General features: G+C 42.8%; 2 protein-coding genes across 2 annotated transcripts; one reads left to right on the top strand and one right to left on the bottom strand.

Annotated features, from left to right (window-relative positions):
• The first annotated feature begins 44,434 nt into the window (after positions 1 to 44,434).
• Positions 44,435 to 45,268, top strand: LOC110685230. The gene is made up of 2 exons (XM_021861718.1): positions 44,435 to 44,772; positions 44,895 to 45,268. The coding sequence occupies exons 1-2, from the start codon at positions 44,663 to 44,665 to the stop codon at positions 45,016 to 45,018; spliced, it is 234 nt and encodes a 77-aa protein (XP_021717410.1). The 5' UTR covers positions 44,435 to 44,662; the 3' UTR covers positions 45,019 to 45,268.
• Positions 45,269 to 48,673: 3,405 nt separating this feature from the next.
• On the bottom strand, positions 48,674 to 52,225 carry LOC110685229 (seed biotin-containing protein SBP65-like). The gene is made up of 3 exons (XM_021861717.1): positions 50,956 to 52,225; positions 49,459 to 50,203; positions 48,674 to 49,356 (listed from the first exon to the last, which is right to left on the bottom strand). The coding sequence occupies exons 1-3, from the start codon at positions 51,855 to 51,857 to the stop codon at positions 48,862 to 48,864; spliced, it is 2,142 nt and encodes a 713-aa protein (XP_021717409.1). The 5' UTR covers positions 51,858 to 52,225; the 3' UTR covers positions 48,674 to 48,861.
• Positions 52,226 to 72,089: the final 19,864 nt, after the last annotated feature.

Here is a 72,089-nt window from a genome sequence, read left to right as displayed (position 1 = left end):
CGAATCCAAACATCCTCCTTAGCGGCTTCTGAAGCTGCCAAGTATTCGGCTTCAGTTGTAGAATCTGCAGTGGTGCTTTGCTTGGCACTCTTCCAGCTAAACGCTTCTCCATTTAGGCAAAATATGTACCCTAACTGTGACTTGAAGTCGTCTCTGTCAGTCTGGAAGCTAGCGTCGGTGTAACCTTCAACAACTAGGTCTTTGTGGCCACCATAAACCAGGAATTTATCCTTGTTCCTTTTTAGGTACTTCAGGATGTTCTTTGCCGCAGTCCAATGCGCCTCTCCTAGGTTTGAGTGGTATCGGCTCGTAGCGCTTAAAGCATACGATACATCTGGCCTGGTACATATCATGGCATACATGATCGACCCAAATAGCGAAGCGTATGGAATCTGATCCATTTTCTCTCGCTCAACAATTGTCTGTGGACATTGTTTCTTGCTGAGAGTTACGCCATGGGACATGGGTAGCTGCCCTCTTTTGGCATTCCTCCATGTTGAATCGTGCCACTACGTTATCAATGTAAGTACTCTGGCTTAATTCAATCATACTCTTAGATCTATCCCTATATATCTTGATGCCCAATATGTATTGTGCCTGTCCTAAGTCCTTCATTGAAAAGCACTTTCCCAACCAGCCCTTTACGGACTCTAGCAATTTTGTGTTGTTTCCAATGCGCAGTATGTCATCGACATATAGGACTAGGAATGCGATGTCACTCCCATTGACCTTCTTGTAAACACAAGATTCATCTGGATTCTTGATAAAACCAAATTTGTTGATGGCTTCATCAAATCGTAGATTCCAACTTCTACTTGCCTACTTTAGTCCAAAAATAGTCTTTTTAAGCTTGCATACCTTTCCAGCGTTGCTTAGATCAACAAAACGTTCTGGCTGTGTCATATACACAGTTTCTTCCAAAATCCCATTCAGGAAGGCGGTTTTGACATCCATCTACCATATTTCATAATTGTAATATGCATCAAACGCTAGGATGATCCGGAGAGACTTTAGCATTGCAACCGGTGAAAAGGTTTCATCATAGTCAATCCCGTGGACTTGTCTATAACCTTTTGCCACCAGTCTAGCCTTGTATATTGATACATTTCCATCCTTGTTTGTCTTCAATTTGAAGATCCATTTGCGACCAATGGGTGTGTAACCCTCGGGCAAGTTCACTAAGCCCCAAACTTGATTTTCAGACATGGAGTCCATCTCGAATTTCATGGCTTCTTGCCATTTAGCAGAGTTGGGGCTCGTCATAGCTTGTTTGTACGTCACTAGCCCATCACCATCCATAACTAGGATGTCTTGATCATCGGTTAAGACAATACCAATGTATCTGTCTGGTTGAGATCTTGGCCGTTGCGACCTAAGTAGGGTAATGGGTTAAGCATTTACATTGTCTGTTTGATTCTGACCAATCTTCTCAGCTGCTTCCAAAGCACTTAGATTGTCAGTTTTATCAGGTTGACATTGTTGCTCGTCCTCTTGAACTCCGTCAAGTTCGATTTTCCTCCCACTTGTCATTTTGGAAAGGTGTTCCTTCTCCAAAAAGACACCATCACGAGCAACAAACACTTTGTTCTCGGATTTACTGTAGAAGTAATACCCATTGGTTTCTTTTGGGTATCCCACAAAAAACACTTGTCTGATTTGGGGTGAAGTTTGTCCAAAATTAATCGTTTGACATATGTTTCACATCCCCAAATCTTGAGAAAAGACAACCTAGGCGGTTTCTTAGTCCATAATTCATATGGAGTCTTTTCGACAGCTTTTGACGGAACACGGTTCAGTGTTAGTGCCACAATTAGAAGTGCGTGTCCCCATTAAGAGATAGGAAGTTCACTAAGACCCATCATTGATCGAACCATGTCTAACAAGGTTCGATTCCTCCGTTCAGATACTCTGTTCCATTGAGGAGTTTCGGGAGATGTTAACTCTGAAAGAATACCATTTTCTTTCAAGTGATCGTCGAATTCATGGCTCAAATATTCGCCACCTCGATCCGATCAAAGTGCTTTAATTTTCTTCCCAAGTTGATTCTCAACTTCTTTTTGAAATTCTTTGAATTTCTCAAAAGATTCAGATTTATTCGACATTAGGTAGACATAGCCATATCTACTATAATCGTCGGTGAAATTGATGAAATATCGGTAACCTTGTCTTGCCGGTGTACCCATTGGTCCACATACATCCGTGTGTATTAGACCTAATAAGTCACTAGCCCTTTCTCCCAACTTGGAGAACGGCTGTTTTATTATCTTACCTAATAGACATCCTTCGCAATTTTCAAACGACTCCAAGTCAAATGAGTCAAGAACACCTTCTTGTAGAAGTTTCTTGATGCGTTTGACATTAATATGGCCAAGACGACAATGCCACAAGTAGGTTTGATTCGACTCGATTGTCTTAGCCCTTTTGGCGGTATCATCAATGTTATAAACTTGTTTGTCAAGAGAAAGCACATAAAGACATATAAAACATTATCGAAATAAAATGAACAACTATTGTTCTTAATTCGAAATTCAAAACCTTTGGCGTCCAACGCCGAAATTGAAATAATGTTTTTGGTAACTCTAGGAACATGATAACAATTGTCAAGTTCTAAAATAAGCCTAGAAGGCAAAGAAAAACTGAGAGTTCCAACGAATTCGGCAGACATCCTTGCTCCATTGCCGACCCGAAGCTCGACCACTCCCTTCTCTAGCCTCCTATTTATCCTTAGTCCCTGAGCATTGGAACAAAGGTGTGAGCCACATCCGGTATCTAATACCCATGTTGTTTTGCTAGCGAAGTTTTAAGTCTATAACAAAAATACCTGATGAAGAAGCAGCGGTGCCGTTCTTCTTATCTTCCTTGAATTTGAGGTAGTCCCGTTTCCAATGTCCCTTCATCTTGTACTAGAAACATTCGGAATCGGATTTGGAAGAGGCTACCTTTTTGTCTTTTCTGCCCTTAGCAGTGTTTGACTTCGGCGGAAAATTTTTCTTTTTCCCAAGCTCTTCTTCTTGCCCAAGCGCTTAAATGGCTTGCCCTTTCTCACCATAAGCATATCATGCTTTCCCTCATCCTTGAGGGTTTTCTCGGCTTGCTACAACATACCATGAAGCTCGCTGAGAGTTTTCTCCATGCTGTGCATATTATAGTTCATTTTGAACTGATCATAGCCTTTATGCACTGAGTGGAGAATGATGTCAATTTCCATCTTGGTTGAATACCCAGCATCTAGCCTTTCCATGTTCTCAAATAATCCAATCATTTTAAGAACATGCGGGCTTACTGGCTCTCCTTTCTTAAGCTTGCTCTCAAGGATCTGCCTGTCGGTTTCGAACCTTTCAATTCCGGCCTGCTCTTGAAACATATTCTGAAGCTCAGAAATGATCTCAAAAGACGTCTCCTTTTCAAAGAAGGTCTTTTGAAGGTCCGGAGACATAGTGGCCAACATGATGCATTTGACATCCCGATTGGAACTTTGCATCGGTTAAGGGCAGCCTGGGTGACCTCCTCATTGGGGAGCGTTGGGCATTTCCTCATCAAGGACGTATTCCTTTTGTTATTTCATGAGAACAATACGCAAATTTCTTTGCCAATCAAGAAAATTTGGCCCGCTCAACTTCTCCTTGTCGAGAATTGAGCGTAAAGAGAATTGGTTGTTGTTTGAGTTACTTGCAGACATTGTTCTACAATTGAAAGAATATGAAATGAAAAACCATTCATATAATCAATAAGTTTGAAATTTAAAAACGTTCATGCAAATTTCAATCTTATTGAGCATTTTATCCAGCATTTATATTTTGTCCCTTTTAGGCGTGAATAAAATGATTTCGGGATCCTAAAGATCAAGAAATGGTTAAGCATGCTTTGTCTTGTCTTAATCAGTAAATATCTTAAGGTAAGCAATCCAATTGCTAATAGCTCTAAGCTACTCTTTTGCCACGACATCTAAGGACTCCTTACTGATATCGTTGAGCTTAACCAAGACAACTTGTATACCTAGTATACCTTACGTTCCTAGGGAAGTAGTGATGCCTCGCTTTGGCGTAGACCATCACATACGCGCATTAGATCGGTAAGTGTTGTTCTTGGAACGGCAAAAAAAATTTTAGCTCAATATTTTAAGGGACCTAAGGTTTCTATGTTGGTTGATTTAAGTGAACTTAACTAATCATCCCAACATTTGAAATCCTAGACATGCATCTAACATTCAAGTATATATATAACAACAATATATATAGAGCATAAAAATAGATGCATTTGGCAACTAGCATGACCCCTTGAAATCTTCAAATCTTCAAGGGCCTTCATCTTGGCTCGTCTTCATCGAAACGCCGTCTTGAGACATCTTTGCCAAAGTGAAAATTACTAGCTACTATGACTATGATTAATCTAAAGTATAAAAATACTTAACGGTACGCAGACCGTATTTAAATTTACAAAAATACGTAACGGAACGCAGTCCGTATGTTTTATCCTAGTGGGGTCCCACTAGTTGCATTTTTTGTCAAAACCTGTTTTGAAACAAGATAAAACAAATAAACACGCAAAACTAGTAACTAACTTAGGTGGTTAATCCGATTAACGCGCCTAATTAAAATTAGTCAAAGTTGTTTAATACTTTATGTATTACTAAGGTGTATTTTGTTCGCGTAATTAGCTAAGCTCCCACTAAATTCCGCATCCAACTTAATTAATCCAATTAATTAAGCCGGCTAACCCAAATTTGTCAAAATAAAAAAAATTTCAAGAGCCAAAAAATCGAGGTCTAACCTTGTTGAAATAATTACATAAATATTTTAAAACGGCAAAATTTTCGCAAAAACACATAGCCCGAAATTAAGCCAAAAAACGCCCACTCGTATCCTAGCGGGCTATGCACCATGGCTGGCACACAGCCTAGTGTTGCGTGCTCTGCTAGCTAGCACCAGCAGCACGCTAGGCATGCTATGCATGCTTGCTGCTCGCTGGCGCAGGCAACAGTGGGCTAGCTGGCTGGGGCTTGCTGCCTCGCTGCCCAGCAGCACGCACAAGCCCGCTAGCAAGCAACCTGAGGCCCACGCACCCAGCATAGGCATCACGCATCAGCAGCCCTAGCCACACATTGCACAACAGCATCATGGCTTGGCCCCTGTGCGCACCATAGGCAGCCTACATGCGGGCTGCTGGGCAGCCTGACTAGCCTTGGTGATGCTAGGGCTTTTGCCTCGATTTGCGTGCGACGTAAAATTAATCTAAATTTATTTTAGAATTAATTTAGGGCAAAATGAAAATAAAAGAAGTCCAACTTAATTAAATTCAATTTTAATGGTGCACAAGCCTAAATTTCCAAAATTACCTTGGAATGTTTTAGGTCTTTCTTGATGCTTAAAATTGAAAGAGCTATGTCCATAATTAATTTAACCAATATGCAAATTAATAATGGATTTGACAAATAGGGAGTTTGAAAAATAAATTAATCATCTAATGATAAAATTTTCCAACTTCTATACTTGTGTAAAATAACAAGATTACATCTTCCAATATGAAGATTAATCAAAATAATCACAAGCATTTGAACATCAAGGATTTTAATCAACCAAATATGAAAAATAAAAAATTAGTTCAACATGGAATTTAGGGTTAAAATTCCAATCATTTAAACATTTAAAGATTAGATCTTTAACATACTAGGAACTTAAAATTACATATTCACAACAAGTATTCACACATTAATGCAATTCATTTGCAAAATTGTGAAAAACAAGTTTATGCCAAAGATATTATAACTCCATAATCATGCTTCAAAGATATTTAAATTGCAGTAGATTAGGGATGTAATAATGCATTTAATCTACTCTTGACATGCTTGCATTAATCAAGGCATAAAGGATCTAAAATTTTCGTTGAAACCGAAAAAACCTTCCAAAAACTGGTTTTCTGGTTCGAATTTGGCTTCTAGACAGCCTTCATAGAGGGTTGAAACTGATTCAGAACGTCGATTCCACCCAAAAAACACAATTTTTGAGCCAAAATCTGGGTTCGACAGCCAAAACGAGAAAAAATACGAGTTTTAAAATTAATTAAAACGAGCTTCTAATCCAATTAGAAAAGCAAAACCAGAATTTAAATCTACTTTAAAACACCTTAATTAATAAATAATTGCACTAATTAAAAGGAGCGCGGCTCCGATACCGCTGTAGGGTTTCGTAGTGACCCTCACTACGCGGAAGGAAACCCACCAAGACCCGCCCCGATAACTAAAGCAATTAAAGCATGCGAATATAATTAATGCATAATTAAAAGAAGAAGGGATAAACAATTATACCCTAGATGCGTGCTTCGCTCGTTAAAAGAGCTCTTACTTGAACCTCGCAAATACAAGTCCTCCGACGGTTCGTACCCTCGAACCCGACCCGATCGTCCTAAGTCTTGAAGGTTAGTCGGGACCCGAACAAAATATAAACTATGGAGTTTTACGAACTTATGGTATTCTCAACAATGGAGATGCCTACATAGTTACACTCAAGTGTCTTCTCAAAATCCCAACCAAGTGGGTATTTATAGAGAATGGGAACTTGAATTCCATTTCATGATCAATGTGGGATCATGTGCAATTTTGATAATTTATTTAATTCTAAATTAAATAATTAATTAAAAGCAATCACCATGCAACAAGTGTCAAGGGGAGAGAGAGAGTTAGGTGAGGACCATGTCCATGGGGGGACCATTACCTTGCTCCCCAAGCCATGCTCCAAGCATTGGTCCCTACCTCTCACTAACCGGCACCAAGCAAGGTAGCTGGGCTGGCTGCCAGCTAGCACGCACAGCATGCACTAGCCAGCACAGCCAGCACATGCGTGCCCACGCATGCTGCTGGGTGCTGGGCGCTGGGCGAGGCTAGTGCTGCCGCTGCCTAGCTAACGCACACGCACACGCACACGCACTAGGCGATGCCAGGCATGGTGTTGCTGTGCGAGGCTGCCAGCACGCTGCACGCTGCTTGCTACTGCCATGCGAAGGCACACACGCAAGCAAGCAAGCACAACGTGCTGCTGCTGCTGCGATGGCCTACACGCACACGCACATACGCAATGGCCCAGCCATGCGATAGTGCTATGCTATGCGTAGGCTTGTGCGAGAGCTTGTGATGGCATCTAGGCACCCAAGCACGCATGCTGCGGGATGTTGTGCCATGCGAAGACACGCACACACGCAAGCACGCTGCTGCGATGGTGGTGCCAGCATGCATAGCGCCCCGAACACACATGGTGCGCCTAGCATACACATGGTGCGCCTAGGCTTGCGATGAACTAGCCTAGCCTAGCACTCACATGGCTAGGCCAATGTGATGCTACGGCTATGCTCGTACTTGTTGCTTGTGATTTTGCAACGCTCGGTCTCGACACCTTAGGCTCGATATCCGACGTTAGTGTTCGTAAAACTCCGACGACTCATTGAATCCTTTAGATTAATTCGTCGTCTCGGATCGGTTGTTCGATTGGGCTCGACCCGAAGGGTTCAGTTAAGATTAAGCTGTAATATTAATTATACCTTAATATTACTGATCGGAAGCGGCCTCCACCTAGGTATTCCGATCAATTGACCTTACTGAAGAATCAGCTCTATAATAATTCAGAACCCTCTATCAGAATAATACACTTGTTGGAAGGACACCATTCCTTTCAGTTAAAGACCCCGCTATTCCTTAATATCCACAACCCCAAAAGAGTTGCGATAAAAAAGGTTGTTCAATGACCATGGTAACCATCCTGACATATGAAAAGTCGAATATAGTACAGGATCCATTCCTCAAATGATTGAACTGCATTAGATTGTGAGTGGATTTGTGAAATTCCACCCCACCAAGCATCTTGAGCATAAGTCCAAAATATGAACAAATTTTGTAAATCCTCCTCCTGAGACCTATAAAGGTCGCAATAATTATTAATCTCTAACCCTCTTCTACCCAGATTACACCGTGCTGCGATTCAGTTCCTTAGTAGTTCTCACATAAACAGTTTCCTTTTTTGCAGAATATCAAGAGACCTCAGCATTTTATATATATCCAAAATATTGTTGTGTGTTTGTGGTGCAATAGACTATTAAGGAACGCATACCCCGTTTTGACAGTATAACAGCCAGATTTGTGGTAACCCTAGTACAAATAGTCCTCAACATCTTAATCCGGTAATTCCAAACTAGCAATCAACGAAGCATCTTCTTGCAAAAAAGCAATATGCAATATAAAAAGATTCCAACTGTTAGCAATCGGGGAGATGAAATGACTCACCTTCTATTTCTTTCTCTGTTCCAAAGTGGCTCCAGCAAGCACCTATCCTATTTCCTATCTTCCAACTACAACCCTTGATAAGAGTGTTCCCCGCATTTACCAAGCCTTTTATTCCCCAAGAGTAGTTCATATTCTACACCCTAGCTGGCACTCCCTTAGTGATCTGGTTTTGAAAACGAGCTGCACACACCTTCAAAAGCAAAATTTGGGGGTTCTGAGATAATCTCCATGCCTTCTTCATCAGTAATGCTTTATTGAAACACCCCAAACTTCGAATCCCAAGTCCTCCCATACCCTTTGGGAGACTCACTTTGTCCTTAATCACCCAGTGCTTTCTATTAACAATATAACCAGGCATCTCAAAACAATTATAAATATGGGATGCTATTGCTATGAGGACTGAGTTGATAAGAACTATCTTCTGTGACTGTGATAGGCAAATCGCATTCCACCCCAAAAGACGTACCCTTTTGTCCCATTAATTCAATATTGCCCAGTTTAATACCATCGAAGTGTCTCATATCACAGCCTTGCTGTAGCATTCTCAAAAGAACGTCCATGCAAAATAAGAAGAGATAGGGTGATAAGGGATCACCCTAGCGTAGACTGCTAGTTGGCCTAATTAACTAATCACTCATGTCACCGTTTAAGAGGACTTAGTAAGAAACTCTGGAAATGTACTGTCAAATCATCTACAACCATGTCTGCAGAAATCTGTAACAATTAAGCATGCGTAACAAAAAGTCCCAATTTACCCTGCATATGCTTTGCTCATATCAATCTTAACCGTAGCCAAAACGTCATATCCTGAAATCTTCTTATTTATCTTATCCATAACTTTATGGCCCTGCAGAATATTATCAGTCATTTATTGACTTGTTATAAAAGCATGTTGAGTGAGGGAAATAAGGTCCGGTAAAGCTTTCTTCATTCGATTTACCAGACAATTCAAAACACATATGAATACGGTGTTGTAGAGACTAATAGGACGAAGATGAGCTGTTAATTCCGGAATATCGACCTTTGGTATCATAACTAAGATGGAGTGATTCCATTCCCTTAGTAGAAAACCCATGTTAAAAAAACTCTGCACCGCTAGAATCACATCCTCCCCTACTTTATCCCAGTGTTTTTTGAAAAAGAAAGCCATGAAACCATCTGGGCCAAGGCTTTTATCCCCGTTCATGCTAAACATAGCCTTCCGAAATTTCCCATCCAAGAGGGGTCTAGTTAAAGTAGAAACCTGTCTAGGATCAAAAGTTGGAATCTCCGGTTCCTGTAGTAGCATGTTGGTATCTTCGTGAATGTCAAGCTCCAACACCGGGCATAAGACATTCTTCATTGACCCAACTCTTTTAGCTGTAAGTCATCCTCCAACCAAATACGTGTGTCATCTTTAAGGGTAAGAATATTATTTTTCTTCTGTCGCATCTTCGCCCTAGAATACATCATGGAAGTAGGCAAATCCCTAGAAGTGACCTAGTTTTCTTTCATACTCTGTTTCTAAAAGGCCACATTCAAAGTGGATGCTGTTATTGCCTCCTCCACTTGATGTAAATAAGTTTGAGCTTGTGGAAGATCAGAGACTATCATTCACTTTGTTTTCTCTTTCCTTAATAGTTTCCTTTGTTTTTTCTCCCCCAAATTAACTCATAAAAATTCAATTTCACAAGAACAAAACCATTCAATTTTTAACCTACCTCTTGCACATTCTTGGTTGATCATAATTTACAAATGTAAGGTTAGTTTTTTATTCATTTTATTAATTCAATTTGAAAATGTGTTAAAACCTTAAAAACCCAGATTCCAAAATTCATAAAAAAGAAACCCAGATATATAGTTAGTTGGGAAAATAGAAAGCGTTGTAGGATGCTAAACCTCTATCTTCCTCTTCTTCTGGATGAAGAAATGAGTAAAATAGGAATGTTGGGAGGGCATTTAAGTAAGGGGTAGGCGGTATTTATATTATATAATGGAAGGTGGTAAGGATTTAGTCAATATGGAGGTGAGGGTAGTGTCTATTAAATCAACTTGGGTTTCGACTAATTTTGGAAACCGGTTAGTTACGAGTACTTCTATTTAGCCTTCCTAATCTTGCTTATGCTTCTTCCATCGTCATTTTTTATGTAGAATTTTAACGTACAAAGGAGAGAGAAAGAGATAGTGATAATTTAGTTTCTCTCATCCCAGTGGCTAACCCAAGGTGATTAAGTTATTTAACTCAAGGTGATCAATTTATTTGTTGGAATTAATTTATTAGGGTGGAAATTGCACTTCAATCACCAAACGGTGAAAAAAAAAGTGTCAATCACCAAAAGGTGAAATTTTGTAAAACTTAATCACCATTTGAGCCCTTAACTCTAGAAACCATAAACATAATCTTAGGCCTACTCCTACATATTTCTTGTTACTAGGCTATGTCAATAATCACCCTAGCTAATATTTTTTGGGATTGAACCAGGGGCAAGGCCCCTAATAGCCCCCTATGGTCAGTCACTAAATGAGTGTATAATACAGTCAATTTGTTGCATGTTGACAAGCGGATTAAGCTTTTTCAAATCTCATATTGTCATACATTGAATAGTAAACTAATTTTTGGTCTGGGCGATGCCCCAATTACCATAATTTTATAGGTTTGATCAAAATTAGTTTAGAAGGGTTAATGTTGAATATTATTAATAAGTGAATGAAAATATAATAAGAGGTTATACAAATAAAAAGTTTTTCAAGTAAATTAAACACTATTTTAGAGAATTAAAGTTAAGCAAGTAAAGAGTTTCTTAAATAGACTAAACATTAGTACAATTCAATGCGATGAGAGAAGGTTGATGACACATGGGATGACACATAGTGCACATGTGGCACCAAATCATATTGAAAGAAGGGTGACACATGGTGTTAGCATGTTGTCCCTGTGACTTTTAATAATAATAATATAGATTACTCCCTTCAATCCAAAATCATTGCCATACTTTGACTTTTTTCATTATTCTCACTTGACTATAGAATTTTATCAATGAAGATATCAAAAACAAATAATTGTGATCTTATACAAATATGTATATTAAATGTTAATGTTGTTAAATATTTGTATTAATGTAAGGTTTTTTTAATTCTAAATATCTTTTTTTAGGCTCTGTAAGTTTATAGACATCAAATTATACTTCTTCCATTTGCATTTAAATGCAAAAACTTTTACTTTTACACTATTCATATTCCATTATGACAAGTTCAATATTTTTATAGTTAAGGAAAAATTTAGTCATATCCTTTGTAGGATTTGGTTAGGCTTGTCAAGTTTCTTTATTATAGCACTATCTAATTTTTTCAATTTTTACATATTACTTTATAGTAATAAAATATATTAGTGATTGAAATAACGCATTGACAACTGTATAATGAGAAGTGTTATATTTGAAAGAAAATAGAGGAAATATATTAGGAATCAAACTACTGCATGGAAAAACTAATGAAAGGAATGGTTTCCTTCCAACAAGTGTATTATTCCGATAGAGGGTTCAGAATTATCGGAAAAGCTAATTCTTCAGTAAGGTCAAGTGATCGGAATGCCTAGGTGGAGGCCGCTTCCGATCAGTAATATTAATGTACAATTAATATTAAAGCTTAATCTTGACTGAACCCTTTGGGTCGAACCCAATCAAACAACCGATAATTCGTCGGAGTTTTACGAACAAAGACGTCAGATATCGAGCCTAGGGCGTCGAGACCGAGCGTCGCAAAATCAACAAGCACTGGACGCACATGGCAGCACCATCGCTAGCACTAGGTGCTTGCGTGTGTGCGTGCCTCCTATGGCAGCACCGTCGCAGCACCATGTGTGCTTGCGTGTGTGCGTGCCTCGCATGGCAGCACCATCGCAACACCATGCGTGCTTGCGTATGTATGCGTGCCTCCATGGCAGCAGCATGCGTGCTAGCTTGCGTGCGTGCCTTCGCATGGCAGCACCAAGCAGCAGCACCACGCTATGCTAGCCATGCGTGTGTGCGTATGTGTGCATACCCTTCGCATAGCTGCGTACTTGTGTGCGTGCCTTAGCATGGCAGCACCAAGCACAGTCAGCTAGGAGCAGCGCTAGGCAGCAAGCAGCAGCAGTGAAGGGGCCTCGCCCAGTACAGCAGCATGCGTGGCTCGCTTGCAGCACGCATGTGCTGGCTGGGGGCTGATGCGTGCTAGCTGTGCGTGCTGGCAGTGCATGCTAGCCAGCAAGGCTGGCAGCCAGCTCACTTTCCTTGCTTGAAACCTGTTTAAGGAGAGTGGGGACCAAGGCTTAGAGCCATACCTTAGGGAGAAAGGCAATGGTCCCCCATGGTGGTGGTCCTCACCTAACCTCTCTTCACCATGTGACACTTATTGATTATTAATTGCTTGCCATTTTATGATGAAAATGCAAATTCTCCCACATTGGTGGGAGAATGGGAAATCAAGTAGCATTCCCTTATAAATACCCAAGTGTTGGGCATATGGGAAGATACTTGAGTGGAACTAAATGAGGCATCTCTCATTAGGTGAGAAAACCTCTAAGTTTGTAAAACTCTAGCTTTTTATTGGTCGGGTCCTGACTAACCTTCGGGACTTGGACCGTTCGGGTCGGATTCGTGGGTACGAGCCGTTTGAGGCGGTCATGATTGTGACGCTCGAGCTTTTGAAGTAAGAACTCGATTTGCGAGCGAAGCACGCGTTGAGGGTAAGAATGTCTTTTCTCTTTCTCTCTTTATGTTGTTAAATATGTGATTAAATATTTAGTTGCTTTAATTAGTGAGCGGGTCTTGGGTGGGTTTCCCTTCCGCGTAGCGTTGGACGCTACGAAACCCAACAGTGGTATCGGAGCCGCGCTCACTTTAATTATTGTGACTAATAATTAATTAAGGTGATTTAAAATGGATTTAAATTTCTGGTTTTGCTTTCTAATTAGATTAGAAGCTCGTTTTATTATTTTTAATCTCGTAGTTTCATAATTTTGGCTGATGAACCCGGATTTCGACTCCAAAATAGTGATTTTTGGGTGGAATCAATGTTCTAAATTGTTTCTGACCCTTTTAGGATTGTCCAGAAGCCTAAATCCATCCAAAAATATGTTTTTAGAGGGGTTTTTTGTTTTTGACGAAATTTTTTTTTAAAATATTTTAACCTTGATTAATTATTGCATGATGAAGGTAGATTAAATGTATGGTTACATCCCTAATCTACTGCAATTATAAACCTCCTTAAGCATGTTTATGAAGTCATAATTGGTGCTTAATTTGGTGTGTTCACTTTTCACATAAACTTGTATTTTTCACATTATTGCAAATAAATTGCTTTGAGTGTGAATGTTTATGGTGAACTTGCAATTTTGAAGCCCCTAAAAATTTCAAAGATTCAATCTTTAATTGTTTATTTGGTTGGAACTTTGATTGCTAAATTCCATGTTGAATTAAATTTTGGATTTAATCATTTTTGTGTTGATTAAAGTCCTTAAAGTTTAAAACATGTGATTGAATTTTGATTAATCTTCATATTGAAAGATGTGAATTTTTCAATTTTACACAAGTTGTTGTTGGGAAATTTTTCATTTGATGAAAGGGTTTAATTTTTCAAACCCCTTAATTTTGTCAAATCTCATTATTAATTTACATTTGATTAAATTAATTATGAATGTAGCCCTTCAATTTTGAAGCATCAATATAGACCTAAATTGATTTAAAGAATGGTTCTTGAATAATTTAGGCTTGTGCACTATTTAAATTGAATTTAATTAAGTTGGACTTATTTTAATTTCATTTTTCCCTAAATTGATTTTAAAATTAATTTAGAATTATTTTATGTCACACGAATATCGGGATTAAAATCCCGAAATAATAGCACGCAAATCGAGGTAAAATCACCCAAACGCCACCAAGGCTAGCCGGGCTGCTCATGCAACCCACATGTGGCTGCCTTGGCGCGCATGGTGGTGCTCCCACCTCGAAGTGTTGTGGCTGTGAGGCAAGGGTTAGGGTGCGCAACGGCTATGCTTGTGGCAGGTGGTGCGAGGCTGCTGGGATGCTTGCATGGCTGCTGGGCAGCAAGGTAGGGAGCCCCAAGCAGGCCCAGCCACACCAGCTTGCACGCATGCTGTGATGTGTGCTTGTGCTGGCAAGCGCAGAAGTGCCTTGCTAGGCATGCTGCCAGCGCCCAAGCAGCCCCAGCCGTAGCCTTGGTGCCTAGCAAGCCTAACCCATTGCTAGGATGCTAGGCACTTGGCTAAGAGTAGGCAGGTTTTATCGATGCATGGGGTATGCGTTTTGCAAAATTTTGCCGTCTTAATTTCATTTAATTATTTTAACGAGGCTAGGCCTTGATTTTTCCAGCTCTTGCAAAATTTTAATTTTGAAAAAATTTGGGTTAAACGGCTTAATTAATTGGATTAATTAAGTTGGATGCAGAATTTAGTGGGAGCTTCGTTAATTGCATGATATAATTGCGTCTTAATCACATAAAATGTTTAACAACTTTGACTAGTTTTAATTAGGCGCGTTAATCGGATTAACCACCTAAGTTAGTTACTAGTTTACGCGTGTTGTGCATTGTTACTTGTTTTTCGTTTTAAAATGCATGGGCCATTCACATATAGTGAATGGATGAATGGAAGATATATTGTTTCACATGTTTCATGAAATTGGCAACTAGTGGGGCCCGATTAGGATAGTAAATAAGGACTGCGATCCGTTATGTATTTTTGTAAATCTAAATACGGTCTGCGTACCGTTGCGTATTTTTGTACCTTAATATTTAGATTGATCCTAGTCGTAGTAGCTAGTAATTTTATTTTGGCAAAGAAGTCTCAAGATGGCGTTTCGATGAAGACGAGCCAAGATGAAGGCCCTTGAAGATTTGAAGATTTCAAGGGGTCATGCTAGTTTCCAAATGCATCTATCTTATGCTTTATATATATTGTTATGCTTATATATATATATATATATATATATATATATATATATATATATATATATATATATATATATATATATATATATTTGAATGCTAGATGCATGTTTAGGATTTCAAATGTTGCGATGATTAATTAAGTTCACTTAAATCAACCAACATAGAAACCCTAGGTCCCTTAAAATATTGAGCTAAAATTTGTCGTTCCAAGAACAACACTTACCGAACTAATGCGCGTATGTGATGGGCTACGCCAAAGCGAAGCATCACTACTTCCCTAGGAACGTAAGGTATACTAGGTATACAAGTTGTCTTGGTTAAGCTCAACGATATCAGTAAGGAGTCCTTAGATGTCGTGGCAATGGAGATAAAATGTCAAGGAAGCATTAGATGCAACGTTTTATCGAACCAAGAGTAGCTTTGAGCTATTAGTAATTGGATTGCTTACCCTAAAATATTAAGTGTTAAGACAATCACAAGCATGCTTAATCACTTTCTGATTTTTGGGATCTTGGAATCGTCTTATTCTCGCCTAAAAGGGACAATTTTTCAATACGTGGATAAGACGCATAATAAGATTGAAAATTTACATGTATGCTTTGAATTTCAAACTTATTATGATCTTGATAAATGGTTAAACTTTGCACTTATATATTAGTAGAATTCTAAATCAAATTATATTGTTTCCATTGATTGGTAAAATAAATCTTTCGATAATGGTTCTCGAAGAAAGAAAAGGGCACTTCTAAGATACAACTTCTCATAAACGACTAAAGTCCGAAAGGACGGTTGGATATCATGTTTTCAAAATACTAGGTAGATTTGACAAACATGAAATATTGAGTTGAAAAAACACTAAAATTGTCAATAGTTGACAAATCAACATGTCTTTTCACTTCATACGCTTATGAGTAGGACTCATTGATGAAGTAATTCAGGTACAAATTAGTTGAAAAGATAGAACTTTGTTTTGCGGCGCATTAGATGCTTAATTATACCTAACAAAGTATAAAAGTCGAGGAACTTAAAGAAATGATTCTTAAAGTTATGAGATGATGTACTATAAGAAATATAGGAAACAAGGAACAAAGAAAAGAATGAGATTTCTTTTCTACCCTTGAGTTCATGTTATTATGGCCAACTTAGCAACTCGTTATCTTCACAAGTATTGGATACTACTTGAGTGTTCCACTTTGAAAGTGACCTCAAACCTTTTAAGACAAGCTAAGTTATTGACTTACAAGCTTAGAATGAAGCAAGTAATGCTACATCAGTTGTAAGGTCACTTGTTTTGTTTAAAGTCCTTTTAAGCCAAGGCTGGAACAAATAATGGTTTCCATAATCAGCAAACGATCCGTATACACACGGAAAGACTCACATTCAAAAGTAAAAGCAATAGTTGCTAGGTTTACTTGAATGACATGGTCGAATAAGCCATGAGTCAGGAATGCTTGATTATAAACAAACATTTCCCAACCATGAAACTCACAAAGTTCAAGTCATGGACATGATTTGTGTTCCAAACCCTTTAGCAATGTCACTAACAACAAGAACGTACTCAAGGCTCTATTAGATAGAATCTTGATAGATGATCGATTCGGAATCGTTCTAAGACAAGATAGTCTTACTTGTTGAAATAGACAAACAAAGGAGCTATTGTGCTAGGTATAAACAATTGACTCCGAAAGCTAAAAGGAATTCATTACTTCAATGTCTCACAAGAATTTGCAAGAATATGGCTATATTCATCAAATGTGAGCAAACTGGACCTCGAGTAGCTCAAATTTTCAGTGAAGTATAGAATCGACTTGGCAAGATATCAAAACATCTAGATTAGATAAAGTGATGTTTGCTTGAGCCAGGTGTGATCATATCAAACATATGAAATTGAAATTTCATAAAGAGCTCCAAAAGAACATAGTGTGTCTTGACGGAGAACTCGATGCCATTTGGAAATGACTCGAATGATGATGGATCACATCCCTTCCTATAAAGTTCTTAAAGATTGGCATAAATGACTAATGTTACACTAAACAAAAGTGTCGAAGCTAAGAAAGGACACCATACTCAGTTATGGATAGAAATAGTTTCTAGCGTCTTTTTAAGTATATGTCTAGGGCTCTAAGCTTAGTGGGAGTTCATTTACTCAGTGGGAGCTAAGTGGCTCAATAAGGGCTAAAATAGCTCGAGAAGGAGCTAGCTGTTTGTTTCACAACGAACTTTTACCCAAAGACAATATACATGTCTCTTTGTAAGTATTCAAGTGAGACTACGGGCATTACCTCCACAACCTAATTGAGAACATAGTATTTGCTTCTCTAAATGGTGTCTTTCTGGAAAGTAATGCCTTTCCAAAATGACAAATGGGAGGAAAATCTAACTCGACGAAGTTCGAGAGGACGAGCAACCGTGTCAACCTGATAAAACTGACAATCAAAATGCTTTAGAAGCAGCTGATTAGATTGGTCAGAATCAAACAGACAATGTAAATGCTCAACCTATTACCCCGTGTAGGTATAGAATTCACCAAAGGCTTGGATTGAATCCTATAAATAAACCTAAGACTTACAAGCATACTATTAACTATTGGATGGTGAGGGAATAGTGTCTTGTAAATTGGCTACGACAAATCCAAATTCCAAATAATGGTTAGAGACCATAAAATCCGAAATAGACACAATGTTTGCAAATCATGTTTGGAACTTGATTCATTTGCGTGAAGAGTGACAGACACAGCAATCGCAAATCAGTTTTCAAGGAGAAAACTGACAAATGTGGAAATGCACAAGCATACATAGCTAGATTGGTTGAAAAGGATACAATTAATTCACGGCGTTGATTTTAATAAAAACTATTCACCAATCGGAACGCTAAAGTCTTTTCGTGATTGTTCAAGAAAAATTGCGCATATGAAATATGGCAAAAATACAAAACCGTCTTCCTAAAATTGGATTTTGGAAGAGACTATGGAAATAGTCTAAGGGTTTTGTAATTCTAAATAAATGCTAGATTTGAAAGCAAGCTCAAGAAATCCATTATGGGATTAAATGAAGCATTGCATGTAGGAATTGGAACATGCATTCTCATAAAGTCAATTAAAGGTTTGGCTTATGGAGAATCAGAAAAATTCTTATAAACAAGAAGTTTAGTGGGAGCAAGGGTCAATCTTGTATGGTCCAACAAGAAGTTTGTGAACACTATTGTGAAATGACTATCAAATACTAAATGCTTAGGTTTGAAAAGGATTTTCTACAATGGACCAAGCAAAAGGCGATACTTATTACATAATGAGAATTAAGATCTATTGGATAGACTTAATGAAATGTTTAAACGAGTAGAGGAATTTACTGTGTTAAACATGAAGGACTTGAAAAGGCTTTCAACCCATATGTATAAAACTAAGTAAATGTTTCAACTAAGTATAAGCTGGGAAAATACTAAGTCAATCAAGAAAGGCTCTAGTAGAGACTTTCAACCGTATCACATAGCAAACAGTTTAGCAAGACTCAGTGAAACTGGATGAGCTAAAAGGTCATATGAATGGAACATATTGGGAATAATTATGCGATTAAAACCATCATGTATGCTATGATATGGAGTCGTCACTCAACTTACATGCTTAGAGCATGAAAAGCATAAAATACCAATCTAAATCTAAGTGATGAATCGTTAGATTATGGTCAAGAAAAACCAAAGTACTTTGATAAGTAAAAGAGGATAAGTTCTTGACGCATAGAAACAATTGTAATTTGAGAATTGATGTTGCAAGCACATCCTTAGTAAGGATTAGATCCTTAAATAGGAAGTCGTTTATAAGCACGAGCAAGAATGCGTCGTGGCTTGAGAATGGTAACATGGACGCGGATCCATGTATAATGTGTGGAAATTTAAGGTAAATTTCCATAATCACAAGTGATTAGGGTCTCCCAAATCATTGTGAGTCATTCGGAATAAAATCCGAGAAAAGCAACATCAGAATGTTTACTAAAATATATGTTGAGAATATTGTTGCCTAGAAGGCAATAATAAGAAAGTGTTCAATGGAAAGTTCGTTGTCGAAAGTTGATTGTAGGTAGTCATGTTGAAAGATCTCAAATCATGAAATGAGTGGGAACCATCACATGGATAATAAATCCTAAATCACATATAATCCATAACACTCTCAGATTCTATCATCTTATTATGAAAGTTTTCATTAATGAATATGTTGAGATTTGCGAAGTAAATTGTAACTAAACCCATTGAAAAGGTGAACAACAACATTCACAATTGCATGAAAGAAATCAAGCATATTAAATATGGGTGTGATTTCTATAAATGTTCAATGAAGAGTATTACTCTTGAAACATTTGAAGAAAACCACTTATCATAAGATGAAATGTTTGGAAGTTTCATAGTGGAATAAACTTACTAATAAAATTCCACAAACTATTTAATTGTGGTTTAGAATTAAATAATGAGTCCATTCGATTTCTAAGAATATTCAAAACAGGGTATCAAGACCATGTCTTGGATAAAGAAACATCTGTTAAGTGAACATTTAATATTAAAATAACAAATATTAAAACACCGTTTCTTGTGCTGCAAGGGCATAGTAGTCATAAATCATTTGCACAGGTGCTAGTTTGGAACTGCACCAGATCAACCTATGAGAGTACTTTAGGAGATTCAAAATTGTCATAAGTACATTTCTCATTATAACTATCAGAACCTCTTTCCTCGACCATGAGTATCGTGAAGTTCTCTTGTTTGAGTATTAGTCGTTTTGATTTTGTCAAACGTCTGCCGCAACTGGGAATTATAACGGCAACACTCAGGTGACTAGAAACTCTTGGTAAGGGAAGCTTACGTTACAAGACTGGGAATGTCCCCCTATTAACAGTAGGGAATGTGTCTTTGTTGTTTACAAGGTCGCTCGAAGAGTGAGACTGTGAAAATGCATGGCCGTGCTCAGATGGATTTTAGAAATCATCTTCTTATTGACAGTCGAACTTGGAGATCGAGAAACACTTCTGAACGTAATAAGGATGACGATGAATCTTACCTTATAGTTCACGAAGAGACATTAAGAGACATAGGAAATGGGCTATACACTGTATGCACACTTGTCCGGAAGGACAAGTAGGAGATTAAAAGGAATGGTGTCCTTCCAACAAGTGTATTATTCCGATAGAAGGTTCAGAATTATCGGAAAGCTAATTCTTCAGTAAGGTCAAGTGATCGGAATGCCTAGGTGGAGGCCGCTTCCGATCAGTAATATTAATGTACAATTAATATTATAGCTTAATCTTGACTGAACCCTTCGGGTCGAACCTAATCGAACAATCGATACGAGACGACGAATCAATCCGAAGGATTTGATAAGTCGTCGGAGTTTTACGAACAAAGACGTCGGATAACGAGCCTAGGGCGTCGAGACCGAGCGTCGCAAAATCAACAAGCAACAAGTTCGAGCGTAGCTGTAGCATTACATTGGCCTAGCCATGTGGACGCTAGGCTAGCTCGAGCTAGCATGCACTATGCATGGCTAAGCGCAAGCCTAGACGCACCATGTGTGCTAGGCACATTATCGCTAGCACTGGACGCACATGGCAGCACCATCGCTAGCACTAGGTGCTTGCGTGTGTGCGTGCCTCGCATGGCAACAACATCGCAGCACCATGTGTGCTTGCTTGTGTGCGTGCCTGGCATGGCAGCACCATCGCAGCACCATGCGTTCTCGCGTGCGTGTGCGTGCCTCGCATGGCGGCAGCATGCGTGCTAGCTTACGTGCGTGCCTTCGCATGGCAGCACCAAGCAGCAGCAGCACCTTGTGATAGCCATCCGTGTGTGCGTATTTGTGCATGCCCTTTGCATAGTTGCGTGCTTGTGTGCGTGCCTTCGCATGGCAGCACCAAGCACAGTGAGCTAGGAGCAGCGCCACGCAGCAAGGAGCAGCAGCGAAGGGGCCTCGCCCAGCACAGCAGCATGCCTGGCTCGCTAGCAGCACGCATGTGCTGGCTAGGGGCTGATGCGTGCTAGCTGTGCGTGCTGGCAGTGCATGCTAGCCAGCAAGGCTGGCAGCTAGCACACAATCCTTGCTTGAAGCCGGTTTGAGGAGAGTGGGGACCAAGGCTTAAAGTCATACCTTAGGGAGCAAGGCAATGGTCCCACCATGGTGGTGGTCCTCACCTAAACTCTCCTCACCATGTGACACTTGTTGATTATTAATTGCTTGTCATTTTATGATGGAAATGCAAATTCTCCCACATTGGTGGGAGAATGGGAATTAAAGTAGCATTCCCTTATAAATACCCATGTGTTGGGAATATGGGAAGATACTTGAGTGGAACTAAATGAGGCATCTCCCATTAGGTGAGAAAATCTCTAAGTTCGTAAAACTCCTGTTTTTTATTGGTTGGGTCCCAACTAACCTTTGGGACTTGGATCGTTCGGGTCGGGTTCGTGGGTACGAGCCGTTGGAGGCGGTCACGATTGTGACGCTCGAGCTTTTGATGTAAGAGCTCGATTTGCGAGCGAAGCACGCGTCGAGGGTAAGAATGACTTTTCTCCTTCTCTCTTTATGTTGTTAATTATGTGATTAAATATTTAGTTGCTTTAATTAGTGAGCGGGTCTTGGGTGGGTTTCCCTTCCACGTAGCGTTGGACGCTAAGAAACCCAACAACTAATGCATTGACAATTGTGTTAACATTGTCCGCAGCAATCATATTGTTCGAAAACAAAAATAGTATTACAAAAATTTATAATATGGATGAAATACAATCAGTATATAAACTGTAGCAATTACATAAGAGCAATTCCAATGGTTGTAGGTAGGGACTTGCTTGTAATTTTAAATAGTCCCTAACTATTAGCTTGACCATCGGAGCTTAAAAATGCAATTAGTTTGGTCCCAAGCTAATTTGGTAGGAAAAAAACTTGCCATAATAAAAAAATATAAAATAAATAATATGAAATATTTATAAATTAATTAAGGAAGTGAAATTCAATAATAAGCTAAACTTCATTTAAATATTAGCCATTAGAATTTAAAGTTCCTAAAATGACAATTAGCTTAAATGACTTTGTCATTAGAGACTTGGAATTGCTTATATTAAAGAACTAGGTTAGTCCCGTGCGATGCAAGGTTTTAGTAATAAAAAATTTGCTCTTATGTGCGTAATATAAATAATTTGATTAAAAACGTAATAAATAATGATTTATCTTATTAGATAAATTGAGCTAAAATTAAAAAACATGATGTTAAATATTCTAATTAACATAAAATATATGAAATATTACCATTATATCAGTTTAGTGGATGAAAAATAATAAAGAGTAGAAACTCCAAACTCATACAAACTAATAAATGTAGGGAAAAATAAAATCTATATAAGAGGAAAGACGGAAAACAAAGATCAACCACCAATTTTATTAATTTTTTTTTGGTAATGCTATATGTAGCCCTTAGGGTTGCAAATACACTCTTGAAATTTGTATAAAATTAGGAATTCCTGACAAAAACACTCGTAAATCAGTGTAGTTAGTGTGTTTTTGTCATGGTTTCCTAAATTTAAACAACTAGCCTTCTGGCTCGTGCAATGCACGAGTTATTCATATAAAATTGCATTGAAAGATGAGTGAGGAAATATCAATAAGTCATTATGGAGTATAATATGTAATCGGAAACATGATTAAAGAAATATAAATTTTAGAACTTTAATTGAAAAAGAGGCTTAAATATAGAAGATGGCGGGGGGGAGGGGGGGGGGCGAACCTAAAATTAAAGAGAGAATAGGAAAAGGTTGAATTGAAGAGGAGAGATGAAGATGAAGGGATGAAGTGTGCATGAAGGATGAAGTATAAGTTTAATGAAAGAATAAAAGAAAGATGGTGTAATACAAAAATTAATAATGTAAGAAGACATGTGGCACTTTGGTTAGAGAAGAAGATAAAGAAGTGTAATAGGATGGGGACATGTGTCATTCTTGGTTAGAGTTTTAAATACTATGTATAAAATTTCTAGAGTGTATTTAATGCATGTATAGCATTTTTTTTTTTATACCTCCATAGGAAATTGTGTAGTAATAGGAAAATGTATAACTAATTTACATTTTTCAAACATTAGCTATATCTTAAAATGTAGAAAAAAATGGGATGATGTCATTTATAACTTTTGACAGGAATTTTTAATTTTTTTATAAGAAGTTGACACATGACAGTGGTGAAGTCAGCGATAATTAGTTTAGTATTAGTTATTAGATTAGTCTCGTGAGATGCACGATTTGAACAAATAAGTTTTCTAAATTTGTTTATATTTTCATGCCAAAATAAAAAATAAATAAATAAAACATTTCCCAAAACAAAGGAAAAATTTACAAAAATAATACTCCCTCCTTTCCTGAAAGTTCGACTCACTTTGCAATTGCGTGGTCTCCAATGAACATCTTTGACTATGAATAACTCCGATTGTGTATAAGTGAAATTTATAAAAAGTTGATATTTGGATTATTTATAATAAAGGGAAACTAATATGATCTCACACGCTAATTTATTTATATTGTATAGCTCATAAAATGTGGTCAAAGTTATTTTATTTTGACCGCATGAATAATAAGTGAGTCGAAATTTCAAAAACGAAGATAGTACAAACTTTGATCGGTCCGCTAAAAACAAGTCGAACTTTTGATTATTTCAAAATAATACAGACTTTGGGGGGTTTCCGCCTAAAACAAGTTACAACCGGTTAGTGACTTGATTAACAAGTTATAGGGACACGAGTCAAAATTTTATTGGTTTAGCAATTTAATTTAATTAATTTATTTATTTATTTAATGTATTCTATTTTTAAAAGATGATTATTATTATTATTATTATTAAAAAACCCATTCCCCACCCAACCCAGCAACCGCTGCCACCCTTCCCTGCCCTCCGGCGCCGGCTACGGCGAGATTCACCCTCCCCCGGCGCCGGCGCCGACCCAACTCACCCTGTCGCGCATCGCGCCCTTTCTCTCTTTCCCCTAATTAACCACCAAGTTTCCCTGAAACCACCATTCCTCCACCCACAAAACCCCTAAAACCCATTCCCCACCTTTGAAAATCCTAATCGAAACCTTAAAGATAGTTCGTGTGGTCCAGTTAGGGTTTTTTGGTGGTAGGGGATAGTTTTAGGGGGTTTCGTGGGGGAAGGAGAGAGATTTCGTGGGGAAGGAGGGAGATGGGAAATGGGGACGCGCGACGAGGGGGATAGGTCAGCGCAAGGGCCAGGGATGAGATGTCTGGGCACGGCTGGTGTTGGAGGGCAGGGAAGGGAGCTGCTGCCGGCAGTGGCTGGTGAGGGGGGTAGGTGGGGGATAAGGTTTTTTTTTTGAAAAAAAATTATTTTGATTATTAACCATAATTAAAGTTTTAATTAATAGTTAATTAAACTATTAAACATATTTATTAAAAAAAAAAAAATTAACCGGTCATGAAGATTACAGGTAAACTATCTTGTTTAAAGCAAACCCCCCCGCCCCCCAAAAAAAGTTTGTATTATTTAGAAATAATGAAAAGTACGAGTTTGACTTATTTTTAACGTTTAACTCAAAGTTTGTACTCCCTCCATTCCTGAAAGTTCAACTCATTTCGCATTTGCGCGGTCTCCAATGAACTTCTTTGACCATGAATATTTTCGGCTATGTATAAGTGAAAATTATAAAAAGTTGATATTTGAAAATTTTATAGTAAGGGGAATCTAATAAGACCCCTCATATTAATTTATTTTTATTATATAAATCATAATATGTGGTCAAAGTTATTTTATTTTGACCAGATGAATAGTAAGTGAGTCGAACTTTCAGGAGCGAAGGTAGTATTATTTTTGATAATTTTTCCAAAAATAAATATACATCAAATACATATATATATATTTAAAAAATAGAACTCGAAAAATTGAATGATAAAAGGGGTACTTGAGGAAAAAAAACAATTAAATTATTATTATTAGAGAGAATAGATTGTTTTCACAAATTAATACTACTAATAATATAGGTGACTAGAATTTTAATTAAAAAAATATAAAATCATAAAATGATGATAATTTTATATTTTTGAAGTGAGAATTTTAATGACAATATGTCATGTGTCTAATTTTAAAATAGAATGATGTCAACGGTTGATATTTTAGTTTTCCCTCCATTTCGTAATAATCGCAACACTTTTCTTTTACATCTGTTTGGGGTAAAAATTACCCGAGACACGTGGCCCAATGGCCTTGCGACACGTGGCAGCCAACCATAGGTCAACAGGGCGCCAATCCCCTGTTGACACGTGTCCGTTGAACCCTAGAAAGGGTACTGGTCTCCCCACTATAAATAGTGGGTCAAATCTCATTTATTGGGCATTCATAAACATCCATAAACACTTACACCAATCCCGAGCAATATTAATTGCAGAATCCTCCTGTATTAGCGAGGAGTATTTACCATTTTTGCACTTATTACCTCCTGTAAGTTACTGACTTGATCGTCGGAGGCGAAGCTCCCACCAACCGCAGTCTTCGTAGTTTTGCAGGTACAGGCGTCGGTTGCACATACTAGGGATTGTAACTCTCCCGCAGGACACATCAAAAACCCCCGAAACATTTGGCGCCGTCTGTGGGGAGGGTACTTCCTAGATGGCTTCTGAAATTGTACCAATGAATGAAGGCAAACGGCCTACGGTCGAGCCTGAGGTCCATACGGACCCAGAAAGTGGTGACGATTACGAAATCGACACCTATGTGGCCCCAGACGGGTCCTTCAGAACAAAATACATCCGCTCCAAAGAAATAAAGGAGCGGGGTGGAAGTCAGGCCGCTCCAAGCAGCCCAACCGGCAGGCTAACTGGGACAACCCAGGCGGTAGAAGGAGCTCCCGTTACGAGAGACGAATTCATGAAATTCATGACAAGTTTCAAGGGCGAGATAAAGAGCCTCCTAAACAAGTCCACTGGCCCTCATAAGGGTCAGCCGGCTAAAAAGCTCCCGTCCTCCGGGAAGAAGGCGCTGAAAGATCGTGTGCCTACCCCTCACCCGAAACCAAAGGTGGCGGATGGGTCCACGATGAACGTCTCAAAGCTTCGTTTCCCTGAGACAGGGCAAAGGATGTCGGATGGGTAAAAAAAGACTTACTCTGATGCCGAGATGCTCATCCAAGAAAAGAGATGTCTGTAGTTGTCCGCGTCGGCTTCAACGTCAACCTACCCAGACAGCTTTCGAAATGCTTCCATAAAGTATTCAGAATCAGATAAAGGGATTCAGTCATGCGGTCCGTCCGCACGTTCTGGTCCCAAAATTATCCAACCGGTACAGTACGGGTCACCGTACATGCCGTATGGATCTCCATACATGCAGCCGGCCCTCTTGGGGGGTCAGGGGGCACAACAAGTCCAGCCTATGGACTGGCAGCTCCGGCTGCTTAACCTCGGGGAACAACCAACGACACTCTCTAGGGAAATTACTGAGGCAGCACAACTGGCTAAGGTGAAAAACGTGTTGGTCGGTGCCTATGACGGTACCACCAACCTAGAAGATAACCTAATGGCCTATACCAACCTCATGTACTTACAGGGGTTGGATGATGTCGCCTGGTGTCGGTGATTCCCGGCTACGTTGAAGGGCATAGCCCAACGATGGTTTGGCAACCTGCCAGCCGGATGCATCAACAACTTCAGAACTTTGGCGTACTTGTTTACGTCGAACTTCTCGATGAACATCCCTGCCAAGAAAACGAGCCTCGATCTTGGGGCCATATTGCAGGGAGAGAAGGAAGGACTTAGGTCCTACGTCAGGCAGTTCAATCTGATGAGAATTCAGATTCAAGAGCTGTCTGACGATGTTGCCTACACAGACTTCTTCAAGGGTTTGAAGGACGGGTCGACCTTTAAGTTCGACTTGGTCAGAAAGAGGGTTGCCACCCTCCAAGAGGCATTAATGGAAGTTGAAGCCTATATACAGGCGACGGAGCTTTGTGCCGTGAGGCACCCGTCGGACCGCAAAAAGTCTAAACGGAGAGAGAGCCGGCCATCCCAGCAGGCAAAGAAAGAAGAAAAGAAGAGAAAAGAAGTCTGGGCGGCAGACCGATCTGGCCAGCCGGCCTAGAAGAACAGAAGAAAATCAAAACCATATGTCCCAAAGTACGAGTTCATCAAGGACTGCTCCTCCATCATCATGGAGATTAAAGACCGGTTGTCTCTTGAAAAACCAGCAGCAATGAAAAGTCCTGTCAGCAGCCGGGACAAGAGCAAATACTGTCAATTCCATGAGAATGTTGGCCATGACACCAACGGTTGCTATAGCCTCAGGCAGCTGTTGGACCGTCTGGCTAAGGAGGGGGCTCTAAAGTCCTACTTACCCAAGTCCAAGGGTACCCCCAAGACAAACATGGGACACCCGTCCAAATCAACGGCTGCTAACTCTGAAAGAGACGAAGAAACAGTCTTCACTATAGCAAGCGGTTTTGCGGGTGGAGGTCCTACCATCCGGGGTACCAAGGATAACATCATGAAGCTGGTCAACTCTGTAGATGAGGGCCAGGCGTCGAAAGACACCTTTCCTGAGGTCCTTATTTCTGAAAATGACCGAGGCCAGGTTAGACGGCCTCACAAAGACCCCATCGTCATCGAATGCAAGATTGCCAACCTACGAGTTGGCTGGATCTTAATTGATACCAGGAGCTCGTCTGACTTGATAAGCTATTAGTTCTTAACAAAGCTCAAGTACAAGCCCAACAAGATGCATGAGGCTCCTCACCCCTTAGTCGGTTTTGGGGGAGGGGTGGTGCATCCGGTGGGTAGGATTGACCTACCCATCCGGCTGGGAGAAAAAGGGAAAGTGCGACACATGGTCGTCAAGTTCCTTGTTGTTGAGGAGCTGACCAACTACAATATGATTTTTAGTCGCCCCACCCTCAACGAGTCCAAGGCTGTCATCATCCCGTCTCTCATGCTGATTAAGCTTCAGAAGGATGATGGGGCAGTCGGTGCCCTGAATGGGGACCAAAAGACGGCTAGAGAGTGTTACCTCTCAGACGTCAAACCAACTATGGCTTCTTCTGGTCATGGCGAAGAGCCCATAGAACTGGATAACTGCGGTCACGCAGTGCCGGGTCCAAGGGTAGCCGGTAAAAAGAGAAAGACAGACCGACTGGCACCCGTAAAAAAAGAAAAACAATAGAAATCATTGACCGGTGAACGGTCGGATGACCTCCGACCCCAGTCGGCTGGTGAAAGCATTGATGTCTAACTAGACGACAGCCGGGCCGACAAAACCTTTAAGGTTGGGACTGTCGCTTTTGAGAAATTGGGGGCAGACTTGCTCCGGCTGCTGAGGGAGTTCAAAGACATTTTTGCCTTTGAAGTGGAGGAGATGCCAGGCGTCAGCCTGGATCTTGCTGTCCACAAACTCGCCGTTGATCCCAATAAGAAGTCGGATAGGCAAAAGAAGAGGAATCACGAAGAGGAAAGATCTCAGGCGGCAGCCGCCAAGGTCAAAAAGTTGCTAGATGCTCGGTTCATCTGGCAATGCTACTACCCGGATTGGGAAGCAAACGTTGTCCTTGTTAAAAAGCCGAATGGCACCTGGCGGATGTGTGTAGACTACACAGATCTGTATAGGGCATGTCCGAAGGATAGCTATCCACTACCAAAGATCGATAGTCTATTCGATTCTACAGCCGGTCATGCTCTAATGAGTTTCATGGACGCCTTCTCAGGTTTCCATCAAATACCCCTATGGAAAAAAGATCAAGAAAAGACGGCATTCGTCACTGATCAGGAGTTATATTGTTACACGGTGATGCCGTATAGGTTGAAAAATGCGCCTGCTACTTTCCAACAAATGATAAACACAGTTTTCATCAATGAAATCTGAAGGAATGTAGAGGCGTATATTGATGACATGATAGTAAAATCCAAGCTACAGTCGGATCACCTGGCTGACCTGCGAGAAACCTTCACCACCCTCAGGCGGCACAAGGTCATGCTTAACCCCAAGAAGTGTTTCTTTGGTGTTGAATCTAGAAAATTTCTCGGATTTCTGATTAATCAAAGGGGCATAGAGGCTAATCCGGAAAAAGTACAGGCGGTTATTGACATGCAGTCACCCCGCACTGTTAGAGAAGTCTAGAAACTTACCGGTTGCCTGGCGGCTTTGGGGAGGTTCCTCAGCCGGTCAGGCGACAAATGCCTCTGTTTCTTTCAAGCAATCAAGAAGAGTGGGGTGAAGAGGCTGAGGCGGCATTTCAGAGGCTAAAACAACATCTGCACTCTTTGCCAAGGCTAGTGAGCCCCCTGCCCCAGGAGGTTCTCTACATGTACCTAGCCATCTCAGATCACTCCCTTAGTGTTGTTCTCCTTGCGGAGAGAGACGGCAATAAGCTCCCGCTGTATTTCATCAGCCACGGTCTCAGAAATGCTGAACTCCGGTGCCCAATGATTGAAAAATTTGGGCTGGCTCTTTACAAAGTAGTTAAGCGATTGAAGCCCTACCTTTTGGCACATCCAGTGATTGTGTATACTGATCAGCCACTCAAGTGGCCAATGACTACAATAGAGTCATTCGGTAGAATGATCAAATGGGCTGTTGAAGTTCAAAGCCTGGATATAACTTTCGTACCCAGGCGGGCAGTGAAAGGTCTGGCGTTTTCCGACTTCATTGTCGAAATGACTAGGCCGGTACAGCCGGAAAATTCGGATCAGGTTTGGAAGTTATTTGTAGACGGAAGCTCTACTATGAACAACTGTGGTGCAGACGTAATCTGTCATTCTCCAGAAGGGGATAAATATGAATATGCACTACGGTTTAGGTTCCAAGCGTCAAACAATGAGGCGGAGTACGAGGCCCTGCTGGCTGGTATACGCATGTGTAAGGCGGCAGGGGCAAGAAAAGTTGATGCCTGCTCTGATTCTCAATTAATTGTCAGCCAGTTCCATGGGGACTATGAACCCACCCATCCGGCTATGATTAAATATCTGCAGACGGTCAGAGAAGACGTTGCGGCACTTGACGAATTCAATCTACGTCAAGTGCCACGGTCCGAGAACAATCAGGTGGATGCCTTTTCCAAGTTGGCATCATCCGCAACCTATGATGCGCTTAAGTCATTCTTTTGGGAGGTCATGGAAAAAGAAGTATTGAACATGACCCCATTGGAGTTTTTGACTGAAGCTCTACCTGGATGGACCCCATCCGGTCTTAAATGACAGACGGCACTCTGCCGGATGTCCCTTCAGAAGCGGCTGCTCTTAAGAAACGAGCTCTGAGCTTTGTAATTCATCAAGGGGAACTCCTCCGAAAGGGGTACCTGCAGCCGTTTTTGAAATGTGTTACCCCAAAGAAAGGGAAAGAACTTTTAGAGGATCTGCATGTGGGTTTTTGTGCATCACATATAGGCAGCAAATCCCTGGCTAAGAGAGCTAGGTGGCAGGGCTACTTTTGGCCCACTCTTAAGGTAGATGCCATGAATTTGGTGAAGAGATGTGACAAATGTCAACGGTTCGGCCGACTCATACACCAACCGGCCACAGACCTAACAACCATTCACAGTCTTGTTCCCTTTGCAAAGTGGGGCATGAACATTCTAAGACCATACACACCTGCTTCAGGCGATCGTCGTTACATCTTGGTTGCTGTGGATTACTTCACCAAATGGGTTAATGCAGAGGCGGTCAAAGGAATACAGACTAAGGATGTAATTTCCTTCATCTGGAGAAACATAGTCACCCGGTTTGGGGTTCCCATGTCCATGGTTTTTGACAATGGTCCTCAGTTTGAAACGCCTGCCCTTAAGAGTTGGTTAGGGGATCAAGGGATCTCACACTGTTTTACGTCCGTTGGCCGGCCATAGGCAAACGGCCAAGTTGAAGCCTTCAACAAAATCATCTTAGACAGCATAAAAAAGAAAGTTGAGAGATCAGAGCTGGTGGTCTTTGGGCGGATGAGTTACCTCATGTCCTTTGGGCCATCAGAACAATTGGAAAGGGGGCAATTGGTGAAACCCCGTTTCTCAAAACATACGGCACTGAAGCCGTCATGCCCATTGAACTTGATGAGCCAATACTACGAGTCATACTCTATGATGAAGAGGCTAACAAGGAGGCCATGCGTCTAGCATTGGATTCACTCCCGGAGCGCAGGGGCAACGCCGCCTTGCGTCATGAGATATACCGTCTGAGAATGATGAGGGCCTACAACAAAAGAGTACACAAACGACCCCTCAAAGTGGGGGACTTTGTGCTACGAAAAATGGAGGCAATCGGTAGGGCAATGAGCAAGGGAAGCTAACTCCTAATTGAGAGGGCCCCTACCGGATTTTTGAAGAAGTCAAAGGTGGCACCTACCGCCTGGAGACCCCAGACGGTAGGCTGCTAGCAAGAACTTGGAATGTAGACAACTTGAAAAAGTACTACTTCTGAAAATTTGTAAATTTTTGTAAATAGAGTATATTAATTGGAATGCTTTATTTTTAGATTTTCCCTTTTTGCATACATTTTCCATGTCCTGTGCAATATGCAGGCGACAGCTATAAAATTTAGGGCCAACCGGCCAGCTAAAATAAATTGTCTGCTCCAACAGAACAGACATTCGGCGAATCCCATTTGGGGTGAATTCGTCGAAGAAAACATCTCCCTTCCGGGTGGTGCATTGTTCTAGCGATCGCGAATCAAACGTCTCTAACCGGATGTTTGAATGATCCTTTGTATCCAAGAAGCGACTGGTCTTCACTGCAAATAGTACAACCGGTCATTTCTACAATGCGGTACCCCAGGGCTTTACTTCAAAGTAATACAGTCGGTACCCCAATGGGAAAACAAAGTCGCCCGTACTACCAAATAGTACAAGGGACACACGAAATCTTGTTCATAACCAGCTTTTATACAAAGGCACCTCAAACAGTTATGCCACTGAACCTGGCGAGGTCCAAACCTTGGCATTTAACAAACGACTAATTAACAGCCGGCCAAATAACCGGCTGCTTATACACATGGAAAAACGGGGTGCTTTACGAGTACACCCCAGCCGGTTAATAATGCGATCAGTTTCCTTCAAACAATCAAGCACCGCTTGTCTGTCTAACCGGGTGCACATGTGGATGTCTGCCTGTTAACCTTTTGAAGTTAACAACCAGCCATCCAGGGGGAAACTCAGTAACCCCACCCCGTATATATGGGAAGTCAGGCGTCATTATACTTGGAAAAAATTTGTGAAAATTAGAAAAATTTGCAAAATAAACTGAGAATCAAATCAAGGCAAAGCCGACACAGTCGGCGAAATATATTCAGTAAAAATAAAAATTTAAAATGTTGAAATTGTTAACCGGACCCCCGTCCGGTGAAAGTAGATACAAAGATACACGGCACACAGGCCGGAAATTACGCTCATTCAATTTCAAGAGTCAGCCGGGTTGTTGGTGTTTGAGCACTAGGTGCCTGAGTCTGTTGCGGCTGGGCCTGGTTGGCATCAGCTTCAGGGCCAGGGAGGTCGGTGGTTTCCTCAACTTTCGCATGATCCTCCTCCTCCTTTCGGCCGCCTCAGCCCGCATCTTCTCAATCTCCTTTTTGGCCCATTGCTCATAGGGCTCTTGTGCCGGCTGACCCTCCTCCTTTGCCAGAATGGCAAGATCCGCGTATCGATAGGTGAGCTCCCAGGCGGTGTAGTCAGCCTTTGGGTGAATTAGGGAGAACGCTAGCTTCATGCGGCTTTCGCAGTCTTGCTCATTCTCCTCAATGAGCCGGCTCTGTTCCGCCCGAAGGGTTGCCTAAAAGTTTTTCTGAGAAGTGGCAGCCTCCTTCTTCAGGCGGTCATTCTCCTTCTTTAGGGAGGAGTTCTCCGTCTGTGCCTTCTTCAAGGTCTCGAGAGAATCCTCGTGGCTCTTCAGATCCGTCTCAGCATTGTCCAGCGCCACTTGAAGGTTGTCAGCTTTGACCTTCGACTCATTGAGGGCCTTTTGAAGGGTCTTAATCTGGTCCGCCTGTTGCATGATTATAGATTTAGTTTCTAAGTCATGCACTATCATTGAATATTGAGCTACATTACGGGCGTCATTAGCGTCTCGTTTGGCTCTCCTTACCTACTCTTGCTTGCATGCATAGGCTCTCTTCAGCCCCTCTACGCGCAGCAATGACTGGGAAGACACAGCCGGCATTAGAAAATACCGGATAAGTATGAGATTATAGTGTAAAGAAGAGACTGATGTATAAGAATACCTCAGCCATGCTGACCATCACACGGTCAGCATTGAAGGCGTTGATCCCAGGGATCGCTTCCTTCTCGTCCTTAGGAACGGCTTTCAGCATGGCCCGGGCGTATTGTGTCACGTCCGACCAGCGAGGAGATTTAGCTGCACCAGAAATAGACGGTGAGAAAGGAGCAAACGCCCCTCCAATGGAGTACCGACTGGATGAGGAATCCTCCGGCTGGAGTTGGGACTAAGACTTAACCCGCATGGGCAAGCCAAGTAGAGTGAGATTGAAGGGGTCATCCGTTCCTTGGGTCTCTTGTTTGCCGCGTAGGCCTTTCCTGGCGGATGTACCACCTGTAGTTTGTAGGGAAGGAGGGACATCCGTCCTTCCATGGGAAAGGTCAAACCCTATCCCGGTGTTCTTCACCGATTTGCCGCCGATAGTCAGCCGATCAGCATGAGAGGTATTTTGGACCTTAGAAGCAGGCTCCTCCCTAACTGGCTTTGGCTAGAGTTGTTTGGTAACAAAGCGAGGAACCTTGCTCCCATCCTAAAACAAAGCAAAAGGGGTCAGACGGTTAGATCTGAAACAACTGGGAATAAAAGAGAAAGTAAGCAATAGAGTAATGCGCAAATAGGTCTGGCGGACTTACTTTCTTGCCTGCCTGGGCAACCTTTTTCTTCTCTGCATTCTCTTTTCGGATATCAGAGGCTTTCTTAGCAGGCGTCTTGTATGTTGGCAACATAGCTAGACCTTCAGCTGCAAAATAACAATGAGACGCCTGGTTAGAAAATGTATAAAAACGAACGTCTAAGCGAAGCAAGAAACATACATCCGGCGCAAGTTGGCCGGCTGAGTTCTCCAACCTACATTTTTTAAACATGGTGCTCAACCCGCATGCGAACAAGAACGCCTCATCCCTCAAGAATTCATGTTTGGGTACCCAATTCTTGGGTACATTGATAACTTCACCGGTTGAGATAGTGGAAGTGGCAAGCTCGAAGAATCCGAACTCTATGATTGCTTCGTAATCCCCATCCGGTATTGAGGGCATTTTACATTTTTGCCCAAGCAGCTCAGGCTTCCAGTTGTACCTCCGGAGCTCCCGATTTTCTTCATTAGTTAGAGCTTTGACCAAATAGAAGTAGTTTTTCCAATCTCACCACTTTGACGCCTTGTCAAGCGTCATTCAGTACTTGGAATATGTCGTCAAAGTGTACCAGGCCCTCCAACCGCCAAAGAAAGCCTCCATCAAAGTGTACCAGGCCCTCCAACCGTCATTAAGCGGGACTCCTTTAAGAAAGTCGCCTCATAGCAACCAAAGAATCCGTTTGCATTGCACTGGTTGTCATCCCAAACAATGATCCCCATCTCAGGAGGGACGACTAACTTGTACCCTTCTCCTAAGGGCCGCTTATGTATGAAATCGACTAAGTTTCTCTGCATGTTAGCCCTGTCTTTTGCAAAGACGGAGATCATGAGAGGGTCGCCTTTATTGTTCCATGTAGGCGTCTCCTCCTCCTCGCTATCCACAGACATCGTGAGATAGCTGCTGCTGCTGTCGCCTCCATCAGAGCCGGACTCAGAAGCGGGGTTCTCGTTTCTTGCAGAGGTTTCTTGATCCTCAGCTCTAGAAGCAGAGGCGGCTTCCTCATCGCCTCCACTGTAAGACCGTAGAATTCCATCGCTAGGGGTACTTGGGGTGCCTCTTGGAGATCCCCCTGTCATCTCATCCGGGATCCTCTCCTCAGGCGGGAACTCTTCTGAGCCTCCGCCTCTATAATTGGGATCCACAGCCGTCTTTCTGGTTCTGGGCACTGTGTCCTGCGCAGACATAGAGATGGTCGGATTGGGAGATGAACAAGAATGATTCCAATGCCTAGAGGCGGCATCCCCAGTCCTAGACTCAGCCGTACTGAGGGACTGGTTGGTCCCAAAGGTATGTTCCGGGTGTGGGTATAAAGGGTCCATCTACTTATGGAACTAATAAAGAAAAAAGCAAGAAAGAAGCAAAAACGTAAATACATGGAAGAGCTAAAAAGAACAGAGGCGGTACCTAAGTTAATTGAGAAGGAGAGAAAACTGTTTAGGGTAAAAATACCCTATGCCACGTGGCCCAGTAGGATCATGACACGTGGCAACCCACCAGAGGACCAACGGGATCCAATCGGATGCTGACACGTGGCATCAAAACCCTAATCAGGGAACTTGTCTCCCCCACTATAAATAGAGGATCCTCCTCATTTATTGGACATTCATAGATACATACACAAAAACCCGAGCAATATTAATTGCGAAATCTCTCTGAATCAGTGAGAAATACCTATTTACTTTCCGCACGTTTACCCATCCGAAAATCATACTAACTTGATCGTCGGAGGCGGAACTCCACCCAACCGGAGCTCCACCCAACCAGAAGTCAGGCGCACATACTCCGTATTGTAACTCTCCCGAGGGACTAAAAACACCCGAAACATTTGGCGCCGTTTGTGGGGGGAGTACTACTGAGATGGCATCTGATGCTGTACCGAATGCAGAGGGCAGCCGGCCTCTGGCTGACCCTGAGGTCCATACGGACCATGAGAGTGGCAGTGGGGACGACTACGACGTCAAAACCTACATGGCCCCAGACGGGTCATTCCGTTCTAGGCGCACCCGCTCTAAGGAAACAAGGGAACGGGGTCACGATAAAGTTGGTCCCAACAACCGAGGCGGCAAGCCTGGGGGACAACCCTAGGCGGTGGAGGGTGCTGCCCCGTCACCATAGACGAACTCATGAACCTCATGACCAGTTTCAAGGGGGAAATCAAGGATATAATCAAGAAGTCAGCTGGCTCCAGCAAGGGTCAGTCGGCAAAGAAGCCTTCTCCCACCGGGAAGAAGTAAATCAAAGACCGGGTGCCTACTCCGCATCCCAAACCCAAGGGGACGGATGGGCCCCTGATCGACCTCTTGAAACTTTGTTTCCCTCACGTTCGGTACTGGCCCTCTCGAAACTTCGTTTCCCTCACGATCAGTGGACTTTGGGCGGATGAGTTACCCCACGTCCTTTGGGCCATCTGAACAACTGAAAAGGGGCAACCGGTGAAACACCGTTTCTCATGACATATGGCACCGAAGCCGTCTTGCCAATTGAGCTTTATGAGCCAACACTCCGAGTCATGCTCTATGACGAAGAGGCTAATTGGGAGGCCATGCGTCTTGCATTAGATTCTCTCCCGGAGCGCAGGGGCAACGCTTCCTTTGCGTCATGAGATATACCGTCTGAGAATGACGAGGGCTTATAACAGAAGAGTACAAAAGCGGCCCCTCAAAGTGGGGGACTTTGTGCTACGAAAAATGGAGTCAATCGGTAGGGCAAATGAGAAAGGAAAGCTAACCCCAAATTGGGAAGGCCCCTACCGGATTTTTGAAGAAGTTAGAGGCGGCACCTACCGCTTGGAAACATCAGACGGCAGGCAGTTAGCAAGAACCTGGAATGTAGACAACTTGAAAAATTACTACTTCTAGGGAAATTGTAATTATTTTTTTTTTGTAAATAGAGTAAATGAACAAAGGGATACTTTATTTCAATTTTTTGTATAAAGTCCCATGTGCAATGCACAAACCGGGCACCTTTTAAAGTCCCATGTGCAATGCACAACCGGGCACCACTTAAGTCCCCTGTGCAATGCACAACCGGTAATGCACTTGCCCAAGCGTTAAAATGCGAAGTACCTAACTTAGTCGTTTAAAGGAATAAAGCCAACATATTTTAAACCGCCTGCTCTAACCTTAAACAGGCATCCAGCGACGCCCATCCGGGTGAATTCGTTGAAGAGAACATCTCCCTTTCGGGTGGTACATTGTTCTATGCGTCATATTCTCAAACGGCTTTAACCGTCTAGGTTGAACACATGTACATTTGAATGACCTATAGCAAACAAGATAAGTCCGGCTATTGCCCCAAGGCAATACAGATGGTGACTTAAATCTTGCTAAGCAGCCGGCTTTGCCTAAAAGCACTTCATCCGGACTCCGCTTCTATCCCGAATTTCACTAAATCATCTTGAGCAACCGGTTATTGCCCCTAGGTAATACAGCCGGCCGTTGACAAAAGCGTCACAGCTATATTTGTCTGGTTATTTCTCAAATGCAATACAGGCGGTAATCCACGTATTTGTATGTATCCGGATACCATTCAAAGCGAATACGTCCGGCTTAGTTCCGCCTACATGCCACCATAGGCATTGAATTGAGCCGGCGCAGTCGGCAAATTCAACTTTAACCAATCTTGTTGTACAACGGTCAAGGACCGCCTAATCGTCCTTCCGGATGCTTATGGACGGCTGCCTGCTTAGAGTTAGTAATTGTAAGCAAACAACCATCCAGGGACAAGCAGGACACACACATCCAGCATATCACATGATTTGATGCAAAGCAAAGTGCAAAAAATGAAGAGAATTGAAAATATGCAAAGCAAACCGACACAGTTGGTATATACATATATTAAATACTAAATTCAAATGTTAACCAGACCCCCGTCCGGGAAAGTGATACATAAATTCACGGCTCGCACGCCGGTAAAAAAAAAAAAAAAAAAGAGGAAAGAAAAATATATCCTACTATTGCTGCTGACTTTGTTGTTGCTGCTACTCCGGCTGCTAGTCCTGACCGGCATTAGGGGCGTCTTGGGTCTGCTGGGGTTGAGTTTCCTCACCCGGCACCTCTCCATCTGTCTGCTCCTCCCCAACGCCGGCCTACTCTTCGAACGGCGCCGGTTGCTGAAGCCTGAGAACTTGAGCATCAAATACTTCTGTTGCATATTTGTACCTCAAGTCTAAAAAGGCGTAGTCGATCTCCAGGTGGATCATGGACCACACCATCTTCATGCGTGCTTCGCAGTCACGCTCGTTCTCGTTGACCGGCCGGGTCTGCTCAGCCGCCAGCTGGTCCAGAGCCTCCTTTTTGGACTTAACCAAATCATTTTTGGCTTTGTCCAGCTCCCCCTCCAGCCGGGTGACCTCGTCCTTCAACCCAGCTTTCTCCTTCTCCACATCCTTCAGAGCTTGGATGTCAGTTTTGAGCTGGTCGATCTGGAGCTGTCGGTTGGCAGCCGTCTTGTTGGAAGTATCAGCAGCAGCCGTCAGCTGCTGGATGAGTGCCTCCTGTTTCATATCCCGGGCTTTAGTGTGGATTTCAAGCATTAGGGAGTTGTATTGACATACATCAATTAATTCAGCTGCCCGCAAGAGGCTTTCAACCTATCCACCCTCAGCATCGCTTGCAAGATCAACCGGTAATGGAGTTAACAAAATTGAACTAAAAGGCATCAGCTAGCAAATCTTGCACAAAGTTACCTCATCCGGTAAATAAGCAGATTGCACAAAACTACTACATCCGGTAACTTACCTCAGCCAACAGTGAGGTAATCCGGTCAAGGTTGACCTGGCTGACACCCGGCACAGCCTCCCTCTCAGACCTAGTCAGGGTCCTTATCATTCTCCTGGCATAGTTTTGCAGGTCCGGCCAGCGAGAAGTGGTATCTGCATCATGAGATATATCGGTTAAGTGTTGGGAATAAACGACTCCTACATTCAGCCAGTTCCCAACCGAGTCCCCCGACGGAGAAGTATGAGACTTGACTCGAACTAGCCCAAGCGGCCAGGGGGGGTCAAAAGCGGAGTCCATACCTTGGTCATCAGGCTGAGGGGTTCCACCACCCCCAGCCGCATTGGAACCGGAAGCAATAGCTGGCACCCGGCTAGAAGGAGCAGGCTCCCTAGATCCAACCTCAGTCGGCTCATAGCTTAGGCCTAGACTTTGCAGACTTTTGCCTGCGGTTGTGGGCCTCTCAGGAGCCGGTGTTCTGCCGGCTGATGATGGTGCAAGGCCGCCTGAGACCCTGCGCCTCTGTGAAGGCGGTTGGGGAAGTTCCTCACCTGGCCTCTCACCATCTGGCGAATGTAGCTGGGAATGTTCTGGCTTCCCGTCTGTAAAAGACAATCAACAAGTCAATATCAAAGTTATTTGCAAGATATATAGACGGCATCTGGACAGCCGGTGGTTACCCCACTGGCCCGGGTTGCAAGTTGGGCCCGTTTTTGTTCAAGCTGCTCTTTCCTGATCTCAGCGACAGACTTAGTCGGCGTCATTTCAGGAGGAGTCATTTCTAGCCCTTTCTTTGCAAAATAGCAAGAAAATGCTAGCATCATTTAAACATCATACAAACGGCATAAATTGTTGGTTAAGAAGTAGACCTTTGTCCCAAAAAGTGCTGAGACCACAGGCGGAGAGGAACGCCTCGTTTTTGAACCAGTCCGGATGAGGGACCCAGAATAGAGGGACAATGATTTGTGTCCCATCAGCCAAAGGCTCGGTGGTTTTCTTAAATAGCCCCGGCTCCATTATGGCATCCCAAGCCTCAGCCGGAACCCTTGGTAGGGTGCGCTTCTTTCCTAGAAGAGTCGGGTTCTTATTGTACCGGCGCATCCGGTGATTAGCAGCCGTTGAAGGAGAAAAGACATAATAAAACTTGCTCTTCCAGCTCGTCCACTTGGAGGGCTTCTCCAAGGTCATCATATATTCCGGATGCGTGGTGAGAGTGTACCAGGAATTCCAGCCGCCTGGGGCACGGCTCAAGTAGGGCATATGCGCGAACGCCTCCCAGCTAGGCGTCACGTCCTACATCTCGCAGGCGGCAATATAACCAATGATGTTCACCCAAGAGTTGGGTGTAAGATGCCAGACCCCCAAGTCATAGCCTCTTAAAATGGCTTTTATGCATCTGTGAAGGGGGAACCGGAGGCCAGCTTTGAATGCCGCCTCATAACAACCGAAGTATATGTCGGCATGTTCCAAGTCATCCTCCCAGACGACTGACGAGCTCGCAGACGGGACACCCAACTCCCAGATGTCCCCTACCGGAAGGTTTTCCAAAAATGCTGGGAGTGTTGCGTTTAACGTTACAACATCCCGGGCGCTCATATGCGCCTCCATTGGATTGTTTATTGCAGGCCAGTTGTATGCCTCCTCAGTCTCTTGAGGGGAATCCGGGGTCATTGTAGACTCTGTAGATCCGGTTTCCTGATTGGTTTCTTCACCGCTTGAGCTCCCAGATTCTTCCAAAATCTCATCACCAGGAGTACTTGGAACACCTGGTTGATCAAAGGGAACGTCTTCAACCGGTGTACCAGCTGAATCATCTGATTTGTACTCGGGGTCAACAGTCGTTTTCCTTGTCCCAGCCATTCTGTCCTGTACATGAACAGAGACAGTCGGATTCGCAGAAAAGTAAGGGTGTTCCATGCACCCTCAGACGGCATCCCCAGTCCTAGATTCAGCCGTATCAGGTGACCGGTTGACAACTGCCCTAGGCCGTGCCGTGTGTGAATTGGGAGAGTCCATTGTTCTCTAACCTATACAACCGGTAAACTCAAGAGGTTAGAAAAGGGGCAAGGGCGATACCTTGAATTTATGAAGACGTTTGAAGAAGACTTTATTGCTGAGTTTCCAAGATGTGGCTTGAAGATGCCGTAGGCGGAGAAGTCCGTTTGAGTTTTAAAAACCTAAAGCACAAAGATAATAAGGCATTTTGGAAACATTGCACCTAAAGATACCCCAAGTGGTATCATAATAGCTTGTCCAAAGATACCCCAGGCTGTATCAAGGAAGCTTGTTCAAAGATACCGCAAACGGTATCAAAAAGTTTTATTCAAAGATACCCCATGCGGGATCAATGAAGATCATTCAGGGATGCCCCAGGCGGGACATCTCCGTCTGAGGTTCCATTTAATGGTTATCAAAAACCAAGGATGCCTCAAGCGTTAATTGATGAGGGTTGATTAAAGACCCCGCAGACGGCATGAGAGTCGGCTGAGGGTTTTTGAAGAGCAGGACATGAGCAAGCTATGAAGACCATTGCTCAAAAACCCCCCAGGCGGTATAAGCCCGGCTAGGGGTGCGAAGGATCCAAGTCTTGAAGCATAGCTTGCATATACCCCAGACGGTCCATAACAATCTGTGGGTCCAGTTTCGAAAAGCAATTATCTGAAGACACTCCAGACGGTCCAAAACTATCTGGGTCTGGATTTCAAGAATCCTTTGTTTGAAGGTACCCCAGGCGGCTCCTAGCCGTCTGAGGGTCTATGAAATGAGTTTTTGATATGCAATTGTTTGAAGATGACCAAGGCGGAATTTATCCGGTTGAGGGTCTATTGAATGCAAAATATTCAATGCTTGTTTGAAGATGCCCCAGACGGCATGTAACCGCCTGTGGGTCTTTTGAATGCAATTCCTTGAAGACCATTGATTACAGATGCCACAGGCGGTATTTCACCGTTTGTGAGCCTATGGAATGCATTATTGAAAGCCAAGATTTGAAGACACCTCAGACGGTCCAAACCGTCTATGGTTCTATCATTTGAAGACCAAGGTTTGAAGATGTCCCACGCGGAACATTTTTGGCTGAGGACTTGTAAAAAAAGGGGGAAGAAAATGAAGACTATTGTCTAAAGATACCCCAGACGGCATATAACCGTCTGTGGGTCTTTTGTGTGAAACTTGAAGATTAGTCTAAAGATGCACATGCGGTATTTCACCGTTTGTGGTCCTATGGAATGCATTATTGAAAGCCAAAGTTTGAAGATACCCCAGACGGTCCAAACCGTATGTGGGTCTATCATTTGAAGAGCAAGGTTTGAAGATGACCCAGGCGGAGTATTTCTAGCTGAGGACTTTAAAAAAAGGAGAGAATGAAGACTTGTCTGAAGATGCCCCAGACGGCATGTAACCGTCTGTAGGTCTTTTGAGCGCAACTCCATGCAGACCAGTCTAAAGATGCACAGGCGGTATTTCACCGTCTGTGGGGCTATGGTATGCATTCAGTGGATAGTCCATTGTTTGAGGATACCTCAGACGGTCCACAACCGTCTGAGGGTCTATCTTTGTGGATCATGGTTTGAAGTTTCTCCAGACGGTCCACACCGTCTATGGGTCTACCAAATGCAAAGCATGAAAAGGGCTTATGGAGTCCCAGACGGTGTATGACCGTCTGTGGTTCTACTTAAGCTAAGAAAGAAAATCAAGTTAGACGGTACCTGGGTGAATTAAGTGAAGTCCTCAACCGGTATCCGTATGCGTTGGAATGAAGCAACTGGTTGCACAAATTAGCAGCCGGTGTCAGAGCTCTCAAGAAATTTTTGAAAAATTTGTAAAGTGAAAAGGAGATAGGGGGTACGCCTCAATTTATAGGCAGAGCCCAGAAGGCGAATCGCCACCTTCTGCCTTAACTTTTCAAAATTTGAATCCAAGAGAGAGAGGCGGGAAGCAACTCAATCGTCGCCTCCCCTGTGCTTGACACTTGTCACAGGTGACACGTGGCTACGCCACGTCACACCTGTGAGGAGCAAATGTTTAGGGTAAAAATACCCTATGCCACGTGGCCTAGTAGAATCATGGCACGTGGCAGCCCACCAGAGGACCAACGGGATCCAATCGGATGCTGACACGTGGCATCAAAACCCTAATCAGGGAACTTGTCTCCCCCAATATAAATAGAGGATCCTCCTCATTTATTGGACATTCATAGATACATACACAAAAACCCGAGCAATATTAATTGCGAGATCTCTATGAATCAGTGAGAAATACCTATTTACTTTCCGCACGTTTACCCATCTGAAAATCATACTAACTTGATCGTCAGAGGCGGAACTCCACCCAACCGGAGTTTCGTTGTTTTGCAGGTACAGAAGTCAGGCGCACATACTCCGTATTGTAACTCTCCCGAGGGACTAAAAACACCCGAAACAAAAACCGCTTGACCAAGCTGGGAAAACACCAAATGGCTTGCAAAGACTCAGGCGTCCTCGTAGGCGGATATGTTCTCTGAGTAGCAGCTGCAAATTTGCGATGCTGTTCACAACACCAACAGACGGCAGAAAATTCTTTGAAGGAGGCGGAAAAAACCGGATGTGCACTCGGAAGATTTCTGGAGAAGTTTGCTCTAAAAAACGGCTGCTCTTAAAATCTTTGAAAATTGCTCAAGGTTGTAAATGTGAACATCAGGGAGGAGTTTTGCTATTTTTAGGCAATCCTTAGAAGGTGAACCCTCGCGCCTTTTCACCTTCTTCCCTTTGCACTTCCAAAATTCGAATTCAAATTCGAAAAAAAAAAAGAAAAACCGTCTCAGGCGCCACGTGGCACTGCCACATCAGCACCTAGAGGGGTAAATGTTTGGGGTAAAAATTACCCGAGACACGTGGCCCAATGGCCTTGCGACACGTGGCATCCAGCCATAGGTCGACAGGGCGCCAATCCCCCGTTGACACGTGTCCTTTGAACCCTAGATGGGGTACTGGTCTCCCCACTATAAATAGTGGTTCAGACCTCATTTATTGAGCATTTATAAACATCCATAAACACTTACACCAATCCCGAGCAATATTAATTGCAGAATCATCCTGTATTAGCGAGGAGTATTTACTATTTCCGTACTTATTACCTCCTGTACGTTACCGACTTGATCGTCGGAGGCGGAGTTCCCACCATCTGGAGTCTTCGTGGTTTTGCAGGTACAGGCGTCGGTTGCACATACTAGGGATTGTAACTCTCTCGCAGGACATATCAAAAACCCCCGAAACAACATCCGTTTCATAATAGTTGCAACACTTCCTATTTTCTGAAGGATCTACTACTATTTTATTATTTTTCTCTCTTACAAACCCCATTTATACCAACAAAATATATTCTCACTAACTATATTTTATATTATAAAATTCACCCTATGATCTCTACCCTATATATTTTCTAAGACTTTGTGCAATATTTACTGTTGCGATTAATATGAAACGGAGGGATTATTAATTATAGATAGATAACTACAAGGTCTAATTCTATTAAGAAAAAAAAAAATTAAATAAAATAAAATAAAATAAAAAACCTACATGGTCTAATTATGTGCTCTCAATTTATAAAACTAATATCAACCTGGATTGTTTGAAGAGCATACGCATCCTCGTATCAAGTTTCTTCACCAAGTCAATCACGTCACCTATTAGAATACGAGTTCAATTACCCTTTTAAGTCTAAAATAACGCGGCCACTACAAAGCACATAAAGCCACAAATATACTCCGTATTATAATTAAAACCGCACCATTCAGTTGACCGCCCATTCATCTCCTTACATACATATTAACTCCATCTTCTTCACCCAAAAACACAGTAGCAATTTTTTTCAATTTCAAAGAAGGAGAAAAAAAAAACCCTAATCCGAAAAAAAAGCCACCATAACTCCATAATCATGTGTTGCTGTGATGGTGATTGCAGGCCATTGGGCTTTTTATTGGGCCTTCCTTTCGCTTTCTTATCTCTCCTCCTCTCCATTGTCGGCATAATCATTTGGATCGTCGGGTAATTTTATTTATTTATTTAATTTATACTCCGTAATTTTTAGTTTTTTATAAACATTGTAGTTGAATTTTGAGTTTAAATTTGATTTATTATTGTATTGAAATTTTGATTTAATTTGGCAGATTGACGTTGAGTTGCATATGCCCGTGCTGTTTGTGTGTGACCGTCTTAGTGGAATTGGCACTTGAGTTGATCAAAGCCCCTATTCATGTCATGGAGTGGTTTACTTCTAAGATCCCTTGTTAATTTTTTATTAATATATATTTTTTTTTAATTTCAAGTTTAATTTAGTTTTATGATTTTTGTAAATTTCAATAATTAAATTTCTGGGGTTTTGTGTATTTTAATGATGATCAAGATGATTTTTGACTTGTATATTGTTCATAATATGGATTCTTTTTCGGAGTGAGTTGTGATGTACTTTTGTGATTTACTAAGCTTTTAGTTTGTATCGATTATTTGGTCAAAATCTTGCACATTATTTTCCGGACGTTAATTTGCTGCACACTTTCAACTTATATTATTACCACCATTGCTTTTCAACTGCAATAAAGTAATTTTTAACGGCTCACAAACAATATTCTTATATTGTACCTAAACACTAATCGAAGTAGTACTCAATTTTGTTAGTAGCGTTTTTCTCTGCATTTTATATTTACTTAATTTAGGACTAATACTTACGCTAATAGTGTAATTTGAACTCAAAGATGTGACAAGTCTAATAATTATATCACGACCTTTTGAGTTGTGACAAAAGTAGTATCATCATGTACAAATTGATGGTTATGTTGATAATGTAATTTGAACTGGTAATTTGAAGACTAAATTGCGAAGGTAGCACGTGAATTTTGAGCGTTCGGTTAGGTGGCCAATACCGTTATTTGTCAGCTGAGTTTGTTGAATGGTTGGGTAGATTTCAGTGGTTGGATGCCGTGCTAGTGATTAATTTAGGTGAACCAAATTTAATTTTGTCGAGTAAGTTGGCATACCGGTAAGAAAATTTAGGCACCAACTCTTCCTAAACATTATGCTAGTTTGAATCTGCATCATGTTTCTTTGCAGGATTAAATACTTTAGGACCGGGTTGGGTTAGTTTTGATGGACTATTAAGGTCATGTAGTATTTATTCTCGTTTGTGAGAAACATTTATTATTGATTGGGTAAAATTGTATCAAGTGCCTTCGGGTAGAGTTTGGGTTTCATATCATGTAGGGTAGTAGGTTAGTTTTGTTAGATCTATACTGTTTCATCATATGACTTTGAAGGTATAGATTCGATTCCGTACCTAGATTGTCTTATTTGTGAGGGGTCTTGATCCAATAAGGTCGTTATTCTTACTTAGAAAGGAAAAAAAAAAATGTTGTGCACATGTTGTTTCACTTGTTTGACGTTCATAATATAAGCTTTATTTAGATTGAGGTGTGAGGTTGGGTCAGATTTTACTTTGCAATTGGTATAACTAAACCCAAGCCTGAATATATATTGTAGATTGATACTCCCCTTTTATATCTAGATATTTTGTAAGATAACAATCATAAAGAGAGAAACCCATCGTTTAGGTCCTTGACTAGTTGAATTTCACTCCATTTCCACCAAACATTATCTACAAAGTAGGATGGTGATGTTTGAGCTAATTATATGGCACATGGACCATGTGAGTTTGAACCATTGATGGGATCATTTTTGGTGGACCTCATTCGCCATTTTGAAGCCTTTCTTCGTAAAAATTATAGTACTCCCTTTTAAACAAAAGGTTAGGCTTGCATTATGATTATGAAGCAACCTAGCTATATCTTTGTTAATTTTTGAAGACTTCGGTTTCCCTACAATCATTTACAATTTTTTAAGGAAAAATTATTCGGAATAATCCGACATTTGGCTCATCCGTCCAAAATAATCCTACCTTTTGATTATTTTTTAATATTCCGACCTTTATTTCCAATCTGCTTAAAATGGTCCCAAGTGACTTACAAAGATCGGATTGTTCTGAGCAATTTTTCCATTTTTTTGTCTTTAATTGTGTTGGATGTCGCTGTCTTTCGTGGTATAGTTTGTGCATTTAGTCAAAATTTGATTAATTTAATATTTTTATTTTCGAAATTTCAAATAATCTAATAGAAACTGAGGAAGAATATTGTATCTAGTTCTACACTACGCATACTTTTTTATTTTGATTACGAAGTATCTTCTACCACATTCTGTGCATTTACTTATATAATTTTTGTTTGTCTAATTTAGATTATTGAGATATCATAATGAAAATAGAATCTAATACTTTAACATAATTTAGAATATTTAGATGTTATTCAATTCGTTTTTTTAGTTTGCGAATATGTTCTCTTTTAAATGTGTGCACGCGCGCAGTACTTAAATTGAGGTATACGAAGTATTAATTAAGATAATAAGACAAACATAAAAACGGAGGAAACATTACACATTAATCCACTATTTTTTTTTAATGGTCCAACAAATCCACAAATTAAATATCTTTACAAATTCAACCCAACACTTTTCTAAATAGGATGGAATCCCTGTACTAAATAACATTAGATCACGAGAAGAGTTTTTATTCTATGTGCAGTTAAATTTACTTTTAGAAATAATCAAATCAGATCACATCTTATCATTTTAATTGTGTATATTTATCGTTGAAAATCTTTATTTTTGTAATTTACAATTATCTGAAAATTTCATATTTGGAAAATACATATTAATACAACTTTAACGAAATCACATTTGATAATTTTTTATCTTACAAATTGATGAACACTCTGGTCAAACTTTGATCAAATTTAAAATCATATCAAATCAAATTAAAAAAATTTAAACCAGATCGAACATAGCCTATTTACTACTCTTGGCATTGGAACAGATTTTACGCCACTGTAAATTTTAGTACCGATGAGTTCATAGATAGGAGTACTAATTATGTATTTAATTTCCATTTATTCTCTTATTCGTCCATTAACATGTGAAAATTCTAGTTTTGATCCTGTGAACAGATTAATGTTAATTTAACAATAAATAATCTTAGGCTCTTATTATCTAGTAATATAATATATATATGTGCATTGTACGAGATTTATCAAGATTTACTCCCTCTATTTCAAAATAATGCTCCATAAAGTTGGACAGTTTTAACCAAGTTATATGTTGTATGGGAGTGGTGGGGTTAAGAGAGAGAAATAACATTATATGTGAGTGAAGGGGACCATTAGATAATTTATTTCTGAGAAATAAGAGTTCGAGGCATTTATTTTGAAACGTAGGAAAATTGAGGCATTTATTTTGAAACGGATAGAGTACAATACAATACGGAAAACTAATTATACATGATTGAGAATATAATGCGCAAGGAGAACTAGCGTTTATATGTGGGATAATTATTAGTCCTAGATGCGCATTTTGCGAAAATGCCAATATCAAACCACTTGAAAAACTAAATTCTCAGTCGGAGATGGAAGGAAAATAATCCAAGTTTGTAGACTAACCAAATTGGCTCTAACTGCTTCGGATAATACATCAGTAGAAATTATCATTGGAGTATACAATACATTGGGTCAGTCTTGCAAGTCTTGATCGATGAAAGATGGCTTCATGGCTTTTGGATCAAATGTGATTATAATCTTGAAACACTTATATTATGACTTTTTTTTTTGGAAAGAACTTCTGTTATATTTTTGTTTAACTTTGTAAACATCAAGTATAACTTAGTATCACCTTTTCAACATCAACTCATCAAGTATAACTTATTTGTTATTGGACTATATATCATTGTTCAAGGAGAATAGACGCTTGCAGAAGAAGAACGATATTTGGCTAAGGTTTGGATTGATACCTTGTGAGATTAGGATATTTACAATGCTAAATTTGAACAAAAAATTACTAAATTACTGTAGTATTTTATCTAACATCATAAACTTGCATTCCATAATTCCATTTACCATATAGTTTATTCACGATACTCCTAGGAAACACTAAATAAACTTCACACATTATCCTGGTTACCTGATGCAAAAGTAACTACCCAAAAATACCGAAACCAGACTTCTTACAAAAGACTTGCATTATCGATTACTACTAACTTATTCAGTATTTCTTTCTATCTTGATGCTCCAGCTTCTTCTCTTTGACTTCAGTTTGCTGCCCTGTTGCTGGCCCTGCTCCAGCAACAAGATTTGTAGTGTGCTGTGCAATCTCAACTATAGTTTCGCCTATTGCACCGAGCACGCCTTCGCCTTTCTCTGTGACTATCTCGCCTCCTTCTCCCACTTTAGATGCTCCGTCCTTGACCGTCTGCTTGGCTTCCTGAAACATTTCTGTGACTCCGCTACCAGGTGAAGATCCCATCACTCCTCTTCCTATGCCCTTCACCTTCTCCGTGCCTTTTTGGATCATACCAGTAACTCCTCCACCTCCGGTACCTCCTCCACCTCTGGTAACTCCCTCAATATCCTGGTACATTTCGGTGCCTTCACCACCAGGTGTAGATCCCATCACTCCTCTTCCCATGTCCTTCACTTTCTCTGTGCCTTTCTGGATCATACCGGTAACTCCTTCACCAGAGGAAGGTTGATTCTCTCCCTGCATAAGAGATTTTGTAATGTATATTAATGCAAGCAATTTATATACTAATAATCAAACTAATACATTGATTGTAAAATGTTTGAGCAAGACAACAAGTACCGCATCATAGTATGTGTGCTTCTCTTCTTTGTATATTTCGGCCTCAGTCTTCTTCCTAGCAGTATAGTCAGCGAGTTTTTCACCAGTGCCTACAGCCATATCTTTTGCCATAACTACTGGCTTCTCAGCCAATTCAGTCGCCTTATGCGCAGCACTTGCTACCGCGTCTTTTGCCTTCCACACCACCCCACCTGCCATCTTCGTAGCCTCTACTGCAGCCTCCGTAGTGTAATGTGCAGCTCCCCACCTAGCAACTACAGCCTGATCCTTCACCTCTTCGGCTACCTTCCCTGCATAGCCAGCTGCAGTTTTACCAGTTTGCAATGCAACATCCTTGGCAGCCACCGCCTTCTCTCCCACGTAACCTGCAACAGTTTTAGTGGTGCCAACTGTAGTATCTTTGGCCTGAACCACCTTTTCCCCAGTGTATTCCATGGACTTTTGGCCTGCAGTCATGGCTGCATCTTTAGCGAGTGCTGCCTTTTCCCCAGTGTATTCCATGGACTTTTGGCCTGCAACTATGGCTGCATCTTTAGCTTGTTTGGCTTTCTGTGCAGCTGTCTGAACCACTGGACGAGCGGTCTCTGATACATATTGGGTTGTTACCCCAGCTCCTGCACGGGCTTTTTCTTGAGCCTTGGATCCCAATTCAGCTGTCTTTGTCGCTGCTGCCCCTAATCCATGTTTTGCTGCTTCTTTGGCTTCCCAAGCTGCATTTGCTGCATCTTCCTTTGCTTTGCCATACCTATTTTATCATTATAAAATCAACATGTCAAACAATATTATATGTTTAATTTTAGTGGTCTGAGAAGTGGGAAGTTCACAGGAAAAATTTGTTTCCCACTATATCAGAACTCACTATTGATGCACGTTGTAATAACCATACTAAAATACCTAAAAAAAAAAACATTCTAAGAGATATCTTCAATGTTTTACTTGTCTTATGTTTCGATGGAGCTTGTAACTTCCTTTGTTTAGGTACAACTAAGTTAACACGAAGTAGCAGTTTAGTACCATATATATCCACTTAATAAAAGTCACAGCTTCTAATTTTACAAAATTTAAGAACCGTATTCTAATATTATGAAGTCAAGCTAATATTTTAAACTACTTAACCAATCCTCTAAAAATTATCTGTTTTCTGATAACACGTTTTCAACTCTACCACAAGTAATTGTACCGAGTACAATTTATGTTTTTAGAACACTAATAGATTAATAATGTAATGTTAAAGGTACAACATTAACATTAACAGATTAAGTGATTAATCATACATAATCCGTGCTTCTTTATTTACTAGATACACCTTATAACTAAAGAAAACAAACATTATACTGGATATAGCGTGACCAATGTGTGCAGATATTTAAATTAATTGATTCCAAACTTTAGAATTGAATCAATAACAAAATATTTACTACAACTAATGATCCAACTTCAGTAGTGAACTATGCATAATTCTCAAAAAAGTTTACAATACACGTAACATCAAAATACCTTTCTTGAGCAGCTTGAACAGCATCCAGAGAGTTCTGTTGAGCAGTCTGCCTATATTTGGAAATCTCTTCCAAAGACGGTGTCTCGCGCTTTAGTTGTTCATCATACCGTCTTCCCGTTACAGCTTTTTCCTGCCCTCCTTCTCCTCTTCCCCTCTCCATACCCTTCTCTTGTGTTCCACTTCCCATTTCTTCTTTCATCTCAAACTTCCCCACCGAAGTCGGTCCTTTTGCCGCTCCACCATGGCTCGTGTCCATTCCCCCCGCCTGCCATCCCACACCATGGCTCGTGTCCCTTCCTGCAGCTACACCATGGCTCGTGTCCCTTCCCACCGCCTGCTTCGATACACCATGGCTCGTATCCCTTCCTGCAACTTCACCATGGCTCGTATCCCTTCCCACCTCCTGCTTTGACACACCATGACTCGTATCCCTGCGCGATTGCTCCTGATTGGATGTTCCTCTCTGCTGCTGAACTCCACTTCCAAACTCAAGTCCACCAACTCTATTAGTAAGCGACTCAAACTCGGTGCTCTCAATGTCTCTCATTTGCTGCTGACGAGACGGTGTAAGCCCACCTCCACCGCCTCCTTTTTGAGCCTGGCCCATACCAATGTGAGTGGTCCCACTCTCCCTCATGTGTTGCTGCTGCTGAGTATGACCCCCACCTCCACCGGCACCGCCACCGGCATGGCCAACACCAATGACCACAGTAGTACTCCCTCCCTTACCAGCACTCCTCCTTTCGGCTTCGACAGTCGCCGCAGCTGCTACCGCGGAGTCGGTAGCCTTATGAGCTAGCTCTTCAAACTGAGTAGCTCGTTTAAGCACAAGGTTTTGCTCAACTTGCAACTTTCTCTCTTGTGTTGTGTTGTCTCTTCTCTGCTGCTGTTGTGAAGCCATAGTTTTTTTTCAGTATTACTTCTTTTGCACTTCTAATATAATATGGACTGTCTTTTAAGTTGAGTATTGAACTTTGCTATAGAAATCACATAAACAAAAGGGTCTTCAAATGTACATATACATAGAAGAGATTTAGAACTATAATATAAATAAATTAATAGCATAGTTCGGTTGATATATGGTTGGTCGGTTTAAGAAGATGAACATGAAGAGAGGTAATATGACATGTGGTGAAAAGGAGGAATGTGAAGAGGTGACTAAGCAGGATAGAATGGTAAACATGTGTCGCAAAGGGTGTTTGGATCAACTTAGAAAAGAGGTGTGGCAAAGTTTACTTAGAGAAGTAGATATGGTGGTGTGATTTAAATGCCACGAGTGTGTTTATGCAGTGCATGATGGTGTAACACATGTCGTTCTTATTTCTTAATTAGTGGATGGTTAAAGAATTGAAGAGAAGGTTTTGCATTATCTTCGTTGTATTATGATCCAAATCGGGCTTGTATGGTTTAAAAATTAAATACGGTGTAGTTGTTTATATTACTCTTTATTTTATAATTTGATCTATTTTGATTTTGTATGGTCTTTAAAATGCTCGTTTGACTATCAATATTTTTTATTACATATTCACAAAAAATTATTAAAATTTGATATTATAAAATTACATATCGAGATGAATCTACCAATATATGCAATGGCGAAGTCAGGAATTTCTAACTGGGAGGACGACAACTTAATATCACATAATTTGACAAAAATATTTAATCATACAATTCAAAAAAGTTGAAAAAAAAATTACACAAAGTTCAAAATTAAATTACAATTGCATCTTTTAAGTCTTCATATTCAGAAAATGATACATGTTTTTTTTTCAATGCAAACTAGTAAGAACACATCCTTCTCAAAAAGAGTGACCAAATAATTATTCATAAATTAATCGCTCGTGCTATTTCGCAACTTACTTTTGACATACTATGTTATTTCGGAGAAATCTCTTTCAACTTGTCATATCATACATACCAAATTAAAAAAGAAATTTAACAACCCTAACATTGGGATAACAGTCAACAATAAAATATATTGGGATTTAATTAATTAAGCTACTAGGTAAGGTTATGTGTTATACACAATTATTTTACATAACTATTCTTAAATTATAATGGCATTCAATTATAAAACTTAAATTTGTCTAAAATACTACAATGAATTTATTTTGAAAGAGCTTTTTAGCTAGATAAGTATTTCTATATACACATTTGACAATATCTATATGTTCTTGTATGTTTTACCAACAAATTGGCATCACTTTCTTCCTGTTAATCAAATGAATTTCTTAAAACTATGTACAACGTATTTAACCCCTGAATAGCATTTTAGCATATGGCATTACCTCCAGGCGGAAGCCGGACTCCTCTTGAAGAATCAGCTCAACTTAAAAACAGTTTCGGGACTTGTCCGTTTTTTCCTACTTCTTTCTTATTGACTGATCCTTTCCTTCGACTATTTTTTTTTCCCAATCAAACATTTTTATGCCTCATATAATAGACTCACAGGTGGTGCATTATGTGGGAACTATTGATCGATTAAACATCATTAATTTAACAACCCTTAAATTTTTTTAATTGCATATCATTAATTTTAATTCGTACATCTTTCCTTTTATTAGATAATTCAACATGCAAATCATTTTATTACCTCAGCTAAACTTTAAACTATACATATTATGTCAATATTAAAATTAAACAATAATTCAATATCTTTATTTGAGTTCATGAAACTATTTTCCACTATCCTCTCTTGCTTCTCTCCTAAACTCTATCTGTTTGGGGTTAAAATACCCCAGCCACGTGGCCCAATGGTCGAGCAACACGTGGCACCTCGCCATTTGTCAGCAGGGCTCCAATCCCCTGCTGACACGTGTCCTAGAAACCCTAAATGGGGAACCAAGTCTCCCCACTATAAATAGTGGGAGAATCCTCATTAATGGGGCATTCAATACATTGAATTCAAGACATTCATAAATACATTCAAGAAAATTGAATACACTTACACCAAAACCGAGCAATACTAATTGCGGAATTCTCCCATTACGCGAGAAGTAATTTCACTATTTTACGCACTATTTTCCTCCTGTACGTTACTGACTTGATCGTCGGAGGCGGAGCTCCACCCAACCGGAGTCTTCGTGGTTTTGCAGGCGGCTGAAGGGCATTCTTGGAATTGTAACTCTCCCGCAGGACACATCAGAAAAACCCCGAAACATTTGGCGCCGTCTGTGGGGATAGTACTTCTAAGATGACTTCTAACCCTGTACCACCGGATCAGGACAAGCAGCCATCGGCCGAGCCTGAGGTCCAGACGGACCATGAAAGCGGTGATGACTACGGACTCAACACCTATGTGGCCCAAGACGGGTCCTTCAGAACAAAGCACACCGGTTCCAGGGATAGGAAGGAACGGGATAACATTCAAGCTGCTCCAAGCAACCCAGCCGGCAACCCGGTAGGAGCTGCTCAGGCGGCAGAAGGCTCTGCTCCCGTCACAAGGAACGAACTCATGACCTTCATGAATAGTTTCAAAGGCGAGATTCAGAACCTTATTCGGTCAGCTACTCCCAAGAAGAGTCAGCCGGCCAAGAAGCCTTCTTCTAACAAGAAGGCGATTAGAGACCGGGTCCCTACCCCTCATCCAAAGCCGAAGGAGGGGGAGGGCCTCAAGTTCGATCAAAACCGGCTCCGCTTCCCGCAAGCGGAACCCAGAAAGCCCATCCAGCATTTGCAGCCGGATGGTTCAAAAAAGATATTCTCTGATGCCCGCACGTTTCTCCAAGAAAAGAGAAGTCTGGCGTCTGCGTCGGCTTCAACGTCGACCTTTCCTGACAGTTTCCGTGACACCTCTAACAGGCGTACGGGAACGAGTCTAGGGAGTCACACGGGCGAACCATCCGCCCGGTCTGGACCCCAAGTGATCCAACCTGGTCTATTTGGTTCGCCGAATGGGCTGGGTGGATCCCCTTTTACCCAAATGGGTCCGTTTGGCAGAAATGTGCAGCAGCCGTTCCAGCTCATGGACTGGCAGCAGCGCCTGCTGAACTTGGGAGAACAGCCCTCGGCGTTCTCCCCTGAGATAACCCAGGCGGCACAGCCGGCTAAGATTAAAAACGTGTTGTTAGGGGCCTATGATGGTACCTCCAACCCAGAAGATCATTTAATGGCCTATTCCAATCTCATGTACCTACAGGGGTTGGATGATGTTGTCTGGTGCCGATACTTCCCGGCTATCCTGAAGGGCATTGCCCAACGGTGGTTTGGTAACTTACCACCCGGCTGCATCAATAGCTTCAAGACTTTGGCGTACTTATTTACGTCAAACTTCTCAATGAACATCTCGGCCAAAATGACTAGCCTCGATCTGGGGGCAATACAGCAGGTTGACAGAGAAGGGCTCCGGTCCTATGTCAGGCGGTTCAATCTGATGAGAATTCAGATTCAAGGACTGTCTGATGAAGTTGCTTACACAGACTTCTTTAAGGGTCTGAAGGATGGGTCAACCTTCAAGTTTGACCTCGTCCGAAAAAGGGTAGCCACCCTCCAAGAGGCGTTAATGGAAGCTGAAGCCTACATACAGGCGACGGAGCTTTGTGCTGTAAAGAAGCCGTCGAATTCCAAAAAATCCGACAGAAGAGACAGCCTGCAACAACAACAGCCGGCTAAAAAGGAAGAATTGAAGAGAAAAGAGGTCTGGGCGGCAGACCGATCTGGTCAGCCGGCTCAGAAGCTTAGACGGAAATTTGAACCGTACGTTCCCAAGTACGAGTTCACAAAGGACTGCTCCTCCATCCTCATGGAGATAAAGGACCGGATGTCTCTCGACAAACCGGTTGTGATAAAAAGTCCCGTAGGGAGCCGGGACAAAAGCAAATACTGCCAGTACCATGAGGATGTTGGCCATGACACTAATGGTTGCTATAGCCTCAGGCGGCTATTAGACCATCTGGCTGATGAGGAGGTTCTGAAGTCTTATCTGCCCAAAGCCAAGGGTAACACCCTGGCCAAGAAAGGGCAAGCGGCAAAAGTTGTTCTTTCCAATTCTGAAACGGATGAAGAGACCATCTTCACCATAGCAGGCGGCTTTGTCGGAGGGGGTCCCACTATTAAGGGCACCAAAGATAACATCAGGAAGCTGGTCAACTCAGTTGAGGATAACCAAGCGTGGAAAGACACTTTTCCTGAGGTCCTTATTTCTGAAAAGGACCGGGGCAAGGTCAGGCAGCCTCACGATGACCCCATAGTCATCGAATGTAAAGTTACCAATCAAAGGGTTGGCCGGATCCTAATAGATACCGGGAGCTCGTCTGACCTAATCAGCTATCAATGCTTGACCAAGCTCAAGTACAAATCCAGTAACATGCATCAGGCACCTCACCCGCTTGTTGGTTTTGAGGGAGGCGTAGTGCATCCGGTAGGAAGCATAGACTTTCTAATCCGGCTGGGTGAAAAAGGGGAAGGACGCCACATGGTGGTAAAATTCTTGGTTGTAGAAGAGCTTGCCGCCTACAACATGATTTTTGGCCGTCCGACCCTCAATGAGTCCAAGGCTGTCATCGTTCCTTCACTCATGCTTGTCAAATTTGAAAAGGATGATGGAGCAGTCGGTTCCCTTAAGGGGGACCAGAGGACGACTAGGGAGTGCTATCTATCTGACGTCAGACCTACTATGGGGGCAGCCGGAGACGGCAAGCCCATAGACCTTGATAACTGCGATACAGCAGTCCCGGCTCCAAGGGCAGCCGGTAAGAAAAGAAAGGCGGGCCAGACGGATCCCGTCAAGCAAGAAAAATAGCAATCACTGGTCGGGGAAAGGTCAGATGAACAACGACCTCAGCCGGCTAGTGACTGCATTGACGTCGTCTTAGACAACAGCCGTCCTGACAGAACTATCAAGGTTGGGGCGGTTGCTTTTGAACGGTTGGGAGCAGACCTGCTCCAACTTCTAAAAGAATTCAAAGACATCTTTTCCTTTGAAGTGGAAGAGATGCCAGTCGTCAGCCCGGATCTTGCTGTCCACAAACTCGACGTGGACCGTAAAAAGAAGCCGGTCAGGCAGAAAAAGAGGGATCACGGTGAAGAGAGATCTCAGGCGACAGCGGCTGAGGTCAAAAAACTGTTAGATGTTGGGTTCATCCGGCACTGCTACTACCCGGACTGGGTAGCAAACGTTGTCCTCGTGAAAAAGCCGAATGGTACCTGGCGAATGTGTGTAGACTACACAAATCTGAATAGAGCATGCCCAAAGGACAGTTACCTGCTTCAAAAGTTTGACAATCTGGTCGACTCTACAGCCGGTCATGCTCTGATGAGTTTCATGGATGCCTACTCAGGTTTTGATCAAATACCCCTGTGGAAAAAAGATCAAGAAAAGACGGCCTTCGTCACTGATCAGGGGTTATTTTGTTACAAGGTGATGCCGTTTGGGTTAAAGAATGCACCGGCTACATTCCAACGCATGATAAACACTGTCTTCATCAATCAGATTGGCAGGAGTATAGAGGCGTATATTGATGACATGATAGTCAAATCCAAGCTACAGACGGATCACCTACTGGACCTCCGAGAAACATTCACCACACTCAGGTGGCTCTGGGTCATGCTTAACCCAAAGAAGTGTGTATTTGGTGTTGAGTCTGGGAAGTTTTTCGGATTCTTGATCGAACAAAGGGGCATAGAGGCTAATCCGGAAAAAGTACAGGCGGTCATTGACATGCGTTCTCCCCGCACTGTAAAAGAAGCCCAGAAATTGACCGGTTTCCTGGCGGCGTTGGGAAGATTTCTCAGCCGGTTAGGTGACAAGTGCCTCCATTTCTTCCAGGCCATCCGGAAGAGGTCCAGATTTGAGTGGGGTGAAGAGGCGGAAATGGCATTCCAGAAGCTAAAGCAACACTTGCATTCGTTGCCAAGGCTAGTGAGCCCCCTGCCCCGGGAGGTCCTCTATATGTATGTAGCCGTCTTTGATCATGCCCTTAGTGCCGTTCTCCTCGCTGAGATAGACGGTAATCAGCTCCCGGTGTATTTCATCAGCCATGTACTTAAGAGTACTGAACTCCGGTACCCCATGATCGAAAAATTTGGGTTGGCCCTATTCGTCACAGTCAAACGGTTGAAGCCCTATTTTTTGGCTCACCCGGTGATTGTATATACAGACCAGCCGCTCAAGCGCCCAATGACCACCATCGAGTCATCCGGCAGAATGATCAAGTGGGCTGTTGAAATACAGAGCCTCGAGATAACTTTTGAACCCAAGCGGGCAGTGAAAGGTCAGGCGTTTGCCGATTTCATTGTCGAAATGACTAGACCGGTGCAACCGGAAAATCCTGATCAGGTTTGGAAGTTATTCGTAGACGGTAGCTCTACAGTGAACGGCTGTGGTGCAGGCGTTATATGCCAATCTCTAGAAGGGGACAAGTTTGAATATGCACTACGGTTCCAGTTCCAAGCCTCAAACAATGAGGCAGAGTATGAGGCCCTGCTAGCCAGTGTACGCATGTGTAAGGCAGCAGGGGCAAGAAAAGTTAGCGCCTGCTCAGACTCTCAGTTGATCGTTAGCCAGTACAATGGTGACTATGAGGCCACCCATCCGGCTATGATAAAATACCTGCAGGCGGTCAGAGAAGAGGTTGTGTCACTTGATGAATTTCACCTAAGTTAGGTGCCCCGGTCCGAGAATAATCAGGCGGATGCCCTTTCCAAATTGGCATCATCCGCCTCTTGTGATGCGCTTAGGACGGTTTTTTGGGAAGTCATTGAGAAAAGAAGCATAGATCATGACCCCATTGGTATCCTAGACCGAAGTGCCACCTGGATGGACCCCATCCGGGATTACTTGGCAGACGGTACTTTACCGGATGACCCTTCTGAAGCAATGGAGCTCAAGAAGCGTGCACAGAGCTTCGTTATGCATCATGGAGAACTTCTCCGGAAGGGATACCTGCAGCCGTTTCTAAAGTGTGTAACCCCTGAAAGGGGAAGAGAGGTTCTAGAGGATCTGCACGCGGGTTTTTGTGCCTCACACATAGGCGGCAGGTCATTGGAAAGAAGAACCAGACGGCAGGGTTACTTTTGGCCCACTCTTGAGGCAGACGCCATGGATTTGGTGAAACGGTGTGACAAATGCCAAAAGTTCGCCTGGTTGATACATCGACCGGCAACTGATCTGACAGCCATTCATAGTCCGGTTCCGTTCGCAAAGTGGGGCATGGACATTTTGGGTCCATATGCACCTGCATCAGGCGGTCGCCGTTATATTTTGGTGGCAGTGGATTACTTCACCAAATGGGTTGAAGTAGAGGCGGTCAAAGGCATTAAAGCAAAGGATGTGATCTCCTTCATTTGGAGAAATGTCATCACCCGGTTTGGGGTTCCAATGTCTATGGTCTTTGACAATGGACCTCAATTTGAAACGCCTGTCCTCAAGAGCAGGTTGGGAGATTAAGGAATCTCCCATTGTTTTGCATCCGTTGGCCGTCCTCAGGCAAACGGGCAAGTTAAGGCCTTCAATAAGCTAATCTCAGACGGAATAAAGAAGAAGGTGGAAAGAGCCGGTAGACTATGGGCAGAGGAATTACCTCATGTCCTGTGGGCCATCAGGACCACTGAAAAAGGGGCAACCGGTGAAACCCCATTTCTATGGACATATGGTACTGAGGCGGTGCTTCCCATTGAACATTATGAGCCAACACTTTGCATCATGCTATATGATGAGGCGGCCAACTGGGAAGCCATGCGGCTTGCACTAGATGCTCTCCCAGAGCGAAGGGGCAACGCAGCCTTGTGTCATGAGATTTACCGCCTGAGAATGACAAGAGCCTACAACAAGCGGGTTCACAAACGGCCCCTGAAAGTAGGAGATTTTGTGCTTCGCAAAATGGAAGCAACCGGTAGGGCCAATGAACAAGGCAAACTGACCCCAAATTGGGAGGGACCATACCGGATCTTTGAAGAAGTACGAGACGGCACATACCGCCTGGAAACCCCAGACGGTAGAAAGCTGCCTAGAACCTGGAATGTAGATAATCTCAAAAAGTACTACTTCTAGAAATTGTATAGTTTTTGTAGATTTCTATATAATTAATGAGAAAAATTTATTACATATCATGTTTACATGAGCCATGTCTTGTGCTTAACACAAGCGGCCCCGTTTATCGGTTTTCCATGCGCCATGTCTTGTGCCCAACACAAGCGGCCCTGAAAACTAACAAATCAGTCGGTGACACCCATTCGGGTGAATTCATCGAAGAGAACATCTCCCATTTGGGTGGAAAATTGTTCTAGTGATAAAAAATCAGGCGGTCCTACCCGCCTGAACGATCCATGGCACCAAAGAATCGTGGCTAGCATTCCCAAACATGCAGCCGACCCACTCTTTGGATCAAGTACCATTTAAGGTTGATCTCAAAACAGACAGCCGGTACTTAAAAGTGTCGCCTAATCGACTAAGAGAAGGCAGGCCTCGAGCATTTGGTTTAGGCCAATAATCTATGAAGAGGCGTTCTTGCAAAAGCCCAACCAGCAATTTGACACCCTAAATCCTATGAAAAGGTCTTTCCCAAAAGCCCAGCCGACAAATTTGTAAAAACTGGCTGCTTTTCGCTTTTACGGTTAGCACTTAGCACTTAGCTAAAATCGTTAGCCTTTGCGCTATAGCATGTGGATAGCCGCCTGGCACCATTTCACCTATGCCAGCCTCCTATCCAGGGGCAATTACCTATTACCTACCCTAACCCCAACCAGTCATGCGGGAACACATTCATTCAAAAAGCATGCAGAAACACATTCATTCAAAGCAGCAAAAAGAAAAAAGTGAATTCATTCAAAACCGGATCAACCGGTAGAAATTAAGCAGAATTAACCGGCACAGCCGGTGAAAATATTAAATTCTTTACAGAATAAACTGGCACAGCCGGTGAAAATATCAGTATTAAAAAAAAATATAACAGCAGAGTAAGCCGACCCTTCCGGCGCTATTACAAAATAATGCACGGCGCTCAGGCCGGGAGGTCATTGCTACTCTAGCTGCACTGTTACCCGGTCACCCTGAGCCTGACTCCCTTCCGGATGAGTTGGGTCGGTGTTGGGACGGAGCCGGGAGCAACCTCATCCTCGATTGCCTCTTCGTGGCCAGCCGCCTCCTCCTGCATCCGCTTGAACTACGCCTCAACCCATTGCTCATAGGGTTCGGGCCCCGGCTTGCCCTCCTCCTCAGCAAGAATAGCAAGATCTGCGTACTTGTAGGCGAGCTCCCAGACGTTGTAGTCTGTACCCGGGTGGATGATGGAGAACGCCCTTTTCATTCGGTTCTCGTAGTCCTGCTCATTCTCCTCAATGAGCCGGCTCTAATCAGCTTCTAGGGTGGCTTGGAAGTTTCGCTGAGCATTAGCAGCCTCCTTGACCAGGCGTTCATTCCCTAGTTGCAGCCGTTTGCTGCTCTTCTCCGCCTGGTCGAGCCGCTTGAGGGGCTCCTCGTGCTTTTTCAGCTCATCTTCAGCATTATCCAGGGCCGCCTGGAGGTTGTCTAATTTGAGCTTGGACTCTTTGAGGGCCTGTTGGAGGGACTTGACCTGATCCGCCTGTTGCATGATTATAGATTTAGTTTCTATGTCATGCACAATCATGGAATAGTGAGCAACGCTATGTGCGTCATCCGCAGAACGTTTGGCTCTTCTTACCTCTTCCTGCTTGCGGATGTAGGCCTTCTTGAGCCCCTCCACGCGGAGCAGAGCCTGCAACAACAACACAACCGGTATTAGTAGAAAGACCAGATGGGTGTACTACAAATTAAATGCCGGGTGGGTACTCATTTACTTACATCGGCCAGGTCGACCATCACCCGGTCGGCATTGAAGGTATTGATTCCAGGAATCGCCTCCTTCTCGTCCCGGAGGACGGCTTTCAGCATGGCCCGGGCGTATTGAGCAGCGTTCGGCCAGCGTGGAGAGTTATCTGCACCAGAAACAGACGGTGAGAATGCCGCGTATGTTCCGCCTACGGACAGCCGGCTAATCAGAGAATCTCGCGGCTGAGACGCGGAATATGACTTTACCCGCATGGGTAAGTCGAGCAATGTGAGGTTGAAGGGGTTAGTACCTTTTTGGGAAGCCTTTTGGCCTCCGGCAGAAGATGGACTGGTTGCGGTCCTTATCGGAGTGACCTCTTTCGAGGTCGTTTCAGTGTTAGACCCGCCTGGGGTCTTTATTGATTTACCGCCGGTAGTAGCCCGGGCAGTAGAAGCAGTTCTCTGCACCTTAAGTGCAGGCTCTTCAACAGACGGCCGTGGCCAAATCTGTTTTTGCAGAGAGCGGGGAATAACACCCCCATCTTGAAACAAGACAACAAACGGTCAGGTGAATAAATAGCTAAAACTACATCAAAGCCAACACAAAGAGAAGGTCAGGCGGGTTAACCTTTTTAGCCGCTTAAGTGGCAAGCTTCTTCTCCAGATTCTCCTTGCGGATATCTGAAGCCTTTTTCGCGGGTGTCTTGGCGGTGGGCAGCATGGTTTTAGCTTCTTCTGCAAAATGAAAATACATCCGGTGAGAATCATGATCAACTTTGCATTACAATCAGAGAAAGGTCAGCCGGCATAAAATTAACCGGCTAAGTTTTGTAACCTACGTCTTTCAAACATGCTGCTAAGCCCACAAGCGGACAAGAAGCATTCGTCTCTAAACAATTCGTGTTTGGGCACCCAGTTCTTGGGTACCCTTATTATCTCTCCGGTTGAGAGAGAGGAAGAGGTGAGCTCAAAAAATCCGGAGTCCAGAATGGCCACCCTATCATTTTCAGGAACTGAGGGCAGCCGGCACTTCTGCCCCAAAAGCTCTGGTTTCCGGTTGTAGGTCCGGTACTCCTTGTTCTCCTCCTCAGACAGAGCTTTGACCAGGTAGAACCGGTTCTTCCAGTCCGACCATTTAGACGGCTTGTCAAAGGTCATCATGTATTGAGGATTAGTCGTCAAGGTGTACCAGGCCCTCCAGCCGCCTGGGCTCCGGCTCAAATAATGCATATGGGCAAACGCCTCCCAGCCGGGGTTGAGATCCTGCATCTCGCAGGCGGCGATGTACCCTGAAATGTTCACCCAAGAATTCTGGGTGAGTTGCCAAACGCCTAGGCCATACCCCCTAAGTGTGGCCTTAATTGTGTTGTGAAGGGGGAAGCGGACACCGTCTAGGAAAGCCGCCTCGTAGCATCCAAACCAACTGTTAGCGTTGGGTTGGTCATCTTACCATACAACCGTCCCGAACTCCCCCGGCACGGTCAGCTTGTATCCTCCACCAAGCGGTCGCTTGGTAATAAAGTCTTGTAGAGAAGACCGCATGAGGGCACGGTCCTTCATAGAGACGGCAATCATGAGAGGGTCGTTTCGGCTTTGCCACGAAGGCCTCTCCGCCTCCTCGCTATCTTCTGACATGGTCAAGTAGCAGGAGCTACTGCTTTCAACCCGAACGTCATCAGAGCCAGATGGGGAGTTGGGACCCTCATTGGCGGCCTCTGGCATCACAGCCTCCGGAGCCGGAGAGGTCTCCTCGTTGTAGGAGCCTAGAATACTATCGCTTGCGGTAGCGGGGGTGCCGCCGGATGGTTCTCGAGCCGCCTCATCTGGGCCTTGTCTCTCAAGCGATAACTCATTTGAGTTTCCGCCTCTTTAATTGGGGTCCATAGCTGTTCCCCTAATTCTGGCCATTGTGTCCTGTACAGACACGGAGTCGGTCAATACAGGCGTTGAAAAGGGGAAATTCCAAAGACCAGAGGCAGCAGATCCAGTTCTAGACTCAGCCGTACTAATTGACCGGCTGAGTTCACAACTATGTTCCGGGTATGGGTATAAAGGGTCCATCTACCTATGGGACTTGTAAACAAAAATGCAAGCAAAAGACGCAAACGGAAATTCATGGAAAAGCAAGAAGGGATAGCGACGGTACCTAGAGTATAAGAGAGTTGAAACCTCAAGAAATTTCTGGGGATGCTTGCGAAGACACAGACGGTTTGAAGACCGGCTGGGTTCTCTGAGGTACCCTCACGAAAAACTTTTGCTTGCTTGCTACCTTACAAGCGGTCTAAAAACCGGCTGCTCTAAAAATTATCAAATCTCCGTGTGCTCTGAATTTCAAGTACCGGATGCTCTCAAATGCCGGATGCTCTCAAAAGTCAAGAAAATTCACGAAGTTTGTAAATGAGCTCCTGTATGCTTCTTCCCCTATTTATAGGGGTTGCCTTAGAAGGCGAAGGGACGCGACCCTTCCCCTTCTGCTTTTCCCTCCTCTTTCAGTTAGAATTCGAAGGGGTTACAATGCCAAAAAAAAAAAACAAAATTTGTATGCGTCAGCTCTCTTCTCAGGTGCCACGTGGCACCTTGCCACGTCAGCACCTGAGAGGGGCTAATGTTTAGGGTTAAAATACCCTATCCACGTGGCCCAATGGCCGAGCAACATGTGGCACCTCGCCATTGGTCAGCAGGGCTCCAATCCCCTACTGACACGTGTCCTTGAAACCCTAAATGGGGAACCAAGTCTCCCCACTATAAATAGTGGGAGAATCCTCATTAATGGGGCATTCAATACATTGAATTCAAGACATTCATAAAAACATTCAAGAAAATTAAATGCACTTACACCAAAACCGAGCAATATTAATTGCGGAATTCTCCCATTACGCGAGAAGTAATTTCACTATTTTACGCACTATTTTCCTCCTGTACGTCACTGACTTGATTGTCGGAGGCGGAGCTCCACCCAACCGGAGTCTTCGTGGTTTTGCAGATACAGGCGGCTGAAGGGCATTCTTGGAATTGTAACTCTCCCGCAAGACACATCAGAAAACCCCGAAACACTATCATCCTTAGTTAATTTTGAAGGGGGCTTCCATCGGATTTTTACTAGTGGAAGGCCCCAATCTTTAAGCTTTTTATTTCTTAGGTTATAATAATGTCTCCCTTGATAGAAAGAGTTTATCTCGTTCGAAAGACAAGGTTTTCGATCTCCTTCGAAAGATAAGATTTTCAAACTCCTTCGAAAGACAAGGTTTTATTTGTGTTTAATTTGGTCTCCAGTTGTGCGGGGCTACAATTGACTATTGCTTGGATTTGGGTTACAAAATCAACACGAGAATTTTCACTTTCTCCGTACACGTTCTAACTTGATCGTCGGAGACGAAACTCCACCCAACCGGAGTCTCCGTTATTTTGCATGTATAGGCGCTCGGAATCCAGTCTTGGTGACGTAACTCTCCCGAGGAACGAAAACCACGAAATATTTAGCGCCGTCTGTGGGGAGAGTACCTCTAAGATGGTTTCTCAAGAGACTGTACCGCTTCTTGAGAATAAGCAGCCTACGGCTGAGGTCATTCAGACCATGATACGGAACCAGAGGTCGAAACATGTACTGCCGCATATGAATCCCTCATTACAAGGCGCATCCGTTCCAAAGACAATAAGGAACGGGGCGAGGTCAGGCGGGTCCGAGTAAGCCATCCGTCAACCCCAGGCGGCAGGACAATATGCTCACATCACCCAAGACGAGTTCATGAAATTCATGACAATTTTCAAGGGAGAGATGAAGGATCTGATCAACAAAAGGACGGTTGGTCCCAGCAAGGGTCAGTAAGCCAAGAAGCCTTCTCATTTGAGAAGAAGTTTGTCAGGGACCAAGAGCCTACTTCGCATCCTAAAACAAAGGAGGGGACTCTGCCCTTGATTGATCTGTCTAAATTTTGTTTCCCCGAGATGGAGAAGATGAAGGTCATTCGGCATGTTCAGCCGAATGGCACCAAGAAGACATTTTCTGATGCTCGCCTTCACATCGAGCAAAAGAAAAATCAGCAACTGTCTGAGTTGGCTTCAACTTCGAGTTTCCCAGACAGTTTTAAGAATACCATAATGAGGTATTCTCAAACTGTTCAAGAGAGCATGTCAGGCGGCCCGTCCGTTCATACATGTCCTCAGATGATTGACTCGGCCCCGTATGCGCCCCAACAGCCATACAAGCCACATGTCGAGCCTTACATGTAGCCTGCCCTCATCGGGGGTCAGGCGGCATATAGCGTCCAACCACTAGACTTGCAGATCCGTCTGCTAAAACTTGGGGAACAACCTTATGCGTTCTCCAAGGAGATAACTGAGGCGGCACAACCGGCCAAGGTAAAGAATGTCATGGTGGGTACTTATGATGGTACCACCAACCCAGAAGACCACGTTTTGGCATACACCCACCTCATGTACTTGCAGGGGTTAGATGACGCCGCATGGTGCAAGTGCTTCCCAGCCACGCTGAAGGGCATTGCCTAGCAGTGGTTCGGTAATTTGCCGGCTGGGTGCATCAACAACTTTAGGACGCTTGCGTTCTTGTTTGCCTTAAACTTCTCCATGAACATACCCGCCAAAAAGACAAGCCTCGACTTGGGCGCGATACAAGAGGGAGACAAGGAGGGGCTCAGCTCATATTCCAGGCGGTTTAATCTAGTGAGAATTCAGATTTAAGGACTGTCTGACGATGTTGCTTACATAGACTTCTTTAAGGGTCTGAAAGACGGGTTAGCCTTTAAGTTAACCCTCGTCCGGAAGAGAATCTCCAAGCTTCAACAAGCGCTGATGGAGGCGAAATCCTATATACACGCGACCGAGCTCTGTTCCACCTGCAAGTAGTCGGACAAAAAAAAGTCCGACAAACAAATAGGGAGTCAGCAACAACAACCGGCTCACAAGGCTGGAGAGGGAAAGAATAGAAAAGAAATCTGAGCGGTTAAGGGATTCTAATTAGCCGTCTCAGAAGAAAAAGAAAGAGTTTAAACCGTACGTCCCAAAGTACGAGTTTAACAAAGACTGCTACTCCATCCTCTTGGAGATCAATGACCGGGTGACTATTAAGAAGCCCGCAGCAATGAAAGGTCCGGCCAAAAACCGGAATAAAGACAAGTATTGCCACTTCCATGAGGATATTGGCCATGACCCCAACGACTGCTATAGCCTCAAGCGGCTGTTAGATAGATTGGCAGATAAGGGGGTGTTGAAATCTTACATCCTCAAGTCTAAGGTAATCATGAAGACGGACTCCAGACAGCCGTAAAAACAGCCAGCAAAAAACAGCCAGCAAACCAACTAGTAGTTCGGACACTGACAAGGAGTCGATCTACACCATATCAGGCGGCTTTACCGGTTGGGGGCCGACAATCAGGGGCACCAAGGACCATGTCAGACAGCTGGATGTCAGCTCCGTCGATGAGGGCCAGGCGTATGCTGACACATTCCCTAAGGTCGTCATCACTGAAAAGGACCAGGGCAAAGTCTGTCGGCCGCATGATGACCCCATAGTCATTGAATGCAAGGTGGCCAACTAGAAGGTTAGCCGAATCCTCATTGATATTGGTAGCTCGTCTGACATCATCAGCTACAAGTGCCTGTCCAAGCTAAAGTACAGGCCTAACAGCATGCACAAAGTCACTCACCCCTTGATTGGTTTTGGGGGTGGAGTTGTGCACCCAGTCGGTCAGATTGATCTACCCATCCAGTTGGGAGAAAAGAGAGAAGGGCGCCACATGGTCGTCCGGTTCTTAGTCGTGGAAGAGCTTACCGCCTATAATATGATTTTGGGTCATCCGACTCTGAACGCATCTAAGGCCGTCATCATCCCATCCCTCATGCTGCTGGAATTTAAGAAAGATAATGGTTTTGTTGGCTCCCTAAACGGGGACCAAAAGATGGCTAGAGAGTGTTACCTCTCAGAAGTTAAGCCCACGGCGGCAGCAGCCGGTCAGGGTGAGGAGCTAAAAGAACTCCGTCCAGCTGACAAAAAGAGAAAGGCCGACCAGCTGTTGGCCGTAAAAAGAGAGAAGCAATAGCAATCACTGATCGGGGAATGGTCAGATGAACTCCGTCCCCAGCCGGCTGGTGAACACATTGATATTGCTCAGGACGACACTCGTCCGGAGCATACTTTAAAGGTTGGGACGGTTTCTCTTGAGAAATTGAGTTCAAACTTGCACCATCTGCGGAAATAGTTTGAGGACATATATTTCCTTTGAAGTGGAAGAGATATTAGGCATCAGCCCGGATCTCGCTTTCCACAAGCTCGCCGTGGATCCAAAAAAGAAGCCTATTAGGCAAAAGAAAAGAAATCACGGCAAGGAGAGAAGTCAGGCGGCAGCCGCTAAAGTGAAAAAGCCGTTAGACGTCAGGTTCATTCGGCAATGTCACTTCCCAGACTGGGTTGCGAATGTTGTGCTTGTAAAAAAGCCGAATGGTACTTGGCGCATGTGTGTAGATTACACTGACTTGAACAAGGCATGTTTGAAGGATAGTTACCCACTCCCAAAGATCGACAGTCTGGTCGACTCTACAGCCGTACATGCTTTGATGAGATTTATGGACGCCTATTCTGGCTTTCATCAGATACCCCTATGGAAGAAAGATCAAGAAAAGACGACTTTTGTAACTGATCAAAGGTTATTCTGCTATACTGTGATGTCGTTTGGCTTACGAATGCGCCTGTCACTTTCCAACGTATGATTAACTCGATCTTCATTAATCAGATTGGAAGGAATGTAGAGGCGTACATTGATGATATGATAGTCTAATCCAAGCTACAGACAGATCACCTTGCTGGCTTCCAAAAAACCTTCATCACTCTTAAGCGGCACACGGTCATACTTAATCCCAAGAAGTGTGTCTTTGGTGTTGAGTCTGAGAAGTTTCTAAGATTTTTTATGGATCAAAGGGGGATAGAGGCCAACTCAGAGAAGATACAGGCGGTCATTGATATGAAGTCACCCCGCACTGTCAAAGAAGTTTATAAATTAACCGGTTGTCCGGCGGAATTGGGGAGATTCCTTAGCCGGTCAGGTGACAAGTGCCTCTATTTCTTCCAAGCAATCAAAAAGAAGACTTTGTTTGAATGGGGTGGTGATGCTGAGGCAGCCTTTCAAAAATTCAAAGAGCATTTACACTCTTTTCCACGGCTTGTTAGCCCTCTGCCCTGGGAGACGCTTTACATGTACTTAGCCGTCTCAGATCATTCCCTCAGTGTTGTTCTCCTTGCTGAGAGAGAGGGCATGTAGGGTTTCGTAGAGACGCACTCTACGCGGAAGGAAACCCACCAAGACCTGCCCCGATAACTAAAGTAATTAAAGCATGCAAATATAATTAATACATAATTAAAAGAAGAAGGGAGAAAGAATTATACCCCAGACGCGTGCTTCACTCGCTAAAAGAGCTCTTACTTCAACCTCGCGAATGCAAGGTCGCCGACGGCTTGTACCCTCGAACCCGACCCGATCGTCCTAAGTCTCGAAAGTTAGTCGGGACCCGAACGAAAAATAAACTTTGGAATTTTACGAACTTAAGGTATTCTCAACAATGGAGATGCCTATATAGTTCCACTCAAGTGTATATTCCCAAAATCCAACTCAAGGGGTATTTATAGGGAATGGGGACTTGAACCCCTTATACATGACCAATGTGGGATCATGTGCAATTGTGATATTTTATTTAATTCTAAATTAAATAATTAATCAAAAGCAATCACCATGTAACAAGTGGAAAAAGGATAGAGAGAGTTAGGTGAGGACCATGTCCCTTGGGGGGACCATTGCCTTGCTCCCCAAGGGAAGCCTTGAGGCTTTTGGTCCCCACACCTCAATCCGCCACCTAGCAAGGCAAATGGGCTGGCTGCCAGCTAGCACGCCAACACACCAACCAGCTAGCGCCAGCACGCACTGCTAGCACGCACTGGCCCTAGCATGCCCAGCACATGCGTGTTGCGTGCTGCTGGGCTACTGGGCGCTCGGCGCTGCTAGTGGTGCTGCTGCCTAGCCAACGCACATGCACACGCACAGGCACAGCCCTGCTGGATGGTGCGTAGTGATGCTGCCTAGCATCTCACATACACACACACGCATGCTGGTCATGCTGGAGGGACCTGCCCAGCCAGGAAGGCAGCCCAGCTAGGTAGGCACTACCCAGCCAGGCAGCCAGCAGCAGCCCAACCAGGCAGGCAGCCCAGCCATGCCTGTCATGCTGCACCAAAAACGAGGCAGGCTCGAAGTCTGGTTTTTAGGCACGATTTTTTGTTTTTTGAACTCGAAGTTTGGTTTTAAGGCACGAAATTTTTCTTTAGGCTCGAAGTTTGGTTTTTACGCACGAATGCATACATTTTGACTCGAAGTTTCCTGAACAAAACTGAAATAATAAACACTTACCATTGTATCATCCCAAAACATTTGAAGCAACCCTTTTGGAATCTCTTCCCAGTCAAGTGTGATCGGTATTTTACGAGTTAGGATGCCAATGTGTGTGGAATATTTGCTACGCCATTGCCCAGTAGGTTGACCCAACTCGTCAAACTCTAGAACCATCTGTTCCCTGGGCTTCTTAAATGCTTTTGTTGGACCCCTAACCTTTCTCTTTCCGGATGCCTTTTATGTACTGCTGGTTTTCAGTTGACGTTGCATGTCCATTTGGCCGTTTGAATCTTGTACAAACTCGGAGACAATATCATCCACAATAGGGGGGGGGGGCACATTCAGCTGACATCTCATAAGCGTCAAACCTGCGCTGCAACTCATCATGAGCTTGGTCTTCTGGTTCGCCCAAATCTTGCTCTGTATTCACATCATACAACTCGTCACCAGATTGAGAACTACCATGGTCTTCATCATCCATATCCTCTACGTGGTGAATGTGTTCATCACGACCCATTTTATGTACACACCTACCACCACAAGGAATGCAAATAATTAGTACACAAAACATGTTTACAAGCTGAAAATGCTAATACAAGAACGAATTGAACAAAATATGTACAGAATGGAAAAACTAAGCTTCTACCATTCCCAACTTCGTTATTTTCATACCTATCACACAACTATCCTTGTAACAACTCACATTAGGTATACTAATAAGTGTTTAAAATATGAAAATGCGATAAATGAAATGATTCCATGCTAATACAACAACGAAGTGAACAAAATATGTACAAAATGGCACAAAAGGGCTTCTACCTTTCCCAACTTCGTTAATTTCATTCCTAGTTCACATCTAATCCTTGTAACAACTCACATTAGGTATACAAAACATGTTTACTAGTCGAAAATGCGATAAAGTTAATGATTTCATGCTAATACAAGAACGTAAGTGTAAAAATATGTACAAAATGGCAAAAAAGAAGATTGTCTGCTCGAATATAATTTGCATCCTTGTCTACATCATTTGATACGTCAACTCTAGGGGCAGTGAAAGGGGGCGAATCATCAAATGCATCATATTTGTCCTCGTCTTCGACATCTCCAACCCCTAAGATTCTTCTCTTGCTAGCAAGGACGATGGACCATTTAGGATCGGCTGGGTCGGTGACATAGAACACTTGCTTAGCTTGAGATGCAAGGATGAATGGTTCCAAACTATCCCGCAGGTGGCCAAGGTCTACAAGAGTGAAGTCATCGTGTCTGATGTTGCGCCTAATATTATCGACCCATTTACATTTAAATAAACCTACCTTGAACTCACGATAATCTAGTTCCCATATTTGCTTAATTCGTCCGTAGTAGGATAATTGTGCGTCAACCGGTGATGTATCCTTCGCACTGGTAAACTCTGTTGATGAAGCCACAAGCGTGACACCACTATTTTGAGTCGATGAGGATTTCTGATCACGATGCTCAGTCCAGAATGTATACCCATTAATGTCATATCCCTCAAAAGAATAAACATCTTCCTTTGGACCATAAGCTAGCCTCTTTATAGTATCAGAGACACTCTCATCCAATTGACGCATGACTCGATCATGGAACCATGTCACAAACATCTTATTATGCAACTGCATTAGTGCCCTTTCCCCTTTTGATGGAAATTCCGCACGCAAACTATCCATGTGCTCTTCTAAATATGGGTGAACCTTCGCAACATGATGAAGCACAAATAAGTGAGCTTGCAAGAACTGATCATGAGTAGGTGAGATCCGTTTTGACCCGAGTGTGCCATGACCATCAAGTCTCCCTTCATGTCGGGAAGTGGGAAGCCTAATTGGTTTGGCAACGGCAACATACTCCGCCACGAAATTACCAATCTCCTCCGCCACAATTCCTTGAATCATACTACCTTCTGGATGGGCTGGATTCCTGACTTTATGTTGTAATGTGCCCATGTGTCTTTCAAAAGGATAGCACCACCTCATAAAGACTGGACCGCACATATTGA

Source organism: Chenopodium quinoa, unplaced genomic scaffold, assembly GCF_001683475.1.
Source record: "Chenopodium quinoa cultivar QQ74 unplaced genomic scaffold, ASM168347v1, whole genome shotgun sequence".
NCBI classification, from domain to species: Eukaryota; Viridiplantae; Streptophyta; class Magnoliopsida; order Caryophyllales; family Amaranthaceae; genus Chenopodium; species Chenopodium quinoa.
Note: the sequence above shows the minus strand (reverse complement) of the source record. Positions and strands in the feature narration are given on the sequence as shown.

Bases quoted from the DNA above. Each gene is read 5' to 3' on its own strand.
- LOC110685230 (XM_021861718.1), top strand. From the start codon at position 44,663: ATGTGTTGCTGTGATGGTGATTGCAGGCCATTGGGCTTTTTATTGGGC. The intron at 44,773-44,894 runs GTAATTTTATTT...TTAATTTGGCAG, and splicing joins ATAATCATTTGGATCGTCGG to ATTGACGTTGAGTTGCATAT.
- LOC110685229 (XM_021861717.1), bottom strand. From the start codon at position 51,857: ATGGCTTCACAACAGCAGCAGAGAAGAGACAACACAACACAAGAGAGA. The intron at 50,204-50,955 runs GTATTTTGATGT...ATGATAAAATAG, and splicing joins GTTCAAGCTGCTCAAGAAAG to GTATGGCAAAGCAAAGGAAG. The intron at 49,357-49,458 runs GTACTTGTTGTC...TCTCTTATGCAG, and splicing joins AGCACACATACTATGATGCG to GGAGAGAATCAACCTTCCTC.